General features: G+C 49.6%; 4 protein-coding genes across 6 annotated transcripts; 1 reads left to right on the forward strand and 3 right to left on the reverse strand.

Annotated features, from left to right (window-relative positions):
* Positions 1-6614: 6614 nt before the first annotated feature.
* LOC132080669 (LON peptidase N-terminal domain and RING finger protein 1-like) lies at positions 6615-29898 on the reverse strand. Its single transcript, XM_059483921.1, has 15 exons — positions 29889-29898; positions 29582-29766; positions 23265-23331; positions 20142-21053; positions 16129-16247; positions 15632-15754; positions 15310-15435; positions 14571-14694; positions 13732-13819; positions 12518-12632; positions 11760-11881; positions 10830-10988; positions 10195-10357; positions 9963-10109; positions 6615-8815 (listed from the first exon to the last, which is right to left on the reverse strand). Exons 1-15 carry the CDS (start codon positions 29896-29898, stop codon positions 8621-8623), a joined length of 2655 nt encoding a protein of 884 aa, XP_059339904.1. The 3' UTR covers positions 6615-8620.
* Positions 29899-30134: 236 nt separating this feature from the next.
* Positions 30135-35897, reverse strand: LOC132080670 (glutamic acid-rich protein-like). Its single transcript, XM_059483922.1, has 6 exons — positions 35865-35897; positions 33236-33336; positions 31120-31166; positions 30900-31024; positions 30422-30478; positions 30135-30300 (listed from the first exon to the last, which is right to left on the reverse strand). The coding sequence occupies exons 1-6, from the start codon at positions 35895-35897 to the stop codon at positions 30256-30258; spliced, it is 408 nt and encodes a 135-aa protein (XP_059339905.1). The 3' UTR covers positions 30135-30255.
* A 227-nt stretch (positions 35898-36124) lies between these two features.
* Positions 36125-46491, reverse strand: FAM114A2 (family with sequence similarity 114 member A2). The gene is made up of 14 exons (XM_059483399.1): positions 46372-46491; positions 45101-45306; positions 44793-44889; positions 44256-44351; positions 43849-43961; positions 42755-42889; positions 42430-42588; positions 41959-42082; positions 40917-40996; positions 40202-40330; positions 39849-39988; positions 39061-39133; positions 38473-38526; positions 36125-37766 (listed from the first exon to the last, which is right to left on the reverse strand). The coding sequence occupies exons 2-14, from the start codon at positions 45302-45304 to the stop codon at positions 37668-37670; spliced, it is 1503 nt and encodes a 500-aa protein (XP_059339382.1). The 5' UTR covers positions 45305-45306; positions 46372-46491; the 3' UTR covers positions 36125-37667.
* MFAP3 (microfibril associated protein 3) lies at positions 45718-56833 on the forward strand. Of its 3 annotated transcripts, none has more exons than XM_059483402.1 (3): positions 45718-45773; positions 51073-51533; positions 52898-56833. In XM_059483402.1, exons 2-3 carry the CDS (start codon positions 51254-51256, stop codon positions 53641-53643), a joined length of 1026 nt encoding a protein of 341 aa, XP_059339385.1. In that variant the 5' UTR covers positions 45718-45773; positions 51073-51253; the 3' UTR covers positions 53644-56833. The 3 variants fall into 3 exon arrangements, with proteins under 3 accessions (XP_059339385.1, XP_059339384.1, XP_059339383.1); XM_059483401.1 differs by lacking the exon at positions 45718-45773 and adding an exon at positions 46336-46553; XM_059483400.1 differs by lacking the exon at positions 45718-45773 and adding an exon at positions 47569-47782.
* The last annotated feature ends 12227 nt before the right edge of the window (positions 56834-69060 follow it).

Consider the following 69060-nt stretch of genomic DNA (forward strand, 5'->3'; position numbering starts at 1 on the left):
CACTGTAATAATAGCAGTAGATAATGAAGAAATAATGAGCATTAAGAGCTACCTTCAAATTAATCACAGCTTTATTTATCCATTTCCAGGTACAACAGGGTACCTCCAGGCTCCCTTATCTTTTTGGGTGCACCTGGAACTGTGAAAGCTTTAAACTTGCAAATCCAAAGCTTTAACAGGGTAAATAGTTTTGCTTCAAATGCTCCTGTATGGCAAAAAAAAAAAAAAAAAAAAAAAGAAGAAGAAGAAGAAAAATCATGTTCTATATTTGGATTTGCTGGGTGTGCAGGAGAGGAAGGTTTGGGGAGCTTATAGGTTTGTGCAGGAGCTGAAAAGCTTCTGCCTGCTTAGCAGTCTTCACCTCACTGTGTGCAGGAAGGAGAGAGCTGCTCCTGTTCCTGCCAGTGTGAGCCCCAGCTGGATGGTTCTCCTGGACAATGGGCATGGATTTACCCCAGTTCTATGCCTCTAAAAATTGCCTTTTAAGCATCTCTTTTCCCATCTGAGAATAAAACTTGCCCTCCTCCTACTGCAGCTATTTGTGGGAGCTTTATAAATTGTCCAGGAAGGAGAATAATTTTCCCTCATCACTCCTGGACCCTTCAAAATTCTAAAAAAAAATAGATTTAATAGCCTTCCTAGAAAACACTAGTGATGTCAGTGTGTTTGAGTTACAGTGGGATGTTGTAACCCCTCTAAGCTGGGACCTGGAACCAAGAATGGGATTTTCACAGCATTTGGGATATGGCACACCTGACTCCTCAAGGTTTAAATTTTGGCCAGGGTCTTGCAGGCTCTCCAAGCTTGTAAAAAGGATTTGTGCTACACAGCCCATCCTTTAGCTATTTGCAGCAAATCTGGGCACTGCACATGCGAAAAGGAAAAGCCACAGCAGCAATTCACTGACCCATGAATAAAATTTAATGAGGAGATGCCTCCACTCAGTCCTGACCACTTTTTCCATTTCCACCGCACTCCCCAAAGCTCCTTGTGGCTGAGTGTGAGCAGTGAGTAAATCTGTGCAGAGGACAGAACTCAGGTGAACCTGCATTTAATGGGAGGGGTTAAACCCTCTGTTTTTCAATATCTTCTGGCATTCAAAAGCAGGTAAATGTACCAGTGAAGTCAGATCCATTTCCCATGTTTTTAAAAAAAAATTTTTGGGAGGAGAAGACAAGGCACCCATGTGCTTTCTGCAGGCTCAAAAAGCCAGGAGCCAGGGAGAGCTTCCAATCTGGTCACATTTATCCTCTTTCCAGCCTTGACTTCCACAGCACTCCCCAGTTTGAGCTCATTTTTCAGTGTTTGGGGCTGGCTGGCAGGTTTTCAGTTTCCATCAGAGGAGCAAAGGAGGATGATAGACCCCAAGTGCCCAGGAGTGCTCAGAAGAGCCAGGGGAAGCCTGGAGGAGGCAGTGAGACAGCAGCAGAGACAATGAGCAGGGACAGCTGAGCCACAGCCCAGCCCTACCTGCTGCTTTTCAGCGATCACCCAGCTGGGCTGCTTTGTTCCCCCCTCTCTCCTTTGCTGCTATGAAGATTTATGGGCAGGAAGGTGCCCAGCTGTGTCTGAGCACAATAAACCTCTCGTGGATGCTCAAAACCGGTGAGAAGCTCTCCCCGCTTGTTAGCTGTAAGGAAGATGGAAGGAGGTGGGAGGAATCCAGAGGGTGAGGTTTTCTAATGCCTCACTCTTCACTGCCGAAGCCAGAGCTATTTATGGTGCAATTATCACCACAGACAGACTCCTTTATCATCCAGCCAATATTCTGGGTGGAAATCCTATTGCAGCCCAGCCACTCCATACATCATCAGGGCTCAGGAGATGGCCAGGTGAAAAGGTTTGCGCGCAGGAAACATTTCTGCCAGACACTGCTGGGCCCTGGCATCCCTGCTCACCCTCTATTTATGGCCAGGCTGTGTCCTGCTGCCCTCCCAGCAGAGCCCAGAGCAGTGGGAGAAGGTGGGAACAGTGTAGGGTTGTTCTGCACAGCGATGCCAGTGGGAATTCCCATGGGAATCTGCTCCTGTTGGGATGGAGGGGTTTTAGCAGGACACAAACAGCAGTGGGTCTTCTGGACTGAGCAAGGCTCAGAGCAGCGGTGGGGTGTGGGAACCCAGAACATCCCTCTGGCAGTCCAGGATGGCCAGGACCCCTGCCAGGGGGCTCAGAAGCCCTGGCACAGAGCCCAGAACACCTGTGGGTTTGATTATGACCCGTGGAGCAAATTACCAACCTTAGATGAAGATCAGCAAGCCACAACAGTTTGGGTAGAATAATAGTGAAGTTATCACAGGGTGGAAAGTAGATTTTGGGGTTTATGGTATGGGGGTTCAGGAGGCAAGATGGAGGGAACTGGGTGTGTCCAGCCTTTCTCCTTCTTCTTCTTCTTCTTGGCCTCCATCTTCTGCTGTGATGGGTTCTCTTTTTTTTCTTTTTCCTGTTCCCAGTATTCCTTTTACTCTGGAGAGGAAACTGCACCATTGTCCTTCATCTGAGCTGGAATTCTGGAATTCCCCATGAAGTTTGGCTGCACTTCCCCATGGGGCTGGAGGGTCTTGGAGCAAGCTCACACTCAGCCTGCTCCTGTGGCTGTTTGGGACAAGACCAGATAACATTGAGTCATGGATGAGACCAGGGTTTCCTCTTTAACACTCATCCTGAAAAAAAAAAAAAAAAACTGGTGTAAATTCTCTGCTGGCTGAGCATCCCCTTCCCCTCCCCATTAGGAAGATGCATTTTTTTTTTTTTACCCGTTTAATTTCTCATTTTCACAGACCTTGCCAGGCCCTGGGTATATCTGGAAGCCTCTTCCCCTGTGTCACACGTGGGTGGTACTGGGCAGCTGCTGGTGGGAACGAGCAGGAACACACACAAGGCTGCTGAGTCACAGAGCCTGATTTTCCTGGAGAATTGGACTCAACTCCCACCCACGTCACTGTTCCACTGCCAGGGCAGAGCTGGGATGTGCCCTGGTCTCTGCTCCACCATCTCCCCTTTATCTTTCATAGCACAGAGCTGGTGATATGTTTATTGCAGAATGAGCCTCAGTTCTTGCAAAGAGTGAAATTCTTGAGGCACAGGAGCTAAAATCACCATCACTCACACTGCCTGTTTACCCTTTAATTGTCACTGACTTCTGCCTTTTCACGTTCACGCTGCTTGAAAAGGGAAGAATAGATCTGGGCAATGTAATTTAATACACCAAACATACCAGCTTAATTGCAATCCCCATAAGCCAGACACACAAAACTCTAAACAAATTCGATTAATTTATTTCAATTTGCACAAGTCTTCCTCTCAGACTGTAATTAATGGAGGGAAACAATTAAGGTAAACACAGCCCAGCTGAGAGAGCTGTCCTTGTTAAAAGTCACATTTTGTTTTAATAATGCTGTATTTATATAAATTCCACACTTTTAACAAGTTTCCCATTTCCTTGATATTTAATCAGTCCTGTAAGTATTTTGCCTGGGCTCAAAGGGGTTTGTGAAATCAGGAATCAGCAGGGAGAGCCCAAATCACCAATGGGCACTTTGGGATGGATGTGGCTGTGGGCAGAGACTGAGGGGTTAATCCCTCCTGCACGTGCTCCCAGGGGCTGAAAGTGGCCCTGAATCAGGCTGGGAGGGTTGGGAGGCAGCCCCTTGTTGCTGTCCCAAATTAAAGCTTCTCAGTTGCAGGTTGTGAGGGGGCTAAATGGGTTTGGAAAAGCCTTTGGAAAAAGGCTGTCACTGTAAATCAGTTTATTAATGGAGGGAATTACCGACCGTCATGCTAAGGCAGCTCCACCTGATGCATCCTCCCAGATCAGGAATGGCTCTGCACAGCTCCCACGTGCAGCACAGCCAGGGAATGCCAGAGCAGCACCTCCAAAGTGCCCCTGCACAGGAGACAAAGGCATTTGTGCAGCTGCCACTGATCTATGCCCTGGGTCACCTTCAGCAGCATCACCAGCTCTGCCCTGAACAGGACAGGGGTGAATTTCACCCCCTCATGCAGCCTGGCCAGAGAGGGGACAGCACCACTGTGACAGCCCAAACATTGTCATGGGGTGATTTTGGGGCTGTGCAGGGCCAGGAGTTGGACTCGATGTCCTCGTGGGTCCCTTCTAACTAAGGATGTTCAATGTTTCTCCAGGTGAACAGGCAGGTCCCACTCCAACTTCTTCAGCAGTCACTTCAGTCAGTTTTTTTTCATCACTTGTCATTTTCCAGCTTTGAATACATCCCGTGGGTGAGTTTCTTGAAAGAGACGGCACATCTGTCTTCATTGCTTTCCTTTGCTTTTTTTTTTTTTTGTTTCTTCTGAAAAAGCAGGAACAATACAACCCATCTTTCATTGCACCAACTGGTATTGCTAAAGGGTGGGAAAAAAATTCGGTGCTGTTTTTTTCCTTTTTCTTCCCACCTTCATTAGCTTTAACATATACTGTGCTCCTGTTCCATTGCTAGAGAAGAAAATCTTAGCTTGAACAATCTTGTGTTGATTTTCTGTTCTCTCAAGTACCGGCTGGTCTAATTAGTTTGGAAATGCACCATTTGTTAAAGAAAGATGAGGCACAGTCTGACACCTGCTGTATTAATTATTTACCTCTTTATCTAATTGCCTGCCTACACTGTTAGGTGAGGGAAGTTGTCACCCATGTCTTTATTTGAAGGTGTGGAACAGGAAGGGAGGCAATGGTGCTGTTGGGAGGTCCCGTTTTGGGGTGATGGAAGTGGGGACCTCAACCAAACCCTGGCACTGAGTGCCACATCCAGTCCTTTGTTAAACACATCCAGGGAGGGTGACTCCACCACCAGACCATCCCAGAACTTTATCACTCTTTCCATAAAAAACTTTTTCCTAATATCCAACCTGTATTTCCTTTGGTGCAGCTTGAGGCTGTGTGCTCTGGCTGTGTCAGTGCTGCTGGAGAAAGAGCCCAGCCCCAGGTGAGCACAGGCACCTTTCAGGAGCTGTGCAGAGTGATGGGGGCACCCCTGAGCATCCTTTTCTCCAGGCTGAGCACCCCCAGCTCCCTCAGGGGCTCCTCTCAGGGCTTGTGTTCCCAGCCCCTCTCCAGCTTTGTTGTCCCCTCTGGATGTGCTCAGTGTCCCAAGGTCCTTCCCAAGCTGAGGGGCCAGAGCTGGGCACAGCACTCAGGGTGTGCCCTCAGCAGTGACAGGGACAGGGGCACAGCGACCTCCCTGCTCCTGCTGGCCACACCATTCCTGATCCAGGCCAGGAGCCATTGTCCTTCTTGGCCACCAGGGCACACGGCTGGCTCACGGTCACTACTGGCTAATGTCACCAGTGCCCCCAGGTCCCTTTCTGCCTGGGCACTGATGATGGGGAGCAGGACACCCCAAATGCCCCAGTGCCAAGAGAACAAACTGGCTGGGGAGGGGAGAGGAGCCTGCAGCACCGACCTCGTGTGCCTGGGGAGCTGGGGGTGGGCTCACAGTGACCTGCACAGGGTCACTTTGGGCTGACGGAGAGCTCAGGGCAGCCCAGCTGGGGCCAGGGCTGGGAGAGAAAGGCCAGGGCTCTGGCAAGAACCAGAGCTGCACATCCCCTGTGCTGTGCCTTCCTCCCCGCCCGCACTCAGCCTCCTCCTGACATCTAGTGGGAGCAGGGAGCACCGCACAGCGATCCCGGGCAGCTCCAGCCCCCGGGCACACACCAGCACGGGCTGGGCTGCCAGAGCCACCCAAGGGGCTGGCACCAGCCACAGCCACAGCTGGGCTTCAGCAGGGCACAGCTGCCTCTCTGGAGCGTTGCTGGGGGGAATTCAAGGTGTAATTCCTCATGGAGGCAGTTATTGATGGCATAGCAGGTTCACTCTCTGAGGGGTGGGTTCTGTTTAAGGTTATCTGCTCAGCCCACTTGAGCCTCTCCCTCTCTGCTGCAGCTGTTCCACGTTCCCAGGAAAGGAGCACAGCTGGGCAGTTCCTTCTTGTCCTTGCCCTGGATGGCACCTTGGGAAGCAGAGGGAAGAGATGGGAGCAAGAGACAGGTGAGAGCTGTCCCAGCAGGACATCATCACCTTCCATCCAGGACCACCCTCTCATTTTAGACCCCATGCCCACATCCCTGGATCACCTCTCATCCCTAGTGTCAGCTGCTGTAACCTGCTCCCAGCCCACAGCCCTCTGCCCAGGGCTGCAAAGGCAGGACAGGGACAGATGCTGGCCACAGCATTTGGGGACATTGCCTCCAGGCTCATCCCACACTGGCCAGCATCTCTACTGGGCTCATCTCCCACCCCATCCCATCCCATCCCATCCCATCCCATCCCATCCCATCCCATCCCATCCCATCCCACCCTATCCTATCCCATCCCATCCCACCCTATCCTATCCCATCCCATCCCATCCCATCCCATCCCATCCCTCCCCACAGCCCTCAGCTGCAATGACAGCCAGGAGTTCATTTTTCCTGTCTTGTTTCACACACATTCTGTGAGCAAAACCACTTTTTTCCTGCCCCTTTTTGCCCTTGCTGGACCGTGGTCACTGGACACCAAGGTGTGACCTGTCCATGTGTCCCCAAATCTCCCTGGGGATCCCCAAGCACTTTTATTAATGAGCAGCTAAAAGTTAAACACCAGCAACAAAACAACAACAACAACAACAAAAGGTCTTTATTTCAACGACCTGAAAGAAAACGTAACTCCAAGAGCAAAGACAGTCATAAAAACCACAAAGGTGCTCCAAGCAAACTGGAGCAATTTGCAGGGATCCCTTCCCAAAGCAGCCAGGCAGAGGTGGCTCTGGGCCCTCCCCAGGGTGACAGGGGATCTCCTGCATCCCCCCCTTGCTGGAGGGACCCACAGGGACCCCCAGCCCTGGGGAACAGCAGCTCGGGGGGCAGGTGAGTGCCTTGGGCTGGGGATGTCACACATTGCCCCTGGGGGAAAGAAAGGCACTTCCTGAATTCAGTGTCACCCTGCCACCTGCCCTGGGAGTGCAAAGCATCCCTCCATCCCCTGCCCCAGCCCTGCCAAGCTGACATGCCAGGGAAATGGCTCCTTGGGAGTCCTGGTGCTCCTGGGCCAGCACTGTGGCTCAAAGGTGAGGAGCAAATCCAGCTCTGGGCTGTTCTCAGCTGCCCTGTGCTCACAGAGGTTCCTGGGGAGCCAGCCCTGCTCCTGACTGTCACTCCAGGGAGGCACTTGGATGGACAGGGGGACAGGGACTGCCCACTCCTGGAGGGGAAGGACAGGGGAAGGTGGTGGCCCTGAGCAGGGAGCTCTCTGGAGCCAGTGTCCCAGCCAGGCTCAGCCCACAAACACCTGCAGTGACGATCAGGGCCCTCATTTTCTCTCCCACACACATCCAACAACTCTCTGAGGGGGTGTGGTGCCTTTGATAAGTGCAGGGATAAAATTCCAGGAGCAATCCAACAACCAGGTGGATGTCACTCCTGCAATTGAACCCAAAGCCACAGAAATTATTGATCAAAGATAAAAATCCCAAATCTTCAGGATTTCCATGGAGGCCTGGTCTGTCCAGAGAGTTTTTGCCCTGTGTCTAGAGACAAGCAGCAGCCAAGCACTCGCTCCCTGGCATGTGGATCCTGGCCTGGGTCACTGCTCCTGCCCCATCCCTCCAATCCAGATATTTGGATCCCTTTGACTTCACTGTGCTCCTTTGGGGGATCCTGAACTATTCTGAGTCCCAAGTGCAAGGGTCCAGCCTCAGCTGAGATCCTGATTTTCTCCTGAGGAAGCAGAAAGTTCACAACACAGAACAGGGGGAAATTGCATTGGTCAAGGAACAGAAAATCTCACAACAGAACTTCCAGACTTAACTTCCTTGTGCTATCAGCTCCTCCCAGGTCCAACCCTGTAACCTGAACCCAGCCAGGGTTGGGAACAGCAGTTTTTGGGTAGGGGACAAGCACCAAAGCTGACAGAATTCCACTTCCCACTGCATTTCACAGCACTGGAGCTGGCAGGGAGGGGAGTGGCTGGCAGTGTCCAGGGAATGGTCTGGCCAGCAAACAGCACAGCTCCGAGCACAGCAGTGGGAAGGGGGGGTCTGGACCTGAGAGCATTCAAATACAACCATCTCCTCACCATGTGGCCGTGGAGGTGGCTGGGAGCAAGACCATGAGTTTGAGATTGTTTAATTTAACCTTTCTTCTCGTTCAAACACAAAGCTGCAAGCAGCGGCAGAGCCGTCAGCATCCTCCAAAGGAAGCCTTTGGAACTTCTCTGCTTCCCCAGTGCCACCTCTCCCCAGGCTCTAAATTTCCTGTGTGAATCAGGACCATCTACCAAATGATCCTAAGCTGTCCTTCAGAGTGGAAGAACCTAAACTGTCCTTCAGAGTGGAAGAACCCAAACTGCAGCAATCCCAGCACTCAGTCCTCCCCCTAAGGAGAATCCTCCTCAGTGCAGAGGCCACTCAGCAATGGATTTTGGCTTTGGAGACACAGCCCAGCTCGGGTGGCACAGCACATCAGCTCCAGGGGTGGCACGGACGGCACAGTGTCGCTGCCAGCTGGGCACAGCACCCAGCCCATCGCTGAGGTCGCTTTTTGGGGGATGGAAAGGAGGGCTCAAACCACACTCAAACCACACAGAGAGAGAAAGCCGAGGGTGGAGGTGGGTCCGGGGAGGGCAGGGCGCTCAGAGGCGGCGGGGGCTGCGCTCGGGCAGCAGGTGCCGGGGCGGGGGCTGCTGCAGCAGCGCCGTCAGGATGCGCTGCAGCTGCGACAGCCGCGCCCGCAGCGACGTGCAGGAGAACAGGCTCAGCTGGTAGGACGGGTCCAGGGGCAGGATGGAGATCAGCCACCAGCACCACGTCGGGCCGTCTACTGAAGCCTGGGGGGGAGAGAGGGAGAGAGATCCCCACGTCAGAGCTGCGAGGTGGATGCAGCATCGCTGCATCGCTGATGGCAAAGAGTTGCTCTTGTCAGGACAGTCACGCCAACTTTGTGATGAATACCAGTGGCCAAGGTACTCATCTGGACAGCCCTTTTGTTGTCCAAGCTCAAAACTGCTGGACAAACTAATTCAATTTCCAGACAAGCATTCCCCAGGGAGCCTCCTGGCTCATCTGCATCTGCATCTCATCTGTAACTGGGAGAAAGTCTATACTAAAGAGACAATGAAATATCTTCTGCATTTCCTTGTTTAAGCGAGTGCTTTTTGCAAACAGAGGCCAAATCCTGCATGGCCAGTGTTTTTGGGACATTGGCCATCACTTGAAGAGGTGAGGTGCAGGCCAGGCAGGCACAGCTGTTGGGCACTGCTTTTGTAAAGTGGCTTTTCTATAACCTGAGTCAAACCAAGAAGGAAAAGCTCGATTCAGGTGAAGGAGGGTGAGTTGTTTTGTAATTCCTGAGCACATCATTAATGTGACTGCTGGCCAGGACAGCCTTAGCCTGGGACAAGCCAGCAAGAGTATATTTGTAACAATCCAGAGAGGAAATGCTTCCTTTAAGGAGTGAAAATTAAATTTTGGGATTTTTTTTCTCCTACAGAATCTGAATTTGTCAGAGCAGTATAATAAGCAAATTGGATCCTGTCCTCTTAGCTCTTTACCACTGGCCAGCTATGGCTGTCTCAAAGGACCACAGTGAGAAAGGAGACTGCAGACTCAATAAGCTGCAGGGTTCGCCTCTTTGCCAATTTGTTTGGTTTCTTTTTCCCAAGAAGTTTTCAAACACACACAGTTCAGTTTCTCAGGTCTCATTTAAGAAAAGATTCTGGGAAAGATTTTAGAACTCAGTGCTCAGTTTCCAAGAACAGTTTAAAACCATAAAGAAACATCAAGCAGTTTACAAAACAAGCCCTACCAACTGTCTGGATAAGAGATGCTGTAACAGGGGTGAAAAACTGGATTTTTTTTTTTGTTCATCCTGAGGGGAAGCCGAGTAGGGAAGCAGGGTGGTTATTGCAGGAACAGTGCTGCTTCAGAGACTCTCTTGGTACTCTGTCTGGTGCACCCCTTCCCTCTGGGCATTACCTGGATGTCCTCCTCCTTCTCTGGCAGCGGTCCATGCTGCATGAGGATGTGCCTGGAGGTGAGGTCCCCGTGCTCACAGAACCGCTGCGCCAGCCGATAGGTGCTCTCGTGCAGGCACTGCAGCTCCTGCAGCTCCTCCCCGGACACCTGCACGGAGCCAAGAGGGACACAGGTGTCCGTGGGCAGGATCTGTCCTGCTGCAGCCCAGGGTTCTGCCCAGCCCTGCCCTCACCTTCCTGTCCTCCAGGAACTCGATGTCGGCGGTGTGGTAGCCGTCCCTGTGGCCGCGGCTCAGCACGCGGAACCGCTGCCGGCCGATGGTGTCCACCAAGGACCTCCCGTCTGCCAGCAGCTCCACCTGACGGATCTCCAGCATGCAGCCATAGTCAGCAAAGCTGCAGGGACGCAGGGACAGAAAACAGGGCTCAGCTGGGGTAATAGGAGGCAAGGGAGCTGCTTCTCCTGAAGGTATCGTCTCCAAAAGGACCAGGAACAAGATGGCAGGGCAGGGGCAAGTTCAGAGATTCAATCAAGTTTCCTCCCAGTGCTCACTAAGAGGAGCTGGAGGTCACAGCCAGAGAACCATGGAGCTCAGAGACATCCTGATTCAGAAGCTGTTTCAAGAATTGTATTGAATTGTATTTGACAGTTACAACTGGCTCTGTCCAGCTTCAGTGCTGGCCTCATTCCTTGATCCCATTTCACTCTGCACTGTGGGGTACGCACCACCCACCTCCCTGCTGATTTTATCTGCGAGATGGCACTGACAGGAAACCTTTCAGAACTACTCAGTATTTTAGACATTTGGGGCTGGAGCAGAGAGAGGCAAAGCAGCTGGGGCAGGGGGCAGCCTGCCCAGGAGCTCACCTTTTCCCATTCTCATAGATGCACATGCCAAACCTCCTGGTGCCGCTCTCCTGGCACCGCCGGATCATCAGGCGGTACCGAGGCTCGAAGACGTGCAGAGGGCAGGAGATGCCAGGGAAGGACATCGTGCACACAAAGATGGGGATGTTCTTGGTCAGGCTGAGGCACAGGAGGAGAAACCACAGAAGTGAGACCTTCCCAAGCAAAGCCCAGCCCTGCATCAGCTGCTCCCCCAAACCAGGTGTATCCTTACGCACAAGAAGCGATGCTCCAGCACAGAGCAACACTAAAGTTCCACTTGGCTCACCAAGAGACCAAGGACAGATTCTGCCCACAAAACAGCTCCTTGCAAAGATGATCCCTCACCCCCAGGTGCCTCATGGAGCATGTCCATACCCACACAGCACTGCTGCAATGTGGTCCTGGAGGTGGGACAGACATCACTTGAGCAGAACCAAGCCACAGCAGTGGTATGGGGTGTGGACATCTATTGCAACGCTGTGAAGGCCCCGACGAGGGGAGAGAATGATGTATCTGACTCCATGGACATCAGAAGGCTAATTAATTACTTTATTATGCTATATTATGCTATATTATTCTATACATCTAAAACTGAACCTGACAAGCACTCAACCCTGCACACACTGCACTGAATCCTGTGACTGTCACGCAACAATCCTGACACACACACACTCTTGGCGCTGATAGGCCAACGAAACAAAACCTGTGAGCAAAACTATCACTTTGGGTAAACAATCTCCATGTTACTTTCTACTTTTGCACAAACACGGGCACAGCAAATGAGGTAAGAATATTCTTGGGAAGAATTGTGCCTTGCTTTTCTCTGTGAAGAGGAATGTGGGGCTAGAGGCATCCCTCTCAGAGCCCCTTCCACACCCACCCGCACACACAGGAGCAGTCCCTGCTTACTTGGAGAGCTCTGCCATCTCTGCCCGGTGCAGCTCCCGGCGCTCAGCCAGCTGTGTGGGGAAGGTGGCCAGCATGATGTCCTGCAGCAGCACTGTGGGGCTGTACCTCCCAGCCTTCAGGTACTGAAAGGAATTAGACCCAAAAACAGGTTGGAAAAGAGCAGGGAGGAAGCCCTGAAGCCCTGCTGGACTCTGAATCACGCTCACTTTTATTGGAACTGAAGGTAATTTTAGACCAGAGAAAGTCAAGGATAAAACCTCTTGGGGGATGTTGAGCCATGGAGCAGGATGGGATGTCAGCTCCACCGAGACCTCCAGACACAGCTCAGAGCCAGGGCCCATCCAGCACAGCGTCCTGTCTCTGACAGTGATGCAGTCCTTGTATGACAACCTAATTTCCCTGATGGTCTCATCCGAATCCCTTTACATTAAAGATTAAATCAAATCTCCAGGCTAGCAGGTTTTCCATCCATTTCCATTTTTTAAAGTCATTAGCATTTTCTCCTCTCTCCCTCTCTCTCCCCTCTCCTGTTTACAATCTCACTAAATCACTGTGGCATCTTGTGGAAATGAATCTCTGGGTCTTAATTATCAGCTGTCTGGTCATTCCCACGTGAGTGGAGCTGACACTGCCGTGCCAGGGAGCTGCTAATGGAAGAGCACTGCACCTTCCCAGCCCAGCCCTGGGCAGGCAGCCAGCAGCTGGAGCTGGCTCCCAGCTCTCCCCTGGGCTCCATCCCGTGGCAGCCATGCCCTCACCTCTCTCAGGCTCTGTTTGCAGAGGGGGCAGTTGGGCCTGTGGTCCAGGCAGCGCTCCAGGCACTCCTTGCAGAAGGTGTGACCACAGGGCGTAGTCACCGGCTCGAAGAACATCCTGAAAAGGGTGATCAGAGTCAATGGAGTGCAGGGAGAAACAAAGGGAAAGGGGCACAGATAAGTCTGGCAGAAAGAGACTTTAATTAGCCCCTTAATTAGAAAGTCTGGGCTCAGACTGCTGGGCTTGCACAATGATGTAAGATGAGAGCTGTTCCAGGCCTGAGCTCTGCTCCCCCTCTCTGCAGGGTCTCCATGGAGTCCCAGCAGACCCCATGAGTACACACATGACACCCCTTGGTCCTGCCAGGTCTGTGCTTCCCCAGACACCCACAGTGGTGTGTAATCCAAAGGGCAGTGACAGGAAAGTTCCTCCTGCTCCCCTGCTCCAGAAGCAGAGCCAGCAGCAAGTGCTCAAGTTGCTCACAGGTAGCTCCACAATCAAAAATTAAATTAAGGTCTTGGGAAAGCCCTGACTACTCCTAAACACTGTTTTCTTCTTTCAGAAGAGACCCATATTCACATAATTCAGGCCAGATGCAGCCTCAGTCTCTCTCCCCCATGCACAGACCTGGAAAAAGCTGCCAGAAGGACCTTGACCAACTTGCACGTCTGGCAGTGCAACCCCACCCAGCTCTGTGCCAGCAGCCCTTGCACAACTGCTCTGTCCTGGGACACACCAGGAACAGCAGCCTGGTTTCAGCATGCCCTGTGGCAGTGCAACACCAGCCCTGAGCCAGCAGACAAACACAGCTCTGTCCCATTCCCTTTTCCACCTGCACCAGGCAAAGAGCTCCAAAATGCTCCCCACTAGGTCTGCAATATCCCCACAGGGAATTTCCCTGGGCAACACTCTCCTGTCCCAGCCTGCAGGTACAAAGGGCAACCACTGCTTTTGGTCTTTGACCCCACTGAACATCCCCAGCTCCACATCTCTGTCCCAAGGGATACAGCCCTAGTGATGCTGCACCCTGAGACAGGGTGATCTGAGCTCCTGAGCCTGGCAGGGTGTCCCATGGCCCTGCCTTCCCCTCTTAGCTGTATCAGCAGTTCTCAGAACTGAGCTTGCTATTAAGATGGGAAGAAAGATGCACATCAGCAAAGGAAACCCAGCAGGTGCCAATTCTTGATCCTAAAACCTCTCCTGCAGGAGAACTCACCGTATGCAGAGGGAGCACTCCAAGTCAGAAATGCTCAGTGACTCCCCAAGGCATGGCTGGGTACAGTTTGCTGTTTCCTCCTTGTTATCTAGTGATAAAAGAAAAGACAATCCCCCATTTCAATATAGGAAATAAATCTTTGCTTTCAGACCTCGTTCTGAGGCATAACTGCCCCACAAAGTGCTTTGAAAGCGTTAAAAAAGAACAAGACCAGCAGGAAATTCAACATAAACCCCTCTATTAACCCATCTGTGTCCATCCATAGCTTGTGTGTCAGTGGGTCTCATGGTGCTTGGTAGAGGAAGGTGATATCTCCTCTTTTTGCAGACAGGGAAACTGAGGCAGCAAAGTGGCCCAAAAAGCTCCAGGATGGAAGTCTCTGGAAATTTGCCATGAGCCATCACTGCTATTTGTCCACCTGGCTGGACACTGATGGCAAGTCAATACTGATGGAGGTGCTGCTTGCCCAGCTCATGGCATGTCCTGTCCCCCACAGGGGAATTCAATCAAAACCAAAACCCATCCAAACACATGGGAACCACAGAAAGCCTCTCCCTGACTCCACACAGGGAACCAGTGATGCCTGGCTTTAACAAGAACTTGTCACCAAGCTGGAGCAAAGTTTTGGTGTAAGTTCACCTGCTCACACAGAAGATCAGGTGGATCCTCCCCACATGCATGAGGAGCAGTGAATGTCCCAGCCAGAGCTCCCCCATTGTGTGCCCCTGGGATATTTGTTGAGCTGAACACAGCGCAAAGAGCACATTTTCAGTGCCAAAATGGATTCCACACAAGTATTTTGCACGACACAACAGAGTGGTACCTGTGATGACACTCACCCAACAGGCCCTGGCCCTGACTCTCTGCCGCCGTCGCCGGTTCTGGCTGGGGAAGGGTGGCTCTGTCCTGGCTCTGCTCACACCCGGCACCCCCTCGGCCCTCTGCCAGCTCTCCCTCCTGATCCTAGGCACAGCAAGATGCAATTCAGCCCAAACCCTCTTCTCCCTCTGTCCCACCAAGCCTGATGGCACCGGGAAGTTTTCTGGTGTGTCACCGTACATTAACAGCTTCCATCTGCAGGACAGCAGGACAGAAGCCTTCAGACACTGCTGCCCACCACATGGTTAAAACATGGTTCACTCTGTCCAGTGTACCAACTGCTATTTGGGTGTATTCTGAATTCCCTCCTCTCTCCAAGCCTGCTAAATTTGTTTATAAAGGCAAAGAGGAAAATAAAAGCTTCCTTAACAGCTGCTAATGGTCTGAACTATTCTCAAGTGTGTCTTTTTTTTTTTTCCAAAAAAACTGAAACTCACTTTTTGTTTTCCTTTTTTTTCCTCTGTATGTAGTGAGATGAATAGAGAGATAAAGTCTCCTCTGTTTGCTGAGTCCCCACAGCTCAGCCCTGATGACACCTGCTCTCCCTCCCTCCACCAGCTGCAGATCCCAGCACACAAGCAGGTAAGCATGGCCACATGTCCTGCACAAGCTCCCCTTATCACACCTCCTTTCCCATCACTGGGATGTCCCAGAGGAACATGAAGTCTCCTTGCAGATTCAGATGTTGCAGGCTCTTACCTGAGTTTCTGTGCAAGATGGGAGCACTGGGCTCCCTCCATCGACATGGGAACCAGCTGAGCTCAGGTGAGCATCACCCAGGCGTGCAGCCGTGCATGGCTGAGGAGCATCAGCTTCCATGATGATCTGCAAGGACAAAGCAAGGGTTGGGGGATGCTAGGAGGAAAAAGCAAGGAGGTGGGAAGGCTGCCAGGCTCCCTCTTTTTCCCCAAAGGACCCTTCTGGTGTCTGTGCTGGCTGAGCCCTCTGTGGAGTCCTTCAGAGGACAAGGACATGTCCCTGTGTGAAGTGAGAGCAGAGGGACATGGCAGAGCCCACACACCTTCTCCATCTCTCTCCGAGCCAGCTGGCAATGGGGACTGAGTGTCAGGCAGTGCTCCCATGCCTGCAGGGCTTCAGCTCTCTGCCCCATCTCCAGGAGCACCTTCCCTTTCCTGAAGAAGGCCTGCAGAGCAGAAAGAACACGTGGTGACTATGAGACAGTGACCAGCAGAGCATGTCCCCCTTCAGCTCCCATGCCAGCCCCAAGGGAATGTCCGTCCCTTTGTCCTGCCTGCTCCCACCCCATCCCAAAGCACCTGCTCCCTAAAATATCCCAGGACTCTCCAAAGTGCAGCAGCTGCTAAAGCCAAGCCTAGGGAGAGTTGGAGTGAAGGATGGACACAGTGCCAGACCTCTCCTGTGAGAGCAACACAGCACCTGCCACCTTGGTTAGCACCCCAGTAGCTCTGCAAAGTGCATTTCTGAGCAGGATGAACCCAGAGGAGAATTGAGGAGGGGGAAAAGCTGCTCCTGTGCAGTCCATGTGGCTTCACTCACCTCGTGGTGCCCAGGCTCAGCCCTGCACACGGCATCCAGGTCCTCCAGAGCCTGTGGGAGCTGCCCCAGGGCCAGCAGGGCCTCTGCCCGGCACAGCCGCAGGGAGCTGCACTCCAGGGCTGCAAGAGAACGTGGGACATGAGCCCTGGACCAGCCTGGGACAGCCACCACCACAGGGGCACAGCCCCTGTGCCACTGCCTCACATCAGTGCTCCTCATCAGGAGACACTGGCTTTGTAAGAAAGTAGTTATTCCCCCTAAATACCCAGTTTTAAATTGTTTGAGGCTCTTCCCTTTGTGTTTTTTTTTTTCCCCCCATCTTCCCTAAAGCACCCCCAGCCAAGAGGCCCCACCACTGCCTCAGGGCTCAGCCATGCTGGGATCTGGGCTTTCACCCATCTCTTTGGGATGGAGCAAAAGAAAAGCTCCACCACACACGTACAGGGCTGTGGCCACAGCAGGCTCTGTGATGTGACTCACCCAGCAGAGCCAAAATAACATGTTACCAAACAGGGCTGCAGGGCTGGATACCTGAATTCCCAGACCCACCTGGCTGCCACTGCTCTCCTGGGGCAGATGAGAAGCCAAAGGGGTGCAAGGATCTGCCTGCACCCCATGACCTGGGGTTTCCAAGTATGAGGAAAGGCTGAGATTTCCCAAAAAAGAGGAAAATAATTGAGAATCCAGTTCCTTGTCAGTAAGATGTCACTGATGGGACATCAGGGTGCTGGGGGAGCACAGGATCCACAGACACTGCTAGTCATGACACCAAGCATTACATGCTCCTGCCTTCTCCTAAAAAAACTGGCAGTGAGATCCTTTTCTTTCCTGCCTCACAAAACCACATAAAGATCTTCCTTCCTATCAGCACAGCCAGAGGCAGAATTGGGCTGGGAGATGTTGGAAAGGGCACCCATGTTTCTCCTCTTTAGTTCTTTAGCCCAAACGTTCTAATTCAATGCAAGATTGTTCCCATTATCAATTTCACTTAGCTCACCATTAGATTGCTTTTTGATCAAAAGCAAATCTTTTACCAGCACACTGACAAGTTGAAAAAAGCTTTTCTAGTTCCCAATTAGACAAACATATAGTATCTAAGCCTGCATCATTTTTGCACATTTTTTGTGAAAAAAAATTGTGCAAAAAAGATTTGTAAAAAGGATTTAGTCCTAAAGAACATGTTACATAGAGTAACCAGGTGTGGTAATGTTTGTGGGTTCTGAAATGCAGAGATGCCCAGACCCACCCCGTTATATCACAGCTCATGGAGGTGACCTACATCCAGAGCAGTGCTGGTGTTCCAGCTCAGGTAACAGCTCTGAGCATCCAGCCCTGCATCCCCCCCAGCTCTGAGCATCAGCCCAAAGCTGCAGGGGGTTGGGGCTGGGCACTTGTGGCTTCCTGGTGCATCTGGGGAGGCCTCCAGTGTCACAGATGTCCATGTCCTGCAATGTCACTGGAGGCTCCCAGTTCCCTGTGGGATGATGACAGGTCCAGCACAGGTAACTCATGGTGGCCCTGCAGGATGCTGACACTGATGCCAGCCTTGTATCATAAATCAGGCACCATTGAAGGCACTGCTGCTGCATTGGCAAATGTGGTGTGGGTAACATCACCTTGCTGAGGGGCCAGGAGCTCTCCCAGGGGCACTCTGCCTGGCTGGCAGCTGATCAGCAATCACCAGGAACACCAGTGTTGGTGATGTCTCTCCTGCACTTCCAAAGCCAGCAGCATTTCCTCCCGGCCCGGTTCAACCCCGGTGCTGATGCAGCTCTGCCAGCAAACTGCAGGTCAGGACTGGCAGCTCCATGAGAGCTGGGTGCAGGAGGCATCTGCTCATTTCCCTACCTGTCGCCCTGCCCAGGCACCCACCAGTCCTTATCACAGAGCAGCAAACTCTGCCATGGCTATTGCCTCCTTGTCCCCAGCATGCAGCACAGAGAGACTTTGCTCCCTGCCTGGTGTCACCCTAAGGCAGAGAGCAGGAGAGGCAGGCACAGCCCCTCCTGCAGCAAAAGCTGCACTGGCCATGCTGAGCTGTGCAGCACAGAATGGTCCCTGGGACCTTGTTTTCCTTTGTAATATTAGCCAAGACCTTAGGGATTGAGTGAGGAAACATGGGAACGTGCTGCTCAGTACTCCATCCCACAAACACCCATCCAGACATGAAATATCCCACCCCCTAAGAAGGTAGGGATGAACAAATAGGTACAAAGTCTAGAGGCTTATTTTCCATGTGGGCAAACCCATTCAAACATTTGCACAGCCCCAGCAATAAAGCAACTGATTTGGCAAAAAAAAAAAAAAACCAAAACCACCCCAGATGTGTAAAACAGGGCAATGAATTCTGCATTTCTCTGCTGCTGCAGCTATTTTTGATCTATGATATCATTACACACCAGGGCCATCAGCCAGCTGGCAGCCTCAGAGCCTCACCAGCCTCCACGCTCCAGGCATGTCAGAGGGCCTCCTGTGCTACACATTACACTGCATTTTTCTGATGTTCACTCACAAAGAATGAAGATAAAAAGTTGACAGTTTATTTCCACCCAAGCAAAGCGAGCAGCCCTACAGGCTGGGATGAGCAGGGCACTGCAAACTGACCCATCACACCACACTGAGACACAAATAAAACATCCCCATGGGTCAAACATTCATCAGTGGTTCTGTTCCAAAGTGAAAGGCAGCTCGTAAAAAAAAAAAAAAAAAAAAAAAAAAAAAAAAAAAAAAAAAAAAAAAAAAAGTGTGCAGTTGAAAGCTGGCTGCAGGAACTGGAAAACACATCCTGAAAGCACCACCCACGTGCCTGAGCCTGGCAGCCCCAGCAAGCAAAGGTTCACTGGAGCTGAGCCTGTGACTGCAATTTCCTTGTTGCCCTCAGCCAGACTTTCCTGTCTTTCGGGGAACAGAACGTGCAGGGAAGAGCGAGGACAGAGTTTGCAATGTTTCCTCTTTATGCTAGCAAAGGATTTTTGGAGAAAAGTGCAATTGCACACCCCAACCAGGGAAAAGCCTGGTAAATGAGTACCAGAGCAGTGTGCATGTGCCTTTACTGTGAAGGAGGGTGTGCAGGGAGAGACGGACGGATGCCTCTGGAGGTTGCATAAAAGGACCTGTTTTCTGCTGCCAGCACCAGGATCGACCGGTCCGCTCAGCCCTTCGCTTCCAGGCTTACCCTGGACCTCTGGCACTTGTCTCGCAGCAGGCGATGAATAAGAGCGGGAGGAGAGCTCAGCGCTGTCATAGAAACGCCGCGGAGAAAGGAAATTCTGCCTCCGTCGCCCCAACCCCCTGCTCCAGACGCATTGTATAACCCCTTTTATTTACTTTCCAAGAAATCCACTTACAGCCACACATTAAAGCAGATCAAACCCCACCTCCCCCCCCTACCCCCGGGCCCGGGAAATGTCTGGCCAGGGCCGGGTGGAGAATGGGTCGGGCCGGGCGCTGACCTGCACGATGGGGCTGGCACAGGAGCTCTGCCAAGGCTGTGTCCTCGCCAGGCTCTAGGGGAGAGGACGTGTCCATCCCCGGCTGGACGAGTCCCAGCCGCTTTACATAATGGTCACCCCCTGGGCAGAGCTCTCTCTGTGACCCTGAAATTCCGCCCGATGTGAGTGAGTATCGGTGCTTGTCCCTCTCTCCAGGAGCACGTGGCCGATGGGACACCGGCCGGGCAGGGGACGAGCAGCGCGGTTTGTCGGGCATCCCACCGCCCCCAGCACCTCGGGACATCCACGGATATGGAAGAAATGCCCAGCATCCCCCCTTCCCATCCCCATTCCCACCAGCCCTGCCTTACAACACTTCCCACGTCTTCTCGCTCCGGACCGTGCAGGCTCGGAGCGCACGGAGCCGCAGGGACACGGTGACCTACATTGTCACCCACACTGGTACTCTCCTGCTGCCACAGCCCAGCCCGTGCATCCCCGCCTGTCGGGCTGCTGGGCTGGCCCCTGGCACCCCTCAGCCCACCACCCGCACCCCCAGCCCCCGAGCCCGGTGCTGCTTACCCAGCTCGACCCCTCTCTGCGCCATCCTCAGCGCGTCCCGCGCGTCCCCGCGGGCGAGGCGGTGGCGGACGCGCTCCGCCAGCCCGGCCAGGCGCCGCTCCCGGGGCACGCATCGCTCCAGGATCCCGCACAGCACCACGCTGCACCTCGCCGCCCCTATGCCCGGCAGCTCCAGCCGCTCCTGGCACAGCGGGCAGCGGGACGGCCCGGCCCCGCCGAGGCACGGCTTGCAGAAGGAGTGACCGCAGGACGCGGTCACCGGCTCCCAGAGGAGCAGGCGGCAGCAGGGGCAGCGCAGCAGGTCCAGCCGCAGGGGCTGCCCGGAGGGGCTCTCCCCGGGCGGAGGGGAGCTCGGGCCGCTCATGGCGGCGCTGAGGGGAGCTGTCCTCCCTAAAGCCGGCGGTGCCCGCACGGCCCGGCCGCCGCCGCGCCCCCGCGCATCGCCCAGCTCCGCCCCGCGCCGCTCCCGCCCCGGCCGAGGCTGCGGCTGCCGGCCCGGCCCGGCCCGGCCCGCCGGAGGGACCCGGGGCAGGCGCCGGTGGCGGGGCTGCCCGGGCCACCATTGGCCGCCGCCGGCCGCGCCGCCCCGCCCCGGCCGCGTTTCGTAACGGAGCCCGCGGAACCGGGGCCGAGCGGGAGCCGGGCCCGGCGGGGTCGCTGTGCCGGTGGGTGCCGACCCACTCCGCTCCGCTGCCCGTTCCCGGCAGGCGGGGATGCTGGGGGCCTCCGGAGCAGCCGGGTGCGGTACGAGCCGGACACCGGCTCTGGAGCCGGGAGCCGGGCGAGGAGAGCTCTGTCCCAAACGGACACGGGGGCGCACCGAAGCAGCACCAAGGTGCAGAGTGCTGGGGGTGGTTGGGATGCCCCAGTGTGGGGCCAGGACACTTTGGAGCCACTCACGGTGCGGGCTGCCTGGGGTATCCGGGGGTATCCTGTGGAGCAGGGCTGAGGCACAAGTCCTGGGGGAACACGGTGCTCTGTGATGGGGACAGGAGGCTGGGATGCTCCAGAGTCCTGGCACAGGATACCTGGGCTCCCTCAGCTGTCTGAGGCTCTCCGGAGTTGGAGTGGGGTGCTGGCTGTTGCGGTGCTCCAGAGCAGGGCAGGCTGGTGAGGCTGGGTTGCACCCGATGCCTCTTTGTATTACCCTCCATGGAAACTCATCACGTTTGGGGACAAAGGGGCACTCCTCCAAGGTACACGGGAAACGACATCTCCCTCAGATGCTCTACACCCAGAACTGAATGAATTCAGACCCTGTATGTGGACAATCCCCTTCCCACTCACAGACCCCCAGCATGGACCCGGTGTCACAAGGGAGATGCATCCCCTCACACACAGCCACACAGCAAAAAGCCAGCAGCTCTTGCACTGCAGGTGCCGAGAAAAACAGCTGAAATCTGTCACTTCTGCAGCTTAGTAGATCAGGATGAAGCACATTCCCCAAGGGCTCATTTGTGTGCCCCCAAAAACAACCCAACCCCACGCACACACTGGCAGAGCTGCTCAGATCACCAGTGGGACATCAGTGCTGGTGAAACTCGTGCCCCACTGAGGGAGTGGCTGGAGGAGGTTTGGGCTGTGGAGCAGGTTTTGTTTCCAAATCTATTGCAATTACATTAAACGGCTCATAAGTGGTTTTAAAAGCTCAACAACTAAGCATTTTATGTGGGCTTGATAGGCTTCATTGCTTTCTCCGTTATCTTTTTAAGTGATCCCTCCAGCATGGAGAAATCTCGGGTGGCATTTGGGAGCGCTGCCCTGAAAAGCTGAGCATGGCATTAGGGACAGTGGGAGCATTGGAGTCAGTGTGGGACTGCCCAGCAGGGGACATTTTCCATGTCCCCATCTGCAGGGTCAGCGTTTAGCTCCCTCCTCCTGCCTCTGCCTCACAGGACCTTGCCCATCCCTTCCCCCAGCAGTTCTCCCATGGGCATTCCTCAGGTGGACAAAGATCATTCACGCCAGACACTCTCCTTTCATGGTTTAGTTCTCACCATGGCTTGTTTTTCCACCAAAACCTGGCTATTGACTAAAACAACAAAGATTGCCACCAGGGAGGCTTCTCCAGTTTTGTCTCCAGTTTACCCCTCAGGAAGGGCACGTTCTTGGCTCGTGAGCCATGGAATGAGCCTGATTTTAGCCACCACAGCCAACATTGCAGCAAAGTGCACAACAACCTGTTTGTGTGGCTCAGCCTGGGAGCAGCAGCCTTTGCCAGGTGAGGAGAGCAGCATCTTTCATCACCCCAGCCAGTTCCTGTGGGAGACGCAGGGCTGTTCTGGGACCTGCCTCATTCTTTCCCTCACCTCCTGATTCACTCCACAACCATGTGTGGGCTCTCGAAGCAGAGCGGGCGTGCTGCTGCTTTGCATAATGCAGTTTAAAATCAATCAACCACGACACATGAGGCCATGGCAAACCAGGCTTCATTAGCACCAGTGTGCAAGAACATTTTGTTTTCTTCAGTCTGTCCAGAGCTGAGCTGGTTCAGAACTCCGAATGCTTTCTCTTGTCACTGCCCTGTTTGTGCTGACTCAGTACATAACTGAAAAAGAAAAAAAAAAAAAAAAGCTTTAAATGCTTAATGCTAACCATTCTGCTGGCCAGATGAGAACTTCACGTGTTGCATAACCCAGGACGGATCACACTGTGTGTAGGAACTATTTGCAAAGCACAACAGGATTTTTAATTAATTTTTTTTTTTCTGTTTAGAGATGGGAAATATCTCAGGGTCAGTGCAGGGTGAGGAGTTCTAGGTGTTGCTGCAGCTCCTCCTCTGGCTCCCAGCCACACATCCACTGGTGCTTCAGCCCCAGCACAGCCTCATTAATGTGGTCCAGACTGCTGACAGCCCAGCGTGGGGATCAGGGATTGCACACCAGCTGTGTTTGCTCATTTTTAGTGCATAAATATTTGTTGCAGGCATTGACACTTGTTTTTGACACATTAGGGTTTATGGAGTGGCTCTGAGGTGGCAGCACCTTCCCAGTGTTGCCTTTTTTTGTTCAGTTTTGTTTGCCTGTGTGCTCCTAAGGGTGTCTTCAAAGGCACCACAAGCACGTGTAAACAGGAACACGCACCCCAAATGTCATGACCCCTTTTCCACACCGCTCTACCCACCAGCTTCCTCCAGCCCCATCAGACCTGAAAGTCCTGTTGCACAGGGGTGAAACAAGTTCTGCCATTCCTAAACCCACACAAGGAGGAAAGCGTCAGAATCCCAGCCAAGGAGGGGGAGAGTTGCTGCCAACAAGGGCCACGCTGGGCTCACAGGGGCATGTCCAAGTGGCACCCTGGGCTCTCAGTGGCATGTCCAAGGGCCACGCTGGGCTCACAGTGGCATGTCCAAGTGCCGGGCAGCCTGTGGGTGATCAGGGTGATCAGGCAGAGAGCCTCAGCACCTGTGCAGGCACCCTTGTGCCCCAGCAGTGCTGCACCTGGATCCTGGCTCTCTGCAAGCCTCCAGAGCTGGCCTAAGGAATTATTTTTACACCTCAGTATGTGCCTGCAACATGCAGGGAGTTATTTGCATCATCCTCCCTTTCCCCCCCACCCCACCCCAAAGATGTCAACAAACACATCAGCTTCCTGGAATTTTTTCTTTCTTTCTTTGCATCATAGTATTTCTAGATCCAGGATGTTATTCAACCAGCAGGTTTCCCTGTTTGCTACATGTGGTACAAAGCCTTTCCTGGGAAGTGGAGCAAAAGGAAGTGGGAGCAGGTGGTGTGGCAGACTCTTTGTCCTGAGCTCATCTTTTATAACCTGCATCTTTGTCTGCAGTTAGGGGAGCTGCTGCTGGTGGTTTGCTCTGGGCAGAGGCAGGCAGATTGCCACAGTGCTCCAGGAGGTTTGGGATTCCAGTTCTGCTCTGTGCTGGCACTGGGCAGGAAGCAATCATATAAATTACATGGTATTGTTCCCAATTCCCGAAACTCTGCTGCTTGAGTGCTCAGAGGGGTCCTGACTCTCAGCACAGAGGATCAGACATAAACAGGGTCAGGGAATTAAGAAAACTTCAGTATTTTTTCCTTCTGACTCACACAGGCTTTGCCTGAGGCAGCATCATTCCTAGAGAAATGAGTTGACTTTCACATGGCCGGTGGGACAGAGAGCTGCAAAGGAGCATTATCTCATTGTTCATGTAACCAGGCTTGTGCCTGAACTCTGGAAACTGGAGAGGCACAGCAGGAGAGCCCAGATTCCTATCTGGCTCATTTTAATCTCTCAAGCCAAATATCTTGGCAAAGAGGTTGGCAGAACATTAACAGCCAGCCTTGGAAGCAATGCCCACATAAAATAGATGGAGATGTCTTTTTCCACAGCATGGGCAGTCATGTACAAACTACACACCCCAAGGAGAGAATACAAAAACAGATCACAGCTGTCCCCGTTGTCCTGGGGGGAAGCCCTGGGATGGATGACAAGACCATGGGCTGTGGTGCAGGGTGCTGTAAGCTTGCCTTGATGCCTTGCAATTGTTTTATTGGTATTTTTACTGAAGATGAAGATCCTCCATCTATAGGAGTTCCCAAAGAGGAGCCCAAAGTCAGCAGGGCTTGTTCAGCACCACCTAAACCATGGATAACAAAGTGACTAAAGGAGGAAAAGTCATAACAAGACAACTCCCTGAAGACACGTCTACATTTGCAGCAAGGTCCATTCCTTCCAAGAAGATTGGTGTCCAGAGGTTCCTGCCTCCCAGTGGGCCAGACCTGGAGGCCACATCAACCTCTGCATCTTCTGGCTGGGGAGAGCAGATTTGTAATGAGCCTTTACTGCAGGGTCAGACAGAAGCTGCCCCTTCACAGGCTGCTGTGTGTCCGTGTGCCTGCCCTGTGGCCCGGGGTGACACCGTGGTGGCCCAGGGTGACACTGTGGTGGCCCGGGGTGACACCGTGGTGGCCCGTCACTGCAGCTGGGGACTCAGCAGCTCTCGTGGCCTTGGCTCCCTGCCTCAGCAAGGAGCGAGTACGTGCTGCCTCCCTCATTTTCCCTTTTCCCTTTTGTCTGTGCAGCTCCCAGAGATGCCAGCAGGGCTGGCGGGCACCCAGCGCTGGCAGAGGAGGTGCCAGTGGCACAGGGTGGGCTCTGCAGCTGGCACAACCCTCTGCAGGGATGCCTCTGGCCTCTCAGGCCAGATCCAGGGGCTGATTTCCTCATCCCTTACCCTGGTTCCTTATTCCTTCGGCTCCAGCATCTTCACCACCCCGTGTGTCCTTCTTGGTGAGGACAAGGAGCTCTGCAAAGCCAGTGGCTCGATTCCATCCAAAAGCTCTGTCTGACCGTGGGGAGAAGGAAGCACCTGGAAGTCTCAGGGAGAAATGCAGAGGGCTCTCAGGGTCTCCCTGCAGTTTCCCTTCCCCTCAGTCAGACAGAACGAAGCCCTAAACACACCCTGAGCTGGATTTCAGGCAGGATGAGCAGGGCTGCTCTCTCCCACAGTTATAGAGAGCTGCCTGTGTACCCCTGGCCTGTTCGCAGCAGTGGTGGCCTGGGCAGAGCTTTCTGCTCAAGGAGCAGACAAATATTTCTGTCTGTGCCTCTTTGTTGCCCAGGCTGGCTGGGCTCCACCTCTGGTGCACTTTGAACAGCAGGTGAATCATGTTTGGGTAAGCCCGTCACCAGCTCCTCCTTTCATAACGCACGGACGTCACGGCTCTTAAAGAGGTCAGGCTGTTACTGCTCGGAACATTTGTCACCCAGAAACCTGTCCTGGGGAATCTGCCAGGGCAAATTGAAGGTTCTCCTTCGCAAGAAGCCTGGCACCGTTCCACTGTGGGTTTTAGGAAGCTATTGCAGTGAGGTTTGGGGAGTAAGGAGCCTGCTCTGCTCTTGTGGAAGAGCAAATGCAGAATCCTAGAGAGGTTTGCAGGGAAGGGAAAGGTGCTGGGAAATATGTGTATCCTCAGCATCATTTTTATGACAATTAATCCCATGAATAAAGCTCTGCTATAACTTTTAGCTGCTAATTAACACAGCAAAGAGTCTTAGTTTACAGATATTCAGAGTGAAGGGATAAGTTGTAGAAGGATGCATCATAGAGAGGACCAAGTCTGAGTGCTGTGCAGGAAGCAGGAGCAGGGATTTTACCTTCCAGAACAGCCTTCACTTGTATGACTCCAGTTCCATTTGAGTTTTGCTTTTCTTTTTATTCAGCTCAAAAATAGGAGAGTGGTTTCATAGGAAACCTCTGCCCAGCACTCTGCAGAGATTAGCAGATCATAAGCAGGGCTGCAGGAATCAGCTTTTCTGGGAAAGTGAGGATTTTTAACTGTTCCCATTTTTTAGTGGAATGAAAAAGCAGCTTGAAATTTTCCATGAAGAAGGTCACTTGGGAACAGAGGAAAGATTTCTTTTTGATCTCTACCTTAGAGAGCCTTGTTTCCCTAATAGGATGCTTTATATAACAAAGCCCCGAGATGCAAGATGAAAAGTCTCATCACAATATAAAGGTCCAACCTTTCTGTTCTAAAATTTTTGGCATTTATAGAAGAACACTTTTATTTGGAGGCACCTCTGCATGAAATGCTATAGGAAACAATTCTTTCTCCACATCTAAACTCTCTTGGCATCACTGCTGCTATGAGGCCCCAGACAGCCACGTGCTGTGCAGGATCCCTGCAGGCACCCCCAGAGGCTGTGAGCAGGGGCAGCACAACCCCTCCTGCTCCCCGAGGACCAGCCAAAGTTATTATATAAATTTGTGTAAACAAGACTTGCTTAAGTAACTCCAGGGCTGCCAGTTCCTCTTGCTGGTCTGTTCCTACTCCGCCCCTGCAGAGCCTGGTGTGATGGGCATTTGGCCCAGCTCTGTGCTCCACACTCCTCTCCCAGCCAGCTGAAGACACAGCAGCCCCAAGGAGCCTCTGGTTGAACCTTGCAGATGCTCCAGGCAGAGGAGGTGGTTAAAACATGGGGGGAAGCCAGAGTTCAGGCCCAGCAGAGCTTGGGCAGCTGCTGGCTGGCACATCTGTGGGCAAACACTCATCCCAGCACACCGAGGCCATGCTGGGGGATGTGTCCCTCAGGAGAGCTACTGAACTGACTGAAGGTCCTCAGCATCCCCAAGGGCCAGATGCTCCACCTGCCTTTTGCCTCCTCCACTAAGTGTTCTTAGAGCCATAATCCCCGTGGCTGGCACGAATGTTTGTGCTCTATGCCCATTCATGTCACCTGGCTTCAAGCCAGGGCTGAGATGCAGTGTGGAATTAGGGACACCAGGGAACGTGAAATGGTTTTCACCTCCACAACTTTTTGAGCAAACTTGGCCATTCTATGAAGGGAGGACAAGGGTGCAGAGGGGAGAGAGCCACATGCAGGGCAAGGTGCTGAAGGCAGGATGGAGGAGCTTGGCTGCTGGAGGAGCCAGCTGGATGCTCACACAGCCAGTCCTGGGTGTGTTTGGCTCTTTGCCCTTGTGCCACAGGGATCTGGCTGCACAGGCTGGATTTGCAGGGAGCTTGGTGCAGTGGCCTGGAGCAGGGACTGTAAAACACGAGCAGAAGACTTCACCTGGTGCTCACCATCACCCAGCACTGCAGGGAGTGCCCAGCACTGGCCCTGAGCACGTGAAAGTGCTGAGATTTGGGGCAGTGTGAGGCTGTGGGGTCAGCTCCACACAGACATTTGCAGGCTCCCATTTTGGGAGTTGGGGCACAAGGCACAGAGGACAATTTCAGGGCTTTTAGGTTAAATACCTGACAGCTGGAAAGCAGAATCCCACCCCCATGAGATGCAATATCTCTCAGCTCCAACTGAGCGTCTACAGGCAAGCTTCACCTCAGAGTTTGGCACACCATGCTTGAAAGGTTTCCAACCTTTATCTTGAAAAGCAAAGGCAAGGCCTTTCCTTTTCATGTCCAAACACAGAATTTATTCCAAGATATTCCCATCCTTTAGTAGCATGGCCTGAGGGGACTGTAAAATTCTGCAACTCCATCTACTATTTGGAAGCAGTTTGTGTCTTGTGCAAGAGTCCTGTGTGCTTGCACAGAGGAAAAAGTAAAATATGTAAAATAACCCCACACAGGATTATTTTACATTAATGCACCCAAGGGTTCATGAAGCAATAAGGCAGTTAAAATCAATCCTTTCCTGCTGAAGCCAAACCAGCTCACTGAAACCCAGCTTAGCTTTTAGGGTTGTTTGTTATTCCCATCTTCGTGTTTTCCCTTTAATCTTTGTGCTGGATAATTAAGACAACATTCCTCAGCATCTTTCCTGCTGTTTGTTGTGCTTATACAAGAGCTGGCTGCATTTGTTCCACAGAAAGAACATCCAGAGCCACATTCTGTGGTTTCAAGTAAAATCCTCCGCGGTGTTGACTTTTAATTTCGGGTTTGCCTGAAATCTGCATTACTCAAGAAAATACTCATAAAAATAGACTCCTTAAAGGAAACAAACCAAGGCAGCAACACAGCAGGGAGGGCTCATGCTCAAGTTTGCATTGAAGTTTTTATTGATGGGGAGGCTTCTGGGCTTGTCCTAATACTGCTGGCAGCAGCACTGGGTTGGGCTGCTGGCCGTGTGTCCCCCTCTGAGGTTCCTTTTGCTGCTGGCTGGACTCTGCCAGCACCCAGGGCTGCTGGTGAGCTCCCTGTCCGCGATTTACTCCCTGTCCCTGGAGCGCTCCTTGATCCTGGAGCGCTTCCTGTCCTTGGTGCTCTCCCTGTCCCCAGAGCACTCCTTGTTCCTGGAGCACTTCCTGCTCCAGGTGCCTTCCCTGTCACCCCCATGCTCTCCCTGTGCCCGATGCTCTCCCTGTCCCCGATGCTCTCTCCCTGTCCCCCATGCTCTCCCTGTCCCCAGTGCCCTCTCCCTGTCTCTGATGCTCTCCCTGTGCCCGATGCTCTCCCTGTCCCCGATGCTCTCTCCCTGTCCCCAGTGCCCTCTCCCTGTCTCTGATGCTCTCCCTGTCCCCGATGCTCTCCCTGTCCCCCATGCTCTCCCTGTCCCCAATGCCCTCTCCCTGTCTCTGATGTTATCTCCCTGTCCCCGATGCTCTCCCTGTCCCCGATATTATCTCCCTGTCCCCAATGCCCTCTCCCTGTACCCAGTGCTCTCCCTGTCCCCGATGCTCTCGATGATCTCTCTCTGTCCCTGATGCTCTCCCTATCCCAATCCTCTCCCTGTCCCCGATACTCTCCCTGTCCCTGATGTTATCTCCCTGTCCCCAACGCCCTCTCCCTGTCCCCGATGTTATCTCCCTGTCCCCAATGCCCTCTCCCTGTCCCCGATGCTCTCGATGATCTCTCTCTGTCCCTGATGCTCTCCCTATCCCAATCCTCTCCCTGTCCCCGATGCTCTCCCTGTCCCCAGTGCCCTCTCCCTGTCCCCCATGCTTTCCCTGTCCCCGATGTTCTCTCCCTGTCCCGATGTTCTCTCCCTGTTCCCGATGCTCTCTCCCTGTCTCCGGCGCGCTGCGGGAGCCTTACCAAACAGCCGAGCGTTATGAAACCCGCGGCCCCGCTGCCAGACGTCTCATTCCCGGTAGATGGCGGTGCCAGCTCATTTTTCCTCATTTTCCCCACTTGTTTTTCTCCTGGCGCCGCGCCAGATGCCAGCGCTCGGCGGGGCTGGGGACGGATGAACGGGCGCGGCCCCTGCGCTGGGGTCAGCGCTGCAAAAACAGAGAGGTTTTTTGGCTTTTTTCCCCCCCATAACTGCTTTTCGTTTGTTTTTGATAAATTTGAAATCAGTTTTACCTGCTCAGCACAGCTCCAGGTGTCTGTCCCTGCTCACGCTGCTCCATCCCACAACAACAGCGTGGAGGGCACAGGGAGATGCCAGATCTGGAGGGACTCTGCAGAGCCAGGCAGGCCGAGCCCACAGAGCCCCTGAATTTCTCTCCAGACTCTGTCGCGGTCTTGTACAAAACCTGCTCACCCAGGTCCCACTCCCCACCTGTTATTGCCTTTCCTTGAGTGTTTCCTCTTGCAGAGGGACAGACAGCACTGGGTAGGCAGTGTGACTGGTGAATAAACAGCATTTCTCTTTGGAGATCACAACATCTTTATTTGGCTAACAGTGGCCCAGTCGCTCTCCAGCCCAATCTGCCATTTCCATCTCCACCTGAGGAGGGTTGCACTGCTGCTCCAGCACTGCAAGACTAATCCTTGTCTTCCTTCTCATCATCCTTGGCAATGCCTTGGTCCTGGGGCAGAAATAAAAGGGACAGCATGTGAGGGGAGTGCTGAGTGTCCCATCCCAGGTGTTTGGGAGGATCCACACTGGGGTTTGTAGGTGCAAACCCCACAGGGCTGGGCTGGGGTTACCTCCTCTGAGTCACTGTCAGAGCTGCTGCTGCTCCTGTCCTCCTCCCCATCTCCCTGCTGGGGTGAAGAGAGAGGGAAGAGCATCACTGGGAGCCCTGGCAGTTCAGAGTCAGGAGGCAGAGAGATTTCTGGTCCTGTGGGTATCTAGAGCCAGGCTTGGCACCCCTGGTGCTGCTGTGGCACCACGTGTGACGATGGCAGCACAGAGCTCTCCAGAGCCAAGAGCAAGGATTGCACAGTGCAGGAGCATTGCTGTCCACACCAGCATCCCATTTGGAGAGGAAAAGGAGGGAGATCTAACTAGGAATGCTGGGGGCAAAGAGACAGCTGTCTCTCAGTGGAAAAGCCATGGACACTGGGATTTTTAGGCTGTGGGCAGCACAGCTCCATCTTCTACAGGTGTGGGTTTGCCATGACTCAGACATGACTTCCCTTTACAGCCAGGATGTCAATGGTTTTGCAAAAACTCCATCCCTACCTTTTCTTCTTCCTTCTTCCTCCTCTTCTGCTTCTCCTTCTCCTTTTCTCCCTCAGTCTTTTCCTTCTCCTTTTCTTCCTTCTCTTTCCTGTCCTCCTCTTTCTCCTTATCCTCCCGTCCAAACCCTGCAGCAGGGCACAGAGGAGGGTTCATTGCCAGCCTGCAGCTTCCAGCTCACACAAACCCTGCAGGTGCCCCTGGGCCCACACCAAACACTCACATTTCAGGATTGTCGACATTTCACCAAGGGGCACGAGACGGTCACACCTGGGGAACAGAGAGGACCTGAAGGAGCAACGAGAGAGTGGAGGAAGGTGAGTTTTTCAGGGATGAAAAGGCCTCCCTGGAACATTCAGTTTTTACAGAGGCCCTGTGTAATTTCTACACCCCGAAACAGCAGGGACAATGTGTGGATGACACAAAACCCAAAAGGACCAGACCTTGTGCCCACCCAGGCTGCCCCCTCTGCCCAGGAAAGCAGCAAGTGGAGAGGGATGGAGGCAGAGAAATCTCAGGTAAAATGGGCAGGGAGATATCAAAACCCCTCACCATAAGCAAATTACAGAAGTATTTCAAATTAAATGAGGAAGAAACAATAAAGAGCAGGTGTGGGGGCTCCTAGGAATCCCCAGCAGAAAGGACACCTTCCCTGAGGGACAGGGTGATGGCAGAGAGGGAGATGGAGACAGCAGCAAGCAGAGAAGAAACCAAGAGCAAGGGTAAGAAAACTCCCAAGCATTGATTAGGTGCCTGAAAGGTGACAGATGAAAAGAAAGCGAAGGAAACAGCTTGCTTTAAAAATAGGAAGCCCAAACAAAGGCTAAGAAATAGCTGGGCAGGTCAAACCCTCCCTCTCATACACAAGCAGGGCAGCAGGGGTGAGGGGATCAGGTCCCTCCTGCTCACTGGAAGAGCAGATCCACCCCAGCAGGCAATTAGGAAATAGTTTCTCATCCAGCCAGTGTTGGAGGGAGGCAGAATATTAATGCTTCTTTTTAATGGTTTTTAGCCACAAAATGACATCATCTAGTTGGTGTTATTGGCCCTTTGAAGGAGGCAGTTGCAGCCTCTAAGCCGATAACATTGATTTGTATTTTCTAGGCAGCTTTTAAAACCCCCAGGATGCTGCAGGGGAGCAGGAAACCAGTGGGGTTTGGGGTGGCACAGGGGGAGAGGGAGTTTGGATGGAAAGGGAAGGAAAGGAGTGTGGGAAGTGACTGATAGAAGATTTAATCAGTGCAAAGTTAAAATCTAATTAATAATGAACAGCAATCTAATTCATCTCCGTAATTAAGAAGCGCAACTACTAATTGAAAATAATCACATTTTAATCTGAAATCATTAAAAAGAATCAAACATTAACAAAGGAAAAGGCAGCCCTGGGAAGGGATAGAAAAAGGTGCAGGTGATGCTCTGACCCTCACCAAGGCTGCCCCATGGCTCCCATGGTGTGCCCAGCCCCAAATCCATGAGGATTCCCCTGCCTTGAGCCTTCAGTGCCAGAGGGGAGCAGGTGGGGAAGGCACAGGCCACAGATGGGTACAGATAGGGAAGGCACAGAGGTGGACATGGAGCTTTGCACTGGGAGATGGACAACCAGACCAAAGTCCAGCAGCCAGGGCTGGGCGGGGATGGCTCTGCTCCAACACATGCCAAGAAATGCCTCTGTGGGGGGCTAAACCCCTTTAATCCCCCCCTGCACTGCTACCTCGGTCCCTGGGGACCAACCCTGCTGGTTTCCAAGAGATGGGGTGGGCTCTGCAAGCCCTGTCTGGGGGTGCCACCCAGCACCTGTGCAGATCCTGCCGTGGGTGCTGCCTCCATGCCAACCCTCAGCTTTTTCCCCTTCCACCCCGGACCAGCAGATCTGGTTTTGCCTGTTCCTCTGGAGCCTCACATTTCACACAGGCAGGTTTGCCTGCCCCAGATGAGCTGGTTTCCTAAAGCCCAGGCAGAAAAACCAGCAAAACCCAGAGAGCAGCTGATGGTCCCCATGGAGCAGCTGCAATTGTCCACGGCCAAGCCGGGCACGAGGTGCAGCTGGCTCAGAGCAGAGCAAACCTGTGTATTCAAAGCCTGAGTGGCCTTACCCCTCCCCAGGCACAACCAGCTCACACTGAGCCCTCTCTCATCTCGGCCAGGGGACTCAAATCCTTCCCACAGAGCTCAGGCCCCCATTGCCATCCCCAAAACCACATGGAGCACGAGCTGCCCCAGGGATGCTCCTGCTGCCCCCTCATTCACCCCACTGTCCTGCTCTGCTCCCCCAGCCTGTAAAACACACAGGTGAGTATCAGCTCCCTGCCTGGCACAAGGGAGAAAGGGAAGGGCCTTACCTGGAGCTGAAAAAGCAGTGATCTCCTGGATGCCAGGGCTCCGGGTATTTGAGGGTTGCGGTCTCCTCCCCAGTCCCACTTTTGGAGCAGAAAAACTGGCTCTGCCATCCGTCATGGACAGCACATGACACCGGAAACGTGACCAGTCCCACTGCTCCCCACAGCAGGCATTGCCTCCAGCACAGGCACCAGCACAAAGACCTGCTGCAAGCAAGTCAGGGCAGCTCTGGAGGCTGCACACATCCATGGGAGCCAGGCCTGGCTCCAGGAGAGCACTGGGGATGCAGGCTGGGAATGTGCAATGGTCAGGATGGACAGAAGAGGGGTTTTGGGGGATGCCTGCTGTGGGTGGGGGGTGTCAGGCAGATCCAGGAGGTCCAGGCAAAGCTCAGCACTCCCAGCTCCCTCCAGAGCTTGTCCTTGCTGCTGGATTTCACTCCAACATATCATTAAGTAAATACCTGTCAGCAGAGAGCAGTTACCAGCACGTCTAAACCCTTGCATAATGTGCCTTCCCTCTAATGCAATGCCCTCATTTCTAACAGCACCAGTAAGGAATAATAACAGCAACAATAGTGTCAGAAAGGGCTTGTGTACCCAGCTAATTTGTTTTCCCCATCTAATAAAAGGAATTAGCTCTCCTGTAAGATTTGTCCCATTTAACACCTTCAACTCTACAACAAAGTTGCTCCCACAATCATTTGACTTTCATTTTCAGTAATTGCAGGGTGTTTGGAGCCCCCTCCAACAGAGTGCACCTAACTCTGGGTAACCCATGCAGGGAGCCAGCAGCTCTGCAGGAGTCACTTGTCCAAAAAACCCAGCTATTTCTGCCCAGACCTGCTCCACCACAGCCTACACTGGCCCCAAACTCAGAGCAAGGGTCCCATTGGTAGGTCTAGGTCAGAAATGAGGGATGGATTTTAATGTCCAAGGAGGATAAACCCTGAAGCAGCTCAGCCAAGCTGGTGGCAGAGTCTCTGTCGCTGCCCAGTTTACAATCAGTAGCTCTGGTCTCTTACAGAGAGGCTTCACTCACACCCAAATCACTCAGGGAGCTCCTGCTGCCAGCACTTGGTCTTGGATAAGCACTGGCAGCAATGCCATCTGTGCCAGCATGGCACAGCTGCCAGGTCAGCGCAGCCAGGGAGCTTGAGATGATGGAGATGGGCACATGGAGCACCCTGAAAACAGATCCAGGCAGTTGGGACCTGTTTGGTGTTGGGACCAGCACAGGCATCCGACCCACACCTCTGAGCAGCTCCTGCCACCTCAGGAGGATTCTCCCCACAAATACCAAACTCAAACTTATTTTTAACTGGTGGCCACATTGCTCCCTCCCTGCCAGCCCCAGCTGGGCTCAATGCCTCCAGCATCCTCCAGTGAGAACAGCCCAGGGGACAGCCCTGCCATTGCTCTCTGGACACGGGGACACAAAGTGACACCCACGGAACCAGGACCATCCTGGCCAGGCTGCAGGCACCAGCATCTCCCTGCAGCAGGACAGCAGGGACACTCCTAGGCCCTGGTCTCACCCTGCAGTGGGCACAGAGCTGCTCCTGAAGGAGGGAAAGCAGCCTGCTAGCAGCACCCAAAGCACCAGGGCATGGTAACCTCAAGCTGCTGTCACAGGAGATTCCCAGAAAACATGGACTAGCACAGAACAGGGCACTTCTGTCCTCTGTTTCTGTGCCAAGGAGTCTTGGACTAAAAACAACCATCTCCGCTTAGGTCACAAGATCACAGACCACTCTTTATTTTGGATTCAATGAACACCCCTGAGAAGGAAATGCCAGAGCCCTCCTCCTCCTCCTCCTGCCACGAGCTCCCCCATTCCGGCCTCTGAGTCAGACCCTTTAATTTGTGCTGTGGGTGACCTGGGACAGGTGTCCCTTTAGTCAGGGACACCAGTGGCAGCATAGCTGCTGCTTCTTCCAAACCAGGACAACTGCTCATCCTGCTACTGACCATGAGTGTTTTAATAATGGAAATGGAGTCCCTGGGAAGGTGGCTGGCAAGGCCTGGGAGCACATCCCAAAGCCCATTGGGAAGCCCAAGCCTTTTCTGTGTTTTAAACCTTTCCACAGCAGCGGCCAGGAAGCAGCTTTTACAGCTGCAACTAACAGAATCACTCCCAAAGAAAGAAAACAATTGTGGAAGGCTTTTTTTTTTCCCCGTCCAAGTCAGTGCCAGCATCTTAGCTGACTCTTATCTATTCTCAGCCACCTCTCACCTCCCCAAACACTACCAGAAGTGTTCAAATTACTGTCAGCTCTCATTAGGTTCACACAGAAGGCAAGGCCAAGTAGGAAGACCTCCAGACAGTTGGATGCTGAATTCTGATTAATCCTTTGGGTAGAAAGACTTCAGCAACTATTTTTTTGGAACTGTTTTTGTTGTCTGTCTATTGCAGTCTTTGCACTGGCACACAAATGAAGTTGGTGCACATTTGATTATTGGCTGCTATAACAAAATCCAGGTGGCACATGACTGAAGGAATTACTGTCTGCATGTTTAAAAAAAAATCACCTCATTTCCTTCAATTATTAAACTACTCTACACTAAAGCACTGCAGGTCAGTAGAATTTATCTGCAAAAAAGCAGCTGCTGCTTCATAAAACTCCATTACCTTCATTTCTTCTCTTCTGACATTGCTGTACATTTTGGCTTTTTGGCAGGAGTAAATCTGCCTTTTTGCACTGACACAGGAACTGGGAGCTCCTCTGTGGGAGCTCTCACTCCAAGCCTGGGTTCAGAGCACTGGTTCCTGCCATGAGAAAAATCCCAGCTGGCCCCAGAGCTGCACCCAGCTCTGCCCCAAAACACAATCAGGGCTGAGAAGAAAACCCCGCAGTCCTTTTATTTCATTTGTGCCCACTGCTACCTTGATAGTTTTTAACTGAAACGGTTGTCAAAACAAATCCTTTATTTAATAATGCTATCAACCAAAAGAAGAAAAAAATACAGATTTTATTGTAGTGCAAATTTTTTTACCCTGGACACCCTCCTTTCAAGTCCAGTTTTAAGATGCCAAAAAAGCTTTCCCTTTTGAGGTCTGATCAGTCTAACCATGACTAAGGCAGGGCTTTTTCCATATATATATATAAAATCAGAGCATTAGCCAAAAGGTATTCTAATATAAAAAACACTTCTCTACTGCACAACTAGAGCAGAGGAATGTTCTAAGCCTTCAGCATAGCAGAGATGTGCAAGACCTGCTAAAACCCAGAGGATTTTCAAAAGGGGATTTGAGCATCATTGTTACCAATGAGCAAGTGCAGAGGCAGGTGTGACACTCAGTCACCTCTGATTAGCTATTATGGACTTCTTGAAATTCCATTTCAGCTGTGCATTTCTGCTCTTGTGATTCCAACAGAGGCTGCTGCCTCCCCATGGGCAGGCTCAAAAGATAAAGGAACAAAGCAGGGAACTTGCACAGCACAAAGAAACAGATACCATACATGGAGCAGCTTCTGAGGCAAATTAGGACTCCTACTAACAGAACCAAATTGCTGCCTCTCTCCCTGCTTTAATAGATACCTTCCAAGAAGGAGCATTGCATTACAGTGTTTTTCCACAGAAAGAAGACAAGCAGTATGTGAGTCTGTGAACAGTCTGTGGCTGTCATGTCAAGCTGCACTGAAAAATGGGAATCCTCCTGCTGAACTCTCTCATTAAAGTGCCCAAACACGAATCAATCCCTTTTAGTCAGTTCTCATTTATTGCTATAAAACCAAGTACCTGCATTCTCAGGGCCAGATCAGCATTTTCCCAGCTTGTGCTGAAGCAAGCACAGCCTGAGAGAATGAGAAACAGCCCCCTGGTGAGAGTCCCTGTCCCACATCCCTGAGTCAGTACAGGCATCTTCAGGAAGCTGAGCTTCTCTCCAGCAACAGCCTGATCAGGAATTCTCTCTGCTCTATTCTGCCCAGTCTAGGAACTGCAAGGTTCATGATCATAAAAATTTGCCTCTTCTTGCACCTCCTATCTAATATTCACTTCAACAGGAATGCAGAGCTATCAGGAACCCAATTATGTCTGACTTAAAAATCACACCATGATTTTAGCTAACTAACTAGCCAGCTGCTACTCTTCTCTTCAGCACTGGAGAAGCTCTCTGGACTGTGAACACAAAGAGCTTGTTAACACATACAGCAGAGAGATTTCAGTGAAAAGACACAGACAGTCCATGAAACAGAGAAGCAATCTGCACTTTAAGTCTGCCACGTTGTCCACCAGCCTGGACTATGCTAATCACATCTCTCAGTGTGCTGTAAGAGCTGTCATTGCCAGACTGCACTTAATCACCATTCTTGCAGCAGCAGTGAGCAGAGTTCATCTTTTTCCCTTTAATAAGAGCCATTACATCATTCTCCAGCATGGAAACTACGAACTGGGAAGGTCAAAAAGTTCTTAATTAGAAGGATTTTTATTACTGTGATAGCTCCGTTCTAGCCTCAATAAGAGAAATCTGCAGCACAGGCAGCAGGAGTTGGAAGGCATCTTGGATATAGGAAGCACTGTTTGAAGCCTGTGGAAAAAAAATCAAAATACACACATGAATAGCCATGCTACCAATCAGCTTTACTCACCACATATTCATTTCAAACAGCATTGATTATTGCACAGAAAAAACAGAAGCCTAGTGCTTGCTGGATTTTAAAGGCTTCACTCTAGAAATCAATTTTATGTCAAGTTTTTGAGGGGCTTTATTTGCCAGTAGGCAAAAAAAAAAAAAAAAGGCAAATGGCTTAAAGACTGCCAAACAAGATCAGTTCCAATCCAAATGCAGGATACTGTTCTCAGTAAGAGAAGAAAAGAGTTTATTTCTAAGTGGAGCATAGCATGCTGTGGCAGGAAGGAAGAACACGTGAACATGAAACACCCCCTTCCTACCACACCTCAGATGGGAAATGTTAGGACTCTTCTATGCTAACTTCTGAACTTGTCTAAGATTTGACTTTGGACATTTAAATGCTACAAATCCAGACTGCTGAATTTAGTATGTGTCTCCTGACCCATCATAACTGTGAGCTGACACTCACTCCTCACTAAGTAACTCATCTTTTGTGCAAATCTACAGACATTTATCAAAACTTTCAAGTTATTAGACAGGTAAGCACAATTTTAGACCATGGGTTAGAGAACTTGGCATGCATAAGGATCCTAAAGTAGGAAGAAGCAGCACATCTATTTTTAAAGTATTAGCTTAAAGTTTTAACGTTAGCATAACTGACCTCCAAAAACACTCCAGTGATTAAGGGATTAAGCACATCTGCTTTCTCTTTGACCTGCAGAGATCAGACATATATTATCCTGATTGAAAATTTAATCACATTTCTTCAAGCAAGATAAAGCTAAACTCTCAGTAAGTTTAAAACCACCACTGCTCCCTTACCCAGAGGAAAGCCAAGCCACAAGCTGAGCAGCCTTGTAGCATGCAAATAAGAACAAAGAAATCTGCATGTGCCCAGCACAGGTCAGGTATGAATACACATCACATCTTCAAATGAACTGGGGACAAGTGGGGAATACAGAGATGATGATACCATCTTCAGGAACACCTGAGTGCTTTGGAAAATCCACAACAGGGTCACATTTCATTTGTCTCTGTCTCCTTAGCACTGTGAGCATCAATTCCCACCCTCACTCTTTGCCAGGCTCTCAAAAGCTCAGATGCCACAGTTTGAGGAACTCTAGCCTAAAAGATCAGTTAAAAACTGCATATGTAAACATCAAAAACAAAAAGCAGTTCCTGGCAAAGATCCCAAGGCTGTAATCAAATAAGCACATCTCATTCCTAAGAACTGTGGTGTAACTCTTACCCCTGAAGTTGTTAAGCATGTTGTGAACTCTTTAGAGAAAGCTGACAGTTCTTTACACAGCATGATAGTCAATCTGTGGAGAATACAGGGAAAACAATGATGTAAATACAGTCCTCAAGATTAGGTTTCTTTCAAGTTTAAAACATAAATGCCCTATTTCTATGCTTCCCAAGTTAAAATAAACCAAAGTTGATATAAATGGTGTATGAAGATTTAAAAGTTTCCCAAATAAAATAGAGAGAGAAAAGATGGGAAAATAAATAATTAAAGCAGAAGAGCTTAAAGAGCACTCAGAGGACACAGCCATTCCAGAAGGAACAGTACTAACTTGCCTTTTTTTACAGGCAAGTGTCATTTTCTGAAATAGAAAGTACTGCACATTTCAGACACATGCCAAGTGTCTCCTGTGCAGAAATTTTGCCATCTCATGTACCAAGCATACTAAATGATTAACAAAGAGGAAATCAGGAGTCACTTTGTGCACCTGTTTTGTCATGTTTTAAATCTCTGCCTACTGACTAGCACAAGCTTAATGCAAATATTCTTCTAGGCTACACAAAGCTTTCAAGAAGAGTTTCCTCTTTCTTTTCAAGAAATGCCTTTAAGCTGGAAAGAGACAGCTGAGTTCTGTTGGAAGATAATGATGCCACCATCACAAATTCACCCAAGTCCCATATTTAAAGACCTATGCAGAATTGAAGAGCCCTGCATTGCATGGATTTCCAAAGAATTATCAGACAGTTTAATCAGTAATTCTATGCTATCCATTTACTGAGAGATGCACTCACTGTGACAGGGATTTGGCTCTGTCTGTGGCTGTCACCTCCTGTTTCTGACCATAGAGAAACAAAGCTGCAGTTTTGTGAAACATTTCAATGGAGCAGGCTGTCAGTTCTGCCAGGCTTCTTATGGCAAATGCATGAATATCCTGCAAGAGTGACAAAAATTCTGCATACTACACAAAAACTAGCAGCTTTTGTTATTTAAAACAAGTCAATCACACAACAAACTATCACTGCCCTTTCAGACCTCAGAACCCACACAGAAATAGAAACACATAAACCTTGTGAGTCACAACTGTAACTCAGCAGCCAGACAAACACTCTGCAGGCAGATATCTTTTCCTTGATTACCCAGTTACCTCTACTGATTTCTTAGCATCCTGGTCACCATCTCTGGATTCTACTTCTTGGTTTTCTTCATTTTCTTTTTCTTCTTTAGGAAGACTGCTGTTGAATCGTGCTATCCACTCATGAGCAGATGTCCTCACCTGGAGCAAGATGTGCCATAATATTTAATGACTGGAATGAAGCCCCCCTGCACACCACAAGACAATGGAGCAGCTACAACTCCTTTTGAGCTTCTGAGAAGAACCAGGGTAAATAATCCCAGTGCCTTCAGGATTTTGCAGAAGTTTGGCTGCAATGATGCAGTTGAGGGCATTTCTTTCTCTAGCACCAGGGGTTGGAGTTTATCAACAAGACCAAACTATCAGAGGTGCTTTAAAAACATGTCTGCAGAATGGTGCTGCCACTTGGTGGATCTGAAGGGTAGTGAAATGGTGGCAAAAAAGATGAAACTTCCTCACACCAGCTCCTGAAGACAGTAAAATGAGGTGCTTTGCACCAAGAGCAGGCCTTCAGCTCATGACTGTAGGTTTTTTTACTGTGGTGGCTGAAGGCTCACATAACTCTGTCCCATAAAGTTGAAGGCACACCTCCTTTGCCTACCATTGCAAAAAGATGTAAAATATGGCTTGTTTTCATGCATTTGATATTTTCACAAGCAAAGCAGGTGAAGAGAAGCCCTTCCTGTGAGGAAACTCTCCAGCTTTTAGAATATGGAAAATAACTCACCGTGATCACTTTGTCTGGCGTGGAGGAGATGTGCAATTCTGAAAACAACTCTGTTACTTCTTTTGTGAACTCTTCATCTCCTGAAGGACAGGAAAGGTTAAAGAATTCACACAAAGGACAAATTTAGGAATAAGCAGCACTTCAATGCACAACTAGTTCTGCACAAGTCTGTCAACTGTTTTCTTAATTTCTCGGTGAATCATCACCTCAGGCAAGAATGCATCAAATTCAGTCTTTTCAAATACGATTTCTAAGGTAAGTTCTGCAAAGGTGGAGACATCAGTGCCTGAAGGTTAGTTCCTGCTTTCTCAGTTCTGGCTTTGTAGCTAAGGTAACTCCTTTTTTTTTATTTTTTATTTTTTTTACAGGCTGCCTTTTATAACACACTAAGTTGCACATTACCTTGGAGAGTCTGAAATATCACTTAGAGCCTATGGTTCTCCCATTATATATGGCACAGCAGATGTGAGATCCATTATGTGCAAATATAAAAGATACATTAAACGTTGAATGATAGCAAGTGCAGGTGTGTAAGCCCTCCCTGATGAGCATTTAGGTAAAAGCAATGCAAGAAATTTACATTTAAATCCATGTAATTCTCAAGAATCAGGGCTCTTGTGTGCAAAGGTACCTCTGAATCTTTTGCTCTGTGTGGCTAACTCTCATTTAAAAAACAAATAAAAAGGCTTTTGCTCTCCCACACGTTGGACAACTCTGTTCAGTTTTCCTCTCCTGGTCAAGGAAACCCACTTTATCTCTGAATTAGCATCTTGGCTCAGGGTCAGTTGTATGAACTGCCCATGAGTCAAACAACTCTAACCCTGCTCTGGCAATAAATCATTCCTGCTACAGGATTACTGTGCAGCTTCTCAGAAGTGAAGGGTGTTGCTACCTGTCATGCCCTTGGACAGAGATGGCTTTAGGATTAAACATTCAGCTAAAAAATAATTTAAATTTGGCATCATGCCCATTGCCACTGATCAGGGCTGGCTGGTTCTGCACTAGGACCAGCTTCTCTTTTCAGAACCTGGGGCTCTCTTACCCTTCTTTTCTTCCTCTTCTTCTTCAAAGAATTCAGGCAAAGAAAATGCTTCTTTGAGTTGCTCCATTTCCTCCTTCAATGTGTCCAAGTTCTCTCCAGAGAGGGCATTCAGAACTGCTTTCACCTGGTTAAGGGCAGCACAGCCAAGAAAGAATCAATAAATCCATCCAACAGGATGGAAAATACAGGCCAAGGTAGCAAAGCAGCAGGTGTGAGGAGAGTAACTTGTGAGAAGTTGGAGGACTTGAACTGCAGGAACTGAGGCTGGGAATGGCTTTAGGAGCTGAGGACAGGACAAACTGCTCCCAAGGTAAACACCAGATCCTAATGCAAGGATCAAAGTGAAGCTCTGTAATCATTTTACAGCAAGTTCTGAGCACTTGATTTTACATGCATATACATATATTTCTAATCTTTTTTCCCCTGCTCAGCTGAACTCAAAATAGAAAGCAAAATGCTCAAGGCCATTACCTTTGATTCACTCTCTCTGGAAAGCATCTCTAAGGCCTCCAGATGCGAAAGACCCTGAAACTCATCAAACAGTAACCCATAATGGGCTTTCTTCTCAGTAGCCATGGTAACCTCGGTAGCTGTCTGCTGCTCTTCTTTCTCCTTTGCTTCTCTTAAGACCTGAAAAAGAAAAGCAGAGGCCTCGTGACAGTGCCAGGAGATAAAGAATACAGGAGGAGAGGGTTTTTGGCTCAATAGCAAAAAATGGCTGCTTAATGATAGGACCACAAAAGAAGGGAGAAGAGATGAGAGAAACCAATGAGGTGCTGATAGGGAAGTGCTGTACCTGAGATAATGTAGAGGTTCTGTTTATGAGGCCCTTTGTTTTTTTGAATCCAGGGTCTCCCTCAGCTATTACATCCATTGTCTTCTTGCCAATGAATTCCAAGGCATCCAGACCTCCACTAATAACACTTTTACCCTGGGAATCAGATTTGGATAAAGACAGCACATAAAACTCAGAGAAAATTACCCAATGGAAGAAATTGGATTGGGAGGGTTTTATCAGCAATCTTACAGCGTGCACTCACATAAAAGCCAAATTGGTCCTTGTCACCCTAAATTCAACCCTAATCATCACACAGAGAGCAGCAGGACATGGAAAGAGCCACAACACATTATCACCCAACAGCTTATTACAGCACCCAGACAGCTGCAGCAATCTGATGGGAAATACATTTTTTTAGTTTGTGAATAAGCTGGCTCTCAGCACATTACAGAATTCAGTTCTCATCTTTCCAATAAGAAAACACCAGACCTGTGGATTTTGACTGCTAACTTTTGTTTGAGCCTTAAAAGCAAAAAACAGAAGCAAGCTTTCAATCTGCAGCTCTTTCAGATTCCCAGGCAAATTGACAAGACAGCAGATCACAAAAGCAGTTTCTAAGGGTAATGGCTTCCTTTGAAGTGCATTTCTCCTGGTCACAGGAGCAAGCTGATTTCCAAGCCAACTGAGCTAGTTTCACATAGGTTTTTTGAAGAGGAGAATGAATTTCATCTCTAGTTCTGTGGAAATCAGTGGAAATGCTCCAGGAATGAGTCTGACCCTGCCTTTAGCTGATACTCCAAAGGAAAGGCAGAGATGACAGGTACAGAGGTGACATGCACAGAAATGCATGCTCTGCACAATCCACCATTAGGATTTTTTTGTCAGGTACCAACATTCAATACAGAACTATCAAAATTCATACATAACATCTTTCACATTAGGTGTCAGTAAAGCAAGGCCCAAGATAATGGTTTTCTGAAGGCTGGAAGAGTTTATCACCATGCATCCCACAACTGTCAAAATTAAGTTTCTTCTTACAATGTTTCAGATCAAAGGCCAAAACCCCAAAGCTCCCTTAAACCCATTTTCTCCTGCATTCCCAACTCACTCACTGTGCTTTGGACAGCAGTAGAGATGGTTGATAAAACTTCAAGAGCCCCAGCAATAGGGAAGGAGCTGCCATCATCAGCTGCATCAGCGGTGCTGGCAGCAGGATCCTCACTTCCTGCATTAGAAGGCAGAAAATTAACTTCCTGACCTCCAAAACAATAAAAGATCCTGTCAGCCACAGAGTGGAGAAAATCAACAGACACCAAATATCAGCTAGGAGCAAGCCTACAATTCGGATTATCTTCCCCCCCTACTTTTCAGAGCTAACAGTACTAAGCAAGACAGTATTATTTAAATGATTTTATTATCATTCTCAAGGCGCAAGGTGCAGAGTAAGGTGATGTTATTTTGGGGCTCATTATGTTGTGAAAAACATTGCAGGGTTGTTCTTATGCAGTACAAAACTGACCTCTTGCACCATCTTTAGACTCTGACGAGATTTCACTAGGACTGGGGATCCCAAGGGTTGTTTCTGCTTTTTCTATGACATTTGAAATACCTTGACCTAGAGAAGACAGAAATCAGAACAGAAACAGGATTAGAGCTGCATATTCTTTTTTATTATTCTGGATTCCTTCTGTTCAAAACAGTTTAACCAGCATAAAAACCTCCTTCTATTCACCTCACCTACCAATGTAATGAACCAAGGTTTCATCTTAGCTTTTAAATAAAGTTGTAAATACTGGCAGAATACTAGTTTAAAATACCAGGTGAAAATTACACAAGCGCCTCAAAAACCTGAAAGTAATTCTGCCTGTGCATATCTCTTTAATCTCACTGTACCTTTTGGTACAAGCTTTTCCCATTACTTGAACAATTCTCTTGACATTTTTCCAATAACAGCTGCTATAACTGAAATCCTCTTCTCCAGAAACAAGTTCTAAAGCACCAGCTTGAGACACAAAACATGATTAAAATATTTATCAAACACCAGAAAGAGCCTTACCTACAGTAGCTACGGTAGCAGACGCAGTTGACAGAAGAGATTTCCCCCAGCTTCCCCAGTAGCCCCACCCTGTCTGAACTGCAGGAGGATCTGAGACCTTTAATGAAGAAAAACAGAAGACTGATGCAGGCATTATGGTGAGGAAAGGAACACAAGCAGACTGACTTGTGACTTTTGTGCAGCTTTTCCATTTCAGAGAACAGCAATGTGAATTTGCAGAAAGGAGTGGGGCTTATGCTCAGAGTTCTCCTGTGCTCAAAGCCATGAAATGTGAAGTCCCATCTTTCTGAGCAAGCACAGGAACTTACCTTGATGGTTTCACCTGCAGGCTTTTCTGTGGCAGCAGGCTGGCTTGGGGGCTTGGGTTCAGGTCTTTTCCGAGTCACAGGCACAGTCTCTTGTTGTTTCCCTTCACTGCTCTCAGAGCAGCCAAGTTCCTCTGTCTTCTGTTCATTTTCAGCTTTGTAAGAGGTTTCATCTTTCAGATTTTCACCACTGTCTTCCTCAGACATGACTACAAACATCCACAGAAAGCAAAGCAAATAAAATAATCCCTCCCTCGCACTCTGACATTAGTTCAAGAGCATCACATTGGTGTTTTAAATAATTAAACACAACAGTGTTGCCACATGTACCCACATGTGTGCACACCAAATTACGTCTGACTCAAAAATAGCATACTTGGAAGTTTAAAGTCCCACAGGGACACGTGGCTTTATCTGACACACCTTCTCCACAGCAAAATAAACCAGTTTGCTAACTCTGAAAAACAAATGAAGGTACAAAAGGGCCTCAGATAATTAAACCCATTACATGTCTCACCAAAATAAAAGTGAAAACAAATCGCTTGGAATGGCTGGGATGGCTTGAGGTGTGTAGGACACAAATGGGGACAGCAGTCAGAGAGCTGAGCAGGCAGGGAGGCAGAGAGTGGGTCACTCCTGTGACTGGGGATGAGCACGAACACCCCCAGGAGTCGCGGTGAGCTCCAGCCGCCCCAGCAGGTGCCCCAGCCCCGCGGCCCGGGGTCGGGGAGCCGGGAGCGGGGCCGTCCCGCTGGGCCCGGGGCCCGCCTGTCACCCCTCCGGGCTCCTATGACAGCACCTGCGGCTCAAGTGCCTTGCAGGGCAGGGAGGGACAAGCGGGACCCCCACGGTTCCCCAGGATCACACTGGGGTGACACTGCTGTGTCCCCTGTCACTGATGCAATCGGGGCAGCTGGCGGGGCCTCGAGCGAAGGAAAGTGACAGCTCCGGCTGCGGGCTGGGCACCGCCACCCCATCTGCCGGGACCGCCAGGTCACCCCCGGCACCCTCCTCACCCCGCAGCCCTGCAGGCCTCCCTGTGCCTCCGCTTCCCCGGGAGACCCCCAGAGTCCCCTGACCCCCACACGGGGCTGTCCCGTATGGCACCGCACGGTGCCCGAGCCTCCCCGTGTGACTCCTGCCGCACACGGAGCCCGCCAGGTGCCCGCACCGCCCCGCCGTGGCCCCGCCTGCCCCGCAGCGGTCCCCAACGCCCGTTTGCCCGCGGGGCTCGCTGTGCCCCGCAAAGCCCCGGACCCGGTGCCAGCCCTCACCGTCGGCGCTCGGCGCGGCCCCCGCGGCTCCGGGCGGACCGAGAGCAGCGAGGCCGGCGCAGAGCGGCCCCGGCGCTGCCCCGGAAGCGGCCTCGGCTCGGGGAAGCGCGTCCGGGCGGCGGGGCCGGCGGCGGCGGCGGAGGTGCGGGACGGGCCAGGCCGGGCCGGGCAGCCTCGTCCCGGTGAGAGCGGCGGTACCGCCAGGTTCACCGGGCAAGCTCGGGGTCGGAGGGCAGCGGCGGATGGGGAGGCTGCGGAGCCATGTCCCGCCTCGCTGTTTTGGCGTGGAAATAGGGGCAGTAGAGGCAGGTTTGGAGGGCAGCGAAGGCGGCGGAGGGCCTCGAGGGGAAGCTACAGGAGGAGCGGTTGAGGTCACTTCGTCTGCTCAGGCCGGAGAGAGGGAGACTGCGGGCAGAACTCATCGGGGTCTGCAGCTCCTCCCGAGGGGCAGCGGAGGGACAGCTCGGATCCCTGCTCTGTGTGACAGTGAAAGCACCCAGGGAACGGCTGGAGCTGTGCCAGGGGAGGTTTGGTTGGAGATCAGGGAAAGGTTTTCCCCCAGAGGGTGCTGGGCACTGCCCGGGCTCCCCAGGGAATGGGCAGGGCCCGAGGCTGCCCGAGCTCCCGGGGCGTTTGGGCAGCGCTGCCCGGCACGGGCTGGGACTGTTGGGGCGTCCTGAGCAGGGCCAGGAGTTGAACTGGATGATCCTTGTTGGTTTTCTTCCAGCTCAGAATATTCTGTTTGTGTTTCTGGCATGACATCATGCCCCAGTGACACCAGCCCGCGTGATGTCACCCCACCGTGTCCCAGTGCCCTCGGATGCAGTGCGGTCATGGTCATGTCGCATGTCCTGTGTCCCACTGCCACCACCAGCTGGCACCAGGGCTTTTCCACCAGTGAACTGGGGCTGTGAGGACAGGGTGATGTTAAGTGGAACTTTGTGGCTGGTCGTTTTTAGCTGACAGGACAAAAAACCTGTTTTGGTGCACAGTTGATGGTGTGTCCTGGTGAGTTATGTGTGATAGACTGCCAAGGGATAAGCGCAGCAAAACACCGTGTCCTTTCAGGCAACCGGGGATGTGCACAGGAAAACAACAGATCCCATCAGGCAGCAGTGAGGCTGGCCCTGGCGTGCTGTGGATTTGCCCCTTAGGATGGCTTTTGGGCTGTGCGTGCTGCCATTCCCCTGCAGAGCTTTGGCTGGTGCAGAGGGTGAGCCCTCCCTGCAGCCTCTCCCATGCTGGAGCACCCGGAATGGCTTTTGTCAGCACCGTGCTGGATGTGTTCATAAACTTCCCAAGAGTTCCTGTCTTCAGGGCTCTGCCAAATGCATCTCCCTCTCTGACAGAGGGTCAGAGGGGGCTTGCAAATGGTATTTCTGCAAGACATCAGCAGCCTGTGCTCTGTCAGGTGTGTCTCGGTTTATTGCCTCATGTTACTCCAGGTATGAAGTGATGTTATAAGCAGTGGATGTAAAACCATATAACTTGCAACCTCTTGGGCCCCAATTTTGCAGTGCCATATAAATGTGTGTAATTTTAAGTACTATCAGTGCTTCCACTGACCTCAGTGGGACTACTTAGAGTGCTCTGAGTTAGACACAAATACACTTCTTCAGGGTAGGAGCCAAGGATGACTCATACAAGCACATGCATCACAGATTTTTATCTTTCCACTGCTATTTGTTGTTACAACTTATGGTTTAATAAAGGTTAAATGTGTTGAGTTCAGCTTCAGGTTCAATTGTAAAATAGCCAGTTTCTGTGCTGGCACATTTCATCTTGATTGAGCTTAACACTTTGTTGAAGAATTGTGATGTTGGCACTGATCACGCTTTATCCTTTTTGGGTCCTTTAGCAGCTGTTTTGCATAAGTACAGTGGATGAAGAATACGGATTTTGCAAATCATTTTATTGTTCCCAGCACTCGGCAGTGAGAGATCATTGTCTGCTTAGCAATAATGGCTTTTCCAAAAGACAAACAATTTCTAATAAATCAGACCTCGAAGAATTTAATAGTAAAATTAAATGACCCATCAGCAATGGTTTATGCATTATGCAGGCTCAGTGCAAGGATAGTGGAGAGCATATGCAATTACTGAAGATAATTATTCTTATGAGGGAAAATGTTGCTGAGTATTTTCTTGTGTTAAATAAATGAGTGAGATTCCTAATGTCATTTAGGAACAGACGTCAGAGACGCTTGGAAACTAACAATTCAAATTTAATAATTTAAAATTACAATTGCACAGGCAAAGTACAAGAGGATTATTCTCTGGGATTATTCTCTAATAAATCTAAAGTATCAGTTGGGTTGTTATTGTTTTAGAAGACTGAAAGTTATCATGTGCCTGTGATTCAAGGGTGAAGATGAAGGTTTGTGTTTGCTGCAGAACTGTGGTCTGTTTTAATTGCATCAGGTGCTGTGAAATCAAGTCTGATGCATGCAGAAGTGCATTTTGAGCTGAAGGCAGCTGGGGCATAGGGTGATGTCTGGGACCACAGCACCTCACTTGCCACCACAAGCTGTGACAGACCTTTAAAGCAACCCAAATATCAGTGGTCCACAAACCACTCCCAGTCCACTGCCTGTCTGTGTGAGGTTGCCAAAGCAAGCAAGTCAGTATCAGCAGCCTTTTGCAGGCTCTGAAAATACCAGAGGTCTAAAAATGGAAGGTAAAACCACTCCCTCAAACAGAAGAATAGTTGCTGATCAACAGCAGCCTCAGTATTTTTTTTTAATTCAGACCTGTGCTGTTGCTGTGGATGGGATGCTGTTCTTCAGAGGCAGCAGGACTCAGTAATGCTTTCCCTAAAGTGTAGCTGGTGAAAAACAGGAATGAAAGAGGCCTTGGTAGTGGTTTTAACTGTTTAGCTGTGGGAAAGTGGCTCCTCCAGCACAATGGTATAATTGAGTTCTCTGTACTAGTCTCATCTTAAATGAAAGGACAAGAGGCATGATAGAAAACAGAGTGGGGCCAATGATTAAAAAAAGAAAAAGAAGAAGGCAGATGAAGGGATTGCCGTTTACAGAGAAACAAGTAGGGAGCCTGTTTTCCAGTTTCTCTTGCAGGATTCAGTGGGTGAGTTGGTTAGTCAAGCTTGAAGGAGAGTTGGACACAGCTGTCTTCTTTGCCTTCTTTGTTAAACTGGCTTTGGCAATAGCCACAACAGAAATGGAAATGGGTCAGATAACACATTTCTCATCAGGTGTCAAGTCTGGAATCTGGTTTGACCTTCGACAAATTAACTTTCACTGAAAAAAATTCCCAGTCTGGATAGCATCAGCAGAATTCCCCCTTTTGAATATGCTTAGTTTGTCTCTGATGAAAGACAATTACTAGAAATCACCTGGTTTTATGCATGTTACTTTATTTTTCAGAAGTGCTTTAGATAGTATTAACTGGTAATTCTAGAAGGATGAAAAGTGTCTGCATTATTTATTAAGTCAATGGGTCCCTTTGTGTTGTGATATTTATGAAATTCCCTTCCACTAACATCTGTTATTTGTAGAAGATAATAAATTTGAAGTCACACAGTCAATGATATGAAGTGAGATATTTTTTAGTATAATATTTGAGTCTGTGGCTTCTGTACTTTGTAAATGTTTTTTTAAGGCTCTGGATCTGTCTAGATGGAATCATAACTTCAGGGAACACAGATTGGATTAGAAATTTTCTTGAATCGAGCTTCCAGGAAAATTGATAACAGATTGTCTCTTATCAGTGTCATCTCATTTTGTTACAAGTTGGTTTTATTCTGGCTTGTGTACAAAAGACAGAAAATTTGTTGTATCCTAATGTCTTAAAATATCTTTTGTGCACATTAATTTGAAGAGTATCTGTCCCTAGACAAAACAATTTTTTTCACATATTTATGAAATATGGGTGGACAAGACAATGAAGAATATATGACTGCTGAGATGAAGCAGCATAAACTAAAAGATTTTCAACAGGAGCTCATTGTAAAACAAACAAGATTAACAGGGAGCTGACTTAGAAAATGCAGCAGCAACAAGAGATATTGCAAAAAAGGAAGTATGTGTAGACATCAGTGTCCTGCTGTTCAGTAAAGGACTTCCTCTTCTGGCTGTAGATAACAACCAAGAGACTTTTCCCAAGTAATTAAACTATATGATATAATATTTAGACATCTAATATCAATTGTGCCCCTAAAATCAAGTAAGTAGATGTAAATGCTAAAAATCAGATCTGCATGTGTGCACTTTGGTTTTTCTTTGGGTAGTAAATGAAAGACTGGCTTTAGAAAACCAGGGCTTAAAAGCACTTTGATATTGGTGGAGAGGCAGGCAGAAATTACATCCTCTTTCTTGCTTTTCTTCCTCTATTAAGAAAGCACTTTTTCTCTGGTAACAAATGCGGAACCCACTTTTAAAGATAATTGTGCATTTTGAGTAGTCTGAACAATTTGTTCTTTTTCTAAAACCTTTTTCCCCTTAATGATTATTGTTCCAGAGATTATTTATTTGGTTGGGAAGATGAACATCTAGTGGACTGGAGGTTGTGCAAATGCCTTCTTACCCTCATTTTATCACTGTGTTCTGAGCAAAGCTCTGATTTGGAACCTCTCAGTTGACAGTTTATATTATGATATTTGAAATCTGTTTATTGGAGGTTTAATATGAATACATGGTAGCCTTGTGGTCACTAATAAACTTACTGCTTTTTTTTTTTTTTCCAGTTTTACTTCCAGTTTCCACTTCAAATACTGATGGTCTTGAAAGTGCACTTGGATCCCAGACATTTTCCATCACAGAACAAATCAAGAGCTCCTCTCTTATCTCAGAGCAATACAGACAGCTTGATATCATATGACCTCATTTCTTCAAATTAAATGAAAGAAGAATTTTCACTAGCTTTCCATGAAGCTCAGCTATTGCCTGTTAATTTTGACTGTTAGTGCTGGTTTTTCAGCTGGATTCACAGTGGAAAATGTAGCTTTTAACAGGACAGTTGCTTTTAGGCCTTTCAATGCATCACTTCATGCAGTGTCTCAAGCTTTAATAAGTTCTCCAGCACACCATGATATCATAGCCAAAGAGGGGAGCAGTGTTTTAATTGAATGTAAACTGAACATCAGCCAGTATGAACATATCCTTTGGTATAACTCCAGAGGTCACCTGCTTGAACAGAAAGATGAAGGTGAGTTTTCCTGCTGTTTTCTGTCCATCATTATTCCCCTTTTAAACAGTATTGGAAAACTCCTGTGACTTTGTTATAATTTTCTCTTCCTATCCTCCTGTTTTTACAATTGGAAGATAAAGAGAGAGCAAAACAAAGTCCTTTGCCCTCTGAAATGTTGCATGGGAATTACACCTGAGTATTTCTGTTCCAGCCTGCTTTGGTGCCCCACAGAAGGAATGTTCAAGAGTCATCCCAGTGTTCCATACAGAAGAAATGAGAGACTTCATCTTACCCAGCACTAACTGATGGGTTTATTTATTATTGTTCTGGTTTAAATTATATTTTTCCAAATGCATGAGTTAAACACAGTTCTCCACAACTTGCAACCTTTTGAGCTGGCAGTTGGTGCTTTAATTTTGTTACAGGATATGTTTTAAAACATACTTAGTACATTTATTTTTTGGTTTATGCACCAGTGAGACTGTGGAAAATAACACAATATGTAGTGGCCAACGATGGAATTCATGCTATTTAACCCTTTTGAACTGTAGGGGAATATATTTTCCTAGCCATTTGCTCTTGTAGTTCTGTCCCTGCAGTTTTTAATTTCAAAAAATGTTTTAGAGATACATGTGTTTTTCTCTATTGGTATTAATGAAGGTCATTGAACTAATTGATAGGATCTTGTTGGAGGCCATCTTTGTGCCTTAAGTATTCAGTAACCTTTTTGTAGCTATAATGCCATCTGGAGAGTAGTTCAAAGTAGAGTAATTAGAAGAATAAGTTATGAAAACAGTTCAAAGCAGAGTAATTAGAAGGAATGAGTTATGAAAACAGTTTTCCCCCTAAGTTATAAATGCACAGCAAATGCTGTATAGAGCTTCTTGTATTGATTTCTCTTTTACTTGGGTTTTGCATGTCAGCACTGCATGCTCAGCAGAATACTGTCTCAAGAAAATTCTGGGTTCTTTTGCCAACAGAGCCATTTACAGACTGATCTTTTTCATGGGTCGCTGGACTTTTGACTCTGAATGTATGGAAAATTAGACTTTATAGAGGACAGTCTTTTAACCCAGGGTGAGAAGCCCTAGTTAAGAATTAGGATCCCTATCAGAAAGAACCAGAAGCAGACTGGAAAGTGCAGATGAGAGAAGGAAGTAAAAGTAGTGTAGCAAGCGTGCAGAATAATTTACCATTAAGCAGTATGATGGGTAAGTGGGTTATGGCTTTCTGTGTCACAGGCATGAAAAGGACATTTCAGTCCTTGTACACCTTTTTACTGTGCTACAAGTGGGCTGCTCACTGCCAAGCTCTGCCTCCTGATGATGTTTACCCTGGGATTTTTGTTTCACAAGCTCTGTTTGTTTCTTGCCCCTGTGCAGATGACCGGTGGAGGATTGCTGATAATTCCCTCAACATCACAAAGGTCAGCTTTGCCGACCGGGGCCGGTACACGTGTGCAGGCGTTAGTCAGAACGAGACCTCGTACTACACAGTCACCCTGAGGGTTATCTTCACCTCAGGGGACATGAGCATCTACTACATGATCGTGTGCCTCGTTGCCTTTGCCATCACCCTCATCCTGAACATCACCCGCCTGTGCATGATGAGCAGCCACCTCCGCAAGACGGAGAAGGCCATCAACGAGTTCTTCCGCACGGAAGGGGCCGAGAAGCTGCAGAAAGCTTTCGAGATAGCCAAGCGCATCCCCATCATCACCTCCGCCAAAACGCTCGAGCTGGCCAAAGTCACTCAGTTCAAGACCATGGAGTTCGCTCGCTACATCGAAGAGCTCGCCAGGAGCATTCCCCTCCCTCCTCTGATCCTTAACTGCAGGGCCTTCATGGAGGAGATCTTCGAGGCCGTGCGGGTGGAGGACCCCGACGAGGTGGGCAGGGAGGAGAAGCAGCCCGGGGGCTGCGGGGCGCCGGCCGCGCTCTTCCCCGGCAGCGCCCCCGTCACGCGCAGCCACTCCCCGGCCGCGGACTCGGACGACGGCTCCCTGAGCGAGCAGGGCCAGGAGATCGCCGTGCAGGTGTCCATCCACCCCCAGAGCCAGGGCCACGGCATCGACACCGTGTCCCACGGCAGCTGCCACTCTGTGCCTGCTGAGGAGGGCGCCTGCTGAGCCACAGCTCGGGCTCTGTGAGAAAAGGGTCTGCAAACAAGCTGCCTCATCCCGTGTGCACAAGAGTTTTCCAAGTTGCGAGGTGCCAGAAGTAGTTTGAAGTGTGTATTTTCTGTCTGTGTTGATTAAACAATTCCAGTCTGCTAGAAAAGGCTGTTTGGAATATTGTGTGAGGGCTTTTCTTTCTAAAGGAGGCTTGCTATATTTAAAATAGTTACAAAACAGGAATTCTTTGTCCTTGGCTCCTTGGTAACTTTTGATACTTCAGATCTGTGTGAGAAGGGACCAAGCTGAGCAGTACAACTTGCAATAAGAACTTTTCCTTTGTGAGCTCCTTCTTTATTCACAAAGTTGAGCTGAAATTCCTTTGAGTCAGTGGTGTTGTCCTGATGAATTGAGTTCTGTGCTCTTTTTGAGTTGCCTCTTGGTGTGTGTAGCCCATCAGAACCACGGTGAGCTTGAACAAATCTGTTTCGTGTCACATGCTTGTGTTGCTATCAAAATGTACTGTACTTAGAAAAGAATAGTGCCAGGATCTGCTGCTGGATTAAATGAATTGTTGTAGTTTCAAAGCAGCTTAAAGAACAACCAGGAGGTCTCAAGTTTTCTGTACATCTGCAGGAAACTTGTGGGTATTTTAAAAGCTTGTTGCTTAAACTTGGTGCTGATTGCCAAAGCGCCTTACCCTGGTCCTGTCCCACAGAATGGAGCAGTGACAGCACTTCTGGCACTGCCTGGCTTTCCATTATGCTGGTTTCACTCACTATAGAAAATCCAAAGTTTTATATTGTATTTGATGTTGTGGTGAGAAAAGGATGACAGTAATCACATCGTGGCAAAACAGAAATGAATTCATCATCTACAGACAGGTGTCTGAGCACATCTTCCTGAACAGCATTATAATAAAGCAGGTGAAAAACAGTGACACTGAGTGGCTCTGCTCTGCTCTGGCTGGTGCTGTCAGAAGGCAGTGGCAGAGGGAGTGGGGCTGGCTGAGCTCTTTGCCAGCCACTGTTTGCAGCAGGGGAGTGACTCACTGGTGGAGCCCAGCCTGTGTGCTGCAGAGGTGGCAGAAGGGAGCTGCAGCTGCTGACATATGTGCACAAATCCTTCACCAAGGATCTCCCACCTGGCTCCCTCAGCTGTAGAGATCCAGCCTCCAGGAATCAGAGTGCAGACAAGAATCTACTTTCTTCTTCCACTCTTTGGTGCTGTTTTTTTTTTTTTTTTTCCTCCTTAACATTTGTATCACTTAAATAGCATTTTATATCCTGTTGAGATTTAGTAGATGTAAAGCTTGTAAGCACTCCACATATTAATTTCTTACAACTACTGGAAGCATATTGCCATATAATTTTAACAGCTTGGCAACAGGAGTGCCATTTAATTTCACACAACTCTTTTTTCTTTCCTTATTATTACAGAAATGTCAGTTGAACAAGTGATTCTAGAGGGCTGCTCAGGATTCTTAAGAGGATTTGACATTACATTTACATGAGTAGAGGTGGAAAACAAGCAGGCACAGTGGTAATGGCAGGGTGGGGCTGTCTGTGGTAATGCATGCTCAGGAAGAAGGGGCTGCATGAATTACAGTAACCATATCAGAGACAGGGAAATGACAGCATCTCTTACCATTTTAAACTACCTTCTGGGGAAATTCCTGCAGTCAGCCACCAGGTAAATCACCCTAGTTGCCTTTGGCCTGTCAGGTAAGAGTAGTGTTAGTCAGGAAGGAAATTGCTAGCCTTTATTACAGTAACATTCCCACCAGCTTGGTGCCATTTCTGAGACTGTAGCAAACTTTGTCTGTTTCAGGGGAATAAACCTGAGTAGCTGCCTCAACAGTGACTTCTTTTTTTGCTTCCATAGTTTGATAGCACTTTATGTCCAGGTGAAAATTTTGTATAGTTTTGTGTAACCTGTCTAGCTTCTTTTTTGAGGTTATCAGTGTTAAAAGATACTCTGTGGATAAATATCTATTTATCTTATAAGAAGGAGGCTGCTGGCTTCACTTCTGTGCTACAGTGGGTTCTGCAGGTTTGTTGCACATGTGTGAGGGGAGATTTGAGAGTTTGCAACCCACTGGTTGAAAGAGGTGAAGGCTACAAGAGAAAATTATTTGCTTTAATCTCCTTTGTGCCACAGGCCATCAGAATGTACCTGCACCTGCCTTATTTCCCTATAAACAGCTGTCCTTGCTTCTCTGGAGCTGTTGCATAATGTGCAACATATGGATGTGTTACCCCTAGATAAAACCACAGTGAGAGATGCCACTGCAAAATCGAAACAATTAAATTGCTTCATAAGAAGCAGTTACGATTGACAGATGTCACATCAGAAGTGGCAGCAGAATGACACTGGAGGTGTGTCAGATGAGTGACAGGACAGAGCTGTTTCGAGACAGATTTGATCTCTTTTTTGATTTTTATACTTTATTTTCACAGCTCCAAGTTCTTGCCAAGCACATTTAGTGCTGGTGTCTTCATACATCCTCTTGCTGGTTGAAAGAGTGACCATGCATAAAGGTCCTCAGAAATGCAGTTGCAATGTCAATTGCTGGATAGCAAAGCTGAGAGTTTTCCTGAATTACTACAGTATTTTGTTCCTTACATGAATTTCATTCCTGGGAAGGAGGTTGTTTTGTAAGGATTTCAGTATATCAGGAGCACCTTCTGAATGGAGGAGCTGATCCTACTCCCACTGAATTCAATTAGAGAGGATTTGGAGCTCTGTGCATTTTACAGATTTTTATGTATCTGAAAGCAAGGACAAAGATGATGCTAAATGGTAAAAGTGATTTCCAGGGAATGAAATTTGACGCCAGTTTCCAAACAACTTGTGAACTATTCTTGTTACCCTGAGAGTAGATGTGTGCAGTTAATGTCTTTGATGAATCTAATTGAACATTAACATGGAAAGTGTTTCTCTCTTAACTTTTTGTAGGATGAGGAGAATCTACAGTGGTTTCCTTTCTTTAAACTAAAGTCTCTGACAATCAGAAGGCTATTCTATCTGTGACTTATTTTAAAAAATATAAAATCTACTTGTTATCCGAGAGTACCCAAAACTAACTTTGTAGTGATTATTTGTATTACCTGGATTGTAATGTAACTGTTTAATGTAACCACATAGGATTTCATACTTTCATAAAATGAATTGGTAGATTTGCAAAATAAATTGAAAAGAAAAACCTTGTTCTGCTGGAATTTTCTGTTTTACAAGTGAGGAGTGCCTGTCTCTCTGAGGTTATGTAGCAGCTGTATTGAGCTCAGCAGAATGTTGTTAATCAGCCTGACAGAGGTTATTGGGATATTCAGTCATCTGAAGGACCATTCCTGCTATGACATCTTTGGATCTTTTTTTTTGGTCTCACAGTCTTCAACAGCATCTAATAATTGTTCCCAGCTGCATATACAAACAGGTACAGACCTGAAATGGTTTCAGGAAGGCCCTCAAACCTTTACTTCTTTGTGTGTGTGACGTTCAACCATGAATCTGTTTTATTTGTTCTTACCTTTCTCACATGCTGGTACTATTCTATATTGTAAGCACCTTTCTTTTTGTAATCCCTCACCCCAAACACCAAAAATCCACCTTGCTGAGAAGCCCTCTGTAGTGCCTTCCTTGGGGTGTGCAAGTGTGAATGAGAGCAGAATTCACCCAGATTGCTTTTAAAGAAGAGTCTCTGGTTGCCAGTCTCTGCACAAGGCAGATAATGGCATTACAGCTGAATATTTGGGGATTTTCCCATGAGAATCAGCTGCCTAAAGGAAGAATTATTGGACCCATACTCCTCAGGCTAGGTCAATACCCAGTCAGCATCTGCTTTCTATCTCCTTGTTGTGAGAGATGCATTAATGATAGCAGTTCAGTTTTTTAAAGCTCCTGTAACCTGATCCCTCATGATCCTATCCACAGTGAACAAATTCATCTGCATCCATTTAGAGCCCTTTTCCATCTGGTAACAACAGATCATTGAAAAGGGAGCTGCATTAAGGATGATTGTACTTTAATTTTAGGTGCACGCCTTATAAAATACATTTTTTTCTTAATGTTACAGCACTTCTGTGAGTGAAGTCTCCAGCTGGAGACACCACAGTGTCATTCAGCTCAGGCAAGTTACAGCTTTATCGACTTCCCTTCAGCCAGGTCATTTCACACCAGCTGAGTCTCTTTCCTCTCCTCTTTTTTTAATTGGATAGCAGCTCATTCAGATGTCTCCAAATACTGCCAGCTTTTTTGCATGTGGAAGTGAGAATTACACCATCATTCAAAAAAAATCGTTCTGCTAGATGCTGAAATATCAAAAAAGCCCTAAAAGCTGGGAAGTTGTTCTTTATCCCTGGTAAAGCAGTACCTATTCTTTGGTCATGCCTGGTTGCCAATGAGCGCAGTAATGCTGAGCAATTAGGCCTTTCATTTGCGTTAGGCTAATTAATTGTTTGCACAGTGCCCTGAATATGGAATCATTTTCCTTTTGGAAAGAATAAAAGGATTAGAATGGCTTTATCCCAAGTTGCTCTGAACGTCTTTTATTTATTTAATGGGAGTAAAATGCTCTGTTGCCCCAAACCCAAACCACCCACTCGAGCGTTACGGCTGCTCGGGGACGTCTCCGGCAGTGGGGGTGTGAGCACATGCACATCTGTCCATCCAGATGGGACCTGGGGGTCCTGCTGCATGGCAATGAGTGTGCAGAGGCTGGAGCCACGTCTGTGTGCTGCAGGGGTGGGATGGCAGCGCTGCCAGGGGCTGCAGGGGGATGAGCATCCCTGCATTCCGCTGCCTGCAGCAGCACGGTCACTGCGAGCTGTGGTGGCACTGGGAGGGCAGAGCTCTGGCTGGGCACTCTCTGAACAGGTTTGTACTGAGTGAGCCCAAGCAAATGGGAGCTGGGCTCGGATTTCATGGAGAAGGGACCCAGTGGACACAATATTGCAGAGGCTATTGCCATCTCTTCTGTATGTTTGCCCTATTCAGTGCCTCTTTGTGCTACCGTATTATTAAGGATGTATTTCATGTTAAATGGTTCTACAAACGTGGGAAAAGCCATTTCAGTGGAAAGCGAAGGGACATATTCAGCTCTAAGTGCAAGGCAGAGGCTGCCATCCCACAAACTTCCCCTGAAGGGGTTGGAGATAACTGGCTGCAGTTCCTCCTGCCTTCCTACAAGGAGAGCTCCCTGCTCTCTGTAAGACTGTTATGGGCTATCTGCAAGAGCTGAAAGTGAAAATTCTGTCCCATCCTACTTTCTGTTCCTCTAAAGATCAGGACACTGAGAACAGCCCTGGGTCTGAAGGGAGCATAAGAGGCCACCTAGGCTGTGTTCTCAGCCACAGATGTCCATCCTGGCTGTAAAACAGCTGCTGGCAGAGACGTCACATCTCCCAGGCAATCTGTTCTGCTAAACCCTCCAGACTACTGGAAAAGTTTCCCTAATATCTGCCACAAAGCATCTCTTAATGCATCACCCATCTCATCCTTCCCATGCCTACTGCTGCCACATCTGCAGCCCAAATCAGGGCCACCCCAAACAGGCAGGACAGGAACTGGAGGGCAACACAAATCATGCTTGGCTCCATGTGCCTGCCTTGCCTGGAGAGATCCTTCTGTGTTCAGCCTAAGCTGGCAGAATTTAACTGAAGTCAAACTCCTTATGTTTATTTAATGCCTGGATATCTGAGTGATGCTTTCTGGGCTTTGGACATTCTTGCTGTCTGTGCTGGGTGATGGAAATGTCCCTGACACCAGAGCTGCTCACATCAAAGGAGTAGCTCTGTTATTCTGGGTGCAGCAGTCTCATGGTAGCTTTGCATTTGTTTGTGATAGGGGAATGGAAAGCAGCCACTGCAAAACACACAAGCCTGTCCCACCATGATCTCAAGAGATTTTCAGCATTTCACTCACTTTCTCTCCTTGGTGTCTTCACTTTAGTGCATGAAACTATCCAGAAGTATCTTGCCTGGTCAATGGGAGAATCCCAAGTTTCTTTATTTTTTCTTTTCTCTCGGGAGTTTTTCTCAAGCTTAACTCTCCTAAATAATGACTAGGGAGGGAGACAGTGGACCAGAACAGACATGAAGGAGTTTGGACAACTGTCCTAAATCAGAGGACAGGTTTGCTTTGGAAATCCTATATGCATCACACTCTGTTACAGAAAGTTGGCCTTAACAGCAAATCTCTTGCAGCAGGGTGTCACTTCCCTTCCACAGATTACTTGAAATGCTTTATTAATTCGATGACCTTGTGGGCTCTCAGAAAAAGCCATTTCTCAGTGTTTTGGTGAAAGAGAACTTCCCTGAGCTAAAGGGACTGTTTTGTTGCTCAGATTTATTGCTTGGCTGACTTAATTCACCATTCAAACACGATGATTTTTAGCTGCTGGGCAGTGGGCCTTGCAATGTTGAAACTAATTAACTGCTAGAACTCTTCTGAGCAAGGCTGTTTTCTTACTGGGTTTTGGGGCCTTTTTTTTTTTTTTTTTTTTAATCCACAGAAATAAAGCAAACACCATCCTTGGAGCACAGGGCTGCATGGATGTGGTGTCAGCACAGGCACAGCCCCGTGCTGGATGAGGCTGTGTCACAGAGGAAGAAAGGCTGCCAGCTGTCCCTGCTGCCAGCTGTCCCCACAGCACACAAAGGTGAGAGGAGAAAAGAGACAACATCTGAAGACAGAAGACAAGGAGGGGTGCCACAGTCGTGACAAAGGGAGAGCTCAGAGAGCAGCAAGAGAGGTCTCCACTGCCCAGCTCTGGATCCACAGCCTGGATGAAAAACCTGAGCTGTGGGTCTGGCTGGCAGGCCAAGGTCAGTGGCTCTGCAGCTGGGACTCCTCACAGCTCTCTCCCCTTCCTCATCTCCGCCACTGCTGTTGCACACTGTATTTCTGAAAGAGCCTTGAACCTCGTAGCTCAGGTAGATCTAAAGAGCTGCAGTTCCTGCCAGCAGGAGCTCATCATAGCCTTGAGAGGGAGGACAAGGAAGGGAAGAATGCACCTGGCTGCAGGAATTCACCAGTTGTTATCCCATCAGGGATTTCTGCTCATCAAAATACTTTCTGGGAAAAGTTTCTAACCCTGCAATATTTCCTGGTGATGGCTGAAGATGGCATAAAAAGATCTAGAAGCACAAGCAGAGACAAATAAAGTGTCTGTGTGCTCCTTCCTACCATGTTTTTGCACAGCACTTCTGCCCTGCTCCTTGCTCTGAGTCCACAGTGCAAGTGGAATATAAATGGCTGCTGCTCACTGAAGGCAGGGAATCCCTCACTGGCTCCAGGGAGCTCCCCATCTGTCTTTGTTCCTGACAGTTTGATCACCTTTATCATCATTTTTAAATGCAGACCTGCAAATCCCATTAGTGCTCATAGAGAATGGCAACTCTCTTGACATGCCTCAACCAGAGCGACCTTCCTCCTCTGGCAGCAGGCAGCTCAGGCCAGCTCCTCTTCCTCCTCTGAGTTTGGCCTGGCAGTGTGAGCCCCAGCTGCCAATTCACCTCTGTCTCATTGTCTTCTTCCCTGCATCTGTGCTCCAATGTTTCCAGGAATTCCAGCCTTGGAGCAGCACCCCTGGGTGTGTGATCAAGGCAATTTTATGTCACTTGATTTGCTCTGAGCAAAGGGGGAAGTGCAGAGGATCAACAACATGTGGGAGAGATCTCTACTTCCCATGGGTGCTGGTGGAGCTCACCTGGCCAGGATCTCCAAAAGGACCAGGAGGTTTTCTGCCTTTTCTGCCTGCTGATTCTCTGGGTGAAGCAAGAGGACAATTAGTAGAGGTTTGTCACAGAGAGGTTTTTGAATAAGAGGAAACAGAATTTGGTGGCTGTGAGAGTCCAAATTAGCACCTGGGGGTGTTATCCTCATGAGCTGCCCCATCTCTTAGCCCTCAGAGCAGGTTCCAGCATCCCCTGGCTTGGAAAGGTGTCCTTAGATGTGAGGTGAGGGACCATAGTGACACAGGGTCCCCAGACAGGTGCAAAGGAGAGCTGCTTCATTCCAAAAACCAGGCCTTTTAAAGCAATCAGACATTATCAGCTAAATAGTTTTAAATCATAACAAACATAATTCAACCAACCACCACACACCACAATGTGAACCCGCTATTGTTACATGACTTGTTTTTCTACCTCTAATTCAGCTGAGTCAGTTTCCCACGGCTCTTTTCTGCTTAGCCAAAGCAGCAGGCCTGAGCCATGGTTTCACAAGGTTTGTAAGGTTTCTCTGTAAGGTTTTACCTACATGCAACACTTAGAGGCAGTACAGGACACAGGGTATGAGAGAGGGGACAGTGCTGAGGGGTGGGCATGACCCCTCAGCCATGGGGACAAACAATTCCCTTCAGTCCCTGACATTTCCTGGGGCACCAGTGAAGCCCTCCTGGGAAGGAGCACACATGTTCCATGTTTTTATCCTTTTCCAGCCATCCCTGCTGTTCTCTTCCTGTGAGCACCTGTGCTTTTCTTCCCTTCAAACTGTCCCTGGAGTGATGCAGCAAAGTGCCAGGTGAGCTTTTGCTGCTGCTCTCATCTCAGCAGCCAAGGCTTTCTTCTGCTCAGCTGAAAGGGAGCCTGGGTCAAGGTTTTTATGTGCCAAGCAGAATCCAAACACGAGAACACGAGGGTGAGCTCAGAGCCAGTATCTGGGCTGACAGTGGCAGGAGGGGCAGCACCGTGCTGAGGACCAGGGAAACATGGATAACAAAGGGGATGGGATAATGGGATGGGATGGGATAATGGGATGGGATGGGATGGGATGGGATGCGGTGGGATGCAGTGGGATGTGGTGGGATGCACTGGGATGCACTGGGATGCTGTGTGTCCCTCTCCGTGCCGTTGTTGGGTGATGGGCACAGGGCAGGGCCGGGCAGGAGCTGCTCGCCTGGAGCCCCGCGAAGCCCCGCTAGAGGCAGCTCTTGGTTTGCTGTGAGCGCACCGAGCGCTGTGCCCGAGCCGTGGGGCTGCTCCTGCCGGCCCTTCCTCCGCCGGGGAGCTGCAGCCGGGGCCAGAGCCCACCGGGATCCTGCAGCATCCTGGGCTGAGCCCACCGGGATCCTGCAGCATCCTGGGCTGAGCCCACCGGGATCCTGCAGCATCCTGGGCAGCCGCTGTTCTTCACATACGGAGGGGTAAACACCCTCCCAGCCGCTGTTTTCTATGTACACTATGTTAAACACCCTCCTAGCCACTGCTCTCCACATTCACTGTATTAAACACCCTCCCAGCTGCTGTACTCCACATACCCTGTGTTAAACACCCTCCCAGACGCTGTTCTGCACTGTGTTAAAGCCCGGGTGGGTGAAGGAACCCCCGTGGGATTAGCCTGACCCCAAGGAGGAGGGGTTGCAGGGACATGGGGGGCTCAGGGGGTTCAAGTGGGCACCTGTGAGCAGCAATACCCGAAGGACAAGGTGGAATTTGAGGTGTGTGCCCCCGTTCTGCCCGCACCAACAGCAATTCCCATCCCTGGCATCCTGCAGCCGGCAAGGAACGGATTTGATTTGCCCTTTTTCCCTCTGTAGATTAACAGATCCAGCTCTGACTGAAGTGATCACAGAGACTTAATTGCAAAACATTTCCTGGCCGTGATCAGGGTGCCCGCCTTGGCTTGCTGGGTGTTCCCTGGCACAGCACAGCCTGGCATGGCACAGGGAGGGACAGCCACAGCCCGGACAGACAGACAATACCTGCAGTGGTGCCCCTGCTTGCCCTGTGCCCTGTGGGGCTCTGGAGAGGCCGGATCCACTCTCCCACCCTCCTACTTGGCACAGGCAGCACTGGCAGTGCCAGCTGCCAGCGAGTCCCTGGGGCCACCCACCCCCCTCTGAACCCACTGAGTTCATCCTGGGTGAATTCCAGCCTTGCTCTGCTCATTTCAGAGCTGCAGGAGACGTGGCTTGTGGTCACCTTAAAGGAATAAACGACACATAAAAATATTTGATCAATTAAGCCAAATGATTTGGCAGGCGACGGCTCCCGCTGTACCCATCCTCCTCACAATTGTCTCATTATCCAGCCCTAAATCAAGCTGTCACGGCTTTTTTTTGGCTTGGAGGGGAGAGGGAGGGAAGGAGGGAGATGCTTTCAATGTTCACCTCCAGGAGAGAAAGGCTGAGCAGGGAGTGGGTCACTGAGTCACAGAGAGCATCCTCTGCCCTACCCGGGGCTGGAGCAGGGGATGCTGCTCCTTGATAATGAGATTGAGGGGCTGGGGGAGTGAGGCAGAGTGAAATTTTCCAGACTAGAAATCCATTTTGATTTAGGTGGAATATACATTTTTGAGTTGAGTCTGTGGTTAGAAAACATAGCTATGTAGCATGACTGCAAGGCCTAGGCTCAGAGAAACTGCTTCAGTGAAAGACAGAGATAAAGGGGGGGAGACAGGAGGTGATAGAGAGAGACAGAGACTGCTGTGAGAGCAGGTGAACCTGACCTGGGAATTCTTTCTGATAAAGAAGAACTAGCTGCAAATGCCACGCAAAATTTGTAAAAATGAATCTGTCTGAACCTATTGTGAAATTGTATGCATATGGATTTGAGAGGGGGATAAAAAGGGACCTGAAGTTCCCAGAAGTACACGTGTCATTTTAGGGGAACAATTCCCACATGCGTCCAGCGCTGTAATAAACATTCCAGCTTTACAACTTTCACAAAAGTTGTGGAGTTTTGTTTATCTCAGCAAAACAGGAGGGATGTGGGGAGAACAGCGGGATGCGAGCCCGGGGCTGGAACAGGGGATGCTGCTCCTCCTTAATGCCATTGTGGGGCCGGGATGCGAGCCCGGGGCTGGAACAGGGGATGCTGCTCCTCCTTAATGCCATTGTGGGGCCGGGATGCAAGCCCGGGGCTGCTGCTGGGGCTGCGGTTCCACCCCGGCTCCGCCTGGCACCGGAGCTGCCCCCAAGTGCCCTTCCCAAAGCTCCTGATTCCTTGCTGATGCTCTGAAGCATCCCCAGAAGGGGACCCAGCTCATTAATGGGGCTGGAAGGTCCCCAGGGATGGGCTCTCCACCCTTCTCAGGTGCCAACAGAAAGGGGTTTGGATGCTGCTGGCTCCCGTTCCTGCTGCGTGCAACAAGTGTCTGGAGAGGCTCCTCTTGCCTCAGCTGGGACAAAAGGCACTTGGAGCCCTCACTTATGGGCACACCTGCACTGTGGTAATCACCTTTTCACAAAAAAAAAAAAAAAAAAAAAAAGGGAGGGATTGCATCTAGAGGTTCTTGATACGAGCAGGGACTCTGTGTGTGAGACCCAGACAGCAAATGTGGAGCCTTTCACTATTTGTGAGTCAAGAGAGAAACAAAGTCTGTCTCTTTGGGAGCTTCAGTGTTTCACAGCCCTAAAGAAATAACCTGAGGACCCCCTCCTGCATCCTCAGGACCATCCCTCACACAGGGCAGCCCCTCTCAGGAAGAGTCCTCCTCCCCTGTCCTCCCTGGGTGACACCCTGCATAGTGTGCCAGACCTGTGTGATTCCCCAAGTCTGCTAAAATAATTAATGTAAACCCATTAATATTCTTTTATTAATAAATTAATTAAAGACTCATTGATTCACTCTGCTGGGACAGTGAAACAGCTGCACACTCATCTGTTCATGCAAGCACAGCCAGGCAGACTGAGCATCCCCTCATGCTGCCTGCCCTGCACAGAGACAGCCCAAAACCAGACCTTTCCACACAAAACCAGACCTTTCCACCCAAAACCAGACCTTTCCACCCAAAAGAAAAATTTTAACCCAAAAAGAATAAAGAGGGGGCCACGTGGAGCAAACACAGACCCTTGCACACAAAACTGCTCTGGATAGAGTCAACCAAAAATGTCTTTTTTTCCTGCCAACAGCAGCCAGGCAGGGCAGAGCAGGGCAGGTTGGGACCTTGCTGGGACCTTGCTGGGACCTTGCTGGGACATTGCTGTCCCAGGACCTGCTGTGCTGCTGCAGCCACCACCAGATGGGCTCTGAGCAGCTCTTGTGGGTGCCATGTTCAATCCACACTGTTTAGTTTTGTTGCCTTTTTAATGCTGTCAAAACATGAGATGCTCCTGCTGCTTTCACAGCCTTGCTAATTGGCTGCAAAGAGCAGATTTCTGTTCACATTACAGCTACTTTTGAACTCTGAACTTGCTTTGAAAATCGGATTCCTGTGAGGTTTTTGTCCCGACCCCTTGCAGTGCTGTGAAGCTGCACAAGCAACAACTCCCTCCCACAGTGCTTTTTGGAGGAGCAAGGGCAGTTCACACACCCTGCAGGGATCCCACAAGGGATTTTCTGCTTCATGCTCTCACTGTGGGCTCCCCCCAGCCTCTGGCATCTCTGCAAAAAGAGAACTGGGGAGCACACATCAATCCATCACCAGGAAAACGCAAGCAAGAGCCTCTCTGGGGAGCACCTCTTGGGCTGAACCTCCAGCAGATGCTGTGGCATCTTCAAGCTTTCCCACTCCCACCTCCCTTCTCCATTTCCCAGTGACACTTCTGTCCCCTGATGAGTTTTTGGGTCACAGAGGTGCAGGTAACCCCTGGTGCTGGGTGCAAAGTGAAGCCCTGCACGAGCCACAGTGACCCTGTGCCCCTGCCCAGCCGCCTCTGCAGCTCAGGTGCTCTCAGCCTCTGGTTTTCCAGCTCTGCCAAAGCCTGGAGCAGTTTGAGCTGCACAGCTGGGCTGGAGCCTTGCTGATGGTGCACACCTGGCAGGCTCTGGTTTTCTTTAGGTGAGGCCAAATAGGAGCTCTGGAAAAGCCCAAATGAATCCAGCAGCAGCAGGGCTGGTGATCTGAGATACCTCCAGGCTGAAAGTGCAAGCCTCTCCAGGAAGACTGGGAAAATCACATTACAAGCCTGGCTTTTCAGCAGAAGTGATGACAGGAGGAATGGGGGAGCTGGAGCTGACCCCTCTGTGGTCAGCCCTGGGCCTGCACTCATGGCAAGCCAGGCAATGCAGGGCAGGAGGACCAGCCCAGGGTGGTGCCTGCCCTGACACACACCCACAGCCCCAGGGGCTGCCCAGACCCTGCTGCTCAGCCAAACCAGCCTGAGTTTGCGAGGAGCTATTTGCCAGAGCAGAAAATGCTGTTCTGCAGCACATCCTTCACCCAACAGATGTTCCAGGTCCTGCTAAGCTGTGGAAACACTGACCAAGAGTCCCTGATGGGGACAGATGGTTTCAGCTCCACCAGCCATCAATAACAACCCGAAATTCTCTCACCATCACGGACCACAAAACCAACCTGCTGCTGGGCAAGGGGCCAGAGCCAGCACTGGAGAATGCTGGGCATGGGGAAGGGGGAGATGGAGCTGCATGAAAAATCATGGCAAAAACACCCACGGTGGGAGCAGTTGGAGCAACGATTCGGGGTTTCTACATTGCTTGGTAATTTCAGATCACAGATGGAAATCCAAGAGAAGCATCTCGTAAATCACACAGTCTGTGGTTTTTCCCTTTTCCCCTGCTGTGTTATGATGGAAAATTGCAGTTGGTGCTTCCAAAAGCCATGAAATGCCGTGCAGGCCCTGGCAGGTTCACATCCAGCCGAAGCAAACTCCACTCCTGCATGCAGCTTGCCTCCAACAGGGTCACTGAACCCAACAGCTGTGTTTTGCTGACTGGAATTTGCACCTTTCCCCAGCTCACTGGGCTGCTCTCACCTCTTGCCCATCAGCATTGATTTAGAGTTGGTTGTGTGCCAGCCTTGCACCCCTTGAGCACAACTGAAACCAGAGGGTTTCTGATAGAAGACAAGGAAAAAGGAAAAGACAAGGAAAAAGGCATGAACGGGTGGCTTTTAGATGAAAGAGAAAGGGATTTTTTTAAATATGATTCTGTAGTAGAAAGGGAGAAGATGAAGACTTTGCTAAAAATTACCGTGCAGCAATGAGCTAGAGAAGATATTTGGGCCCAGAAGTTTTTCTGCTGCTGCCTCCCTCCGTGGCCGGGATAGAACACAGGGAGTGCCACAGCAGAGGCACAGACAGCCCTGGGTGCCATGGCTCTGCCTTCAGAGCCACACTGCATCTGCTCACTCCCTGTGGGCAAATTGTCACCAGCACAGTGTAAATTGTCACCACCCTGCCCCTGATGCTTCCCTGTGCCTCCCAGCCCTCTCTGAGCCCAGGAGCTGTCCCACTCACCCGCTGGAGCTGAGGCTGTGTCCCCTTGGGTACGCTGGAGCTATGCTAATGGCTTTCTGTTTTAATTACATGGAAGTCTAAACATGCTGCAGGGTCTGGCTGATGCTGCATGGCACAGAGCAAGGCCTCTGCATCACTGACAGCCTGATTTTTTTTTTTTTTGATTTTTTTTTTTGCATAATAAAGGTAAAGTGACACTGGGGACATGTGTCTTTTATGGTGTGAGGTCAGCTGCCTGTGGGTCCTGAGAGCTGTGAGAGGGAAGGGAGAGGGAGGGGAGGAAGGCAAAGTAAACAGATAAATCCCTGGAACATATGGCCTGTGCTCGGTGTCTTTACGCATGAGGCACCCCACTTAATAAAAGTTTAGGATGGAAAAGCCAAATAAAATTGATAATCTGCCCAGGGAGGGTGATTCAGATGAAGCAAGCACATTACAAGGGGGTGACTGATTTACAATTTTCTTCTATTTGCGGTTTTATGACTATTACAGTTATTCTTGTGAATATAATTCATTACTGTGCTATTATTCCCAGAAGTGAAAATCAAAGGTTTATCAGCCGACAGCAGCAAGCATGAAATACTGCCCCAACACAGAGCTCTGTGCTGGAATCACAGCTCAAATCCAGATGAGAAGGCAGAAGCCAAGCTCGCACCTCTCCCCATGCCCAGGTCCCTCCTGGGACACAGCCAGGGCCAGGCAGCCCAAAGCCAGCAGGGCAGGGACAAGGAGTGAGCCTGTGTGACCACATCCCATCCTCCAAAAGCTGATGGACACAGGAGTGGCTTTCTTCACCGAAATAATCTTGAACAAAAATGTAAGGATATTGTCGCAGATATCTTTTATGGAAAATCCTTTCCTTAGGATTTTTCCTTCTGAGAAGCTGAGAGGCTTCAGGAACAAAATGTAAACATTGATTATCTGCTGCTGTGGAATGCAACAGGTGCATCTGTGATTGGTCTCACGTGGTTGTTTCTAATTAATGGCCAGTCACAGCCCAGCTGGCTCAGACAGAGAGCCCAAGCCACAAACCTTTGTTATCATTCTTTGCCATTCTATTCTTAGCCAGCCTTCTGAGGAAATAATTTCTTCTATTCTTTTAGTTTAGTTTTAATATAATATATATCATAAACTAATAAATCAAGCCTTCTGAAACATGGAGTCAGATCCTCCTCTCTTCCCTCTTCCTCGGATCCCTGTGAACACCATCACAGGATATAACTGTCTGAAACCTGAAAAAACACTGGCCTCTGAAAATTGCTGTTTATAAAAGTATGAATGTCAGAAGTTAG

This window comes from Ammospiza nelsoni, chromosome 16, assembly GCF_027579445.1.
Source record: "Ammospiza nelsoni isolate bAmmNel1 chromosome 16, bAmmNel1.pri, whole genome shotgun sequence".
Classification (NCBI taxonomy): Eukaryota; Metazoa; Chordata; class Aves; order Passeriformes; family Passerellidae; genus Ammospiza; species Ammospiza nelsoni.

Coding starts and splice junctions, on each gene's coding strand:
- LOC132080669 (XM_059483921.1), bottom strand. Junction 16,248..20,141: donor GCAGAGAGGGGTCGAGCTGG/GTAAGCAGCACC, acceptor GTTCTCTTGCAG/CCCTGGAGTGCAGCTCCCTG. Junction 12,633..13,731: donor GAGTGCTCCCTCTGCATACG/GTGAGTTCTCCT, acceptor CACCCTTTTCAG/GATGTTCTTCGAGCCGGTGA.
- LOC132080670 (XM_059483922.1), bottom strand. CDS start 35,897: ATGTACAGCAATGTCAGAAGAGAAGAAATGAAG. Junction 33,337..35,864: donor TCAGAAGAGAAGAAATGAAG/GTAATGGAGTTT, acceptor GACGGATGGCAG/AGCCAGTTTTTCTGCTCCAA. Junction 31,167..33,235: donor CACTGCTTTTTCAGCTCCAG/GTAAGGCCCTTC, acceptor TCTGTTCCCCAG/GTGTGACCGTCTCGTGCCCC.
- FAM114A2 (XM_059483399.1), bottom strand. CDS start 45,304: ATGTCTGAGGAAGACAGTGGTGAAAATCTGAAAGATGAAACCTCTTAC. Junction 42,890..43,848: donor CTACTGCTGTCCAAAGCACA/GTGAGTGAGTTG, acceptor TCTGATTCCCAG/GGTAAAAGTGTTATTAGTGG. Junction 42,589..42,754: donor GAACCTCTACATTATCTCAG/GTACAGCACTTC, acceptor TTTCTTTTTCAG/GTCTTAAGAGAAGCAAAGGA.
- MFAP3 (XM_059483402.1), top strand. CDS start 51,254: ATGAAGCTCAGCTATTGCCTGTTAATTTTGACTGTTAGTGCTGGTTTT. Junction 51,534..52,897: donor GCTTGAACAGAAAGATGAAG/GTGAGTTTTCCT, acceptor GCCCCTGTGCAG/ATGACCGGTGGAGGATTGCT.